Source organism: Ictidomys tridecemlineatus, chromosome 7, assembly GCF_052094955.1.
Source record: "Ictidomys tridecemlineatus isolate mIctTri1 chromosome 7, mIctTri1.hap1, whole genome shotgun sequence".
NCBI classification, from domain to species: Eukaryota; Metazoa; Chordata; class Mammalia; order Rodentia; family Sciuridae; genus Ictidomys; species Ictidomys tridecemlineatus.
Window position 1 is genome coordinate 1440737 of NC_135483.1, and position 66585 is coordinate 1507321.

The 66585-nt window shown below is 54.1% G+C and overlaps 4 protein-coding genes and 2 long non-coding RNA genes across 14 annotated transcripts in view; 2 read left to right on the forward strand and 4 right to left on the reverse strand.

Annotated features, from left to right (window-relative positions):
• The window catches only part of Znf696 (zinc finger protein 696), a 6156-nt gene extending 1036 nt beyond the window's left edge, over positions 1 to 5120 (reverse strand). Inside the window, exons 1-5 of one of the 3 annotated variants that reach the window (XM_078016570.1) lie at positions 4981 to 5115; positions 2989 to 3160; positions 1936 to 2081; positions 993 to 1093; positions 1 to 154 (exon numbers count right to left, since the gene is read on the reverse strand). The exon at positions 1 to 154 is cut by the window's left edge and continues 1036 nt beyond it. In XM_078016570.1, the coding sequence (XP_077872696.1) occupies positions 1 to 154; positions 993 to 1093; positions 1936 to 2081; positions 2989 to 3060 (473 nt within the window). In that variant the 5' untranslated portion in view covers positions 3061 to 3160; positions 4981 to 5115. Of the gene's footprint in view, positions 155 to 992; positions 1094 to 1529; positions 1916 to 1935; positions 2082 to 2988; positions 3161 to 4980 lie in introns of those variants that run through there. The other 2 variants (XM_005316102.5, XM_078016569.1) reach the window with 2 other exon arrangements.
• Positions 5121 to 13593: 8473 nt separating this feature from the next.
• Positions 13594 to 18223, reverse strand: Gli4 (GLI family zinc finger 4). Of its 2 annotated transcripts, XM_078016571.1 has the most exons (5): positions 18057 to 18223; positions 17741 to 17884; positions 17355 to 17515; positions 15197 to 15292; positions 13594 to 14550 (listed from the first exon to the last, which is right to left on the reverse strand). In XM_078016571.1, the coding sequence occupies exons 2-5, from the start codon at positions 17830 to 17832 to the stop codon at positions 13631 to 13633; spliced, it is 1269 nt and encodes a 422-aa protein (XP_077872697.1). In that variant the 5' UTR covers positions 17833 to 17884; positions 18057 to 18223; the 3' UTR covers positions 13594 to 13630. The 2 variants fall into 2 exon arrangements, with proteins under 2 accessions (XP_077872697.1, XP_021579427.1); XM_021723752.3 differs by lacking the exon at positions 17741 to 17884 and having other exon boundaries at positions 18056 to 18216.
• Positions 18224 to 19269: 1046 nt separating this feature from the next.
• Positions 19270 to 20080, forward strand: LOC120892860 (uncharacterized). The gene is made up of 2 exons (XR_013423707.1): positions 19270 to 19409; positions 19523 to 20080. It is a non-coding gene; the product is annotated as an uncharacterized LOC120892860 (long non-coding RNA).
• Positions 20081 to 21184: 1104 nt separating this feature from the next.
• Zfp41 (ZFP41 zinc finger protein) lies at positions 21185 to 30154 on the reverse strand. Of its 4 annotated transcripts, none has more exons than XM_040293543.2 (5): positions 29969 to 30154; positions 28581 to 28657; positions 26513 to 28020; positions 23914 to 24034; positions 21185 to 22688 (listed from the first exon to the last, which is right to left on the reverse strand). In XM_040293543.2, exon 3 carries the CDS (start codon positions 27911 to 27913, stop codon positions 27317 to 27319), a length of 597 nt encoding a protein of 198 aa, XP_040149477.1. In that variant the 5' UTR covers positions 27914 to 28020; positions 28581 to 28657; positions 29969 to 30154; the 3' UTR covers positions 21185 to 22688; positions 23914 to 24034; positions 26513 to 27316. The 4 variants fall into 4 exon arrangements, with proteins under 4 accessions (XP_040149477.1, XP_021579445.1, XP_021579448.1 ...); XM_021723770.3 differs by having other exon boundaries at positions 26513 to 28034; XM_021723773.3 differs by having other exon boundaries at positions 26513 to 28034; positions 29840 to 29980.
• A 6644-nt stretch (positions 30155 to 36798) lies between these two features.
• On the reverse strand, positions 36799 to 40465 carry Gpihbp1 (glycosylphosphatidylinositol anchored high density lipoprotein binding protein 1). Of its 3 annotated transcripts, XM_078016573.1 has the most exons (6): positions 40305 to 40462; positions 38788 to 38840; positions 38606 to 38709; positions 38138 to 38251; positions 37568 to 37966; positions 36799 to 37472 (listed from the first exon to the last, which is right to left on the reverse strand). In XM_078016573.1, the coding sequence occupies exons 3-6, from the start codon at positions 38655 to 38657 to the stop codon at positions 36910 to 36912; spliced, it is 1128 nt and encodes a 375-aa protein (XP_077872699.1). In that variant the 5' UTR covers positions 38658 to 38709; positions 38788 to 38840; positions 40305 to 40462; the 3' UTR covers positions 36799 to 36909. The 3 variants fall into 3 exon arrangements, with proteins under 3 accessions (XP_077872699.1, XP_077872698.1, XP_077872700.1); XM_078016572.1 differs by lacking the exon at positions 38788 to 38840 and having other exon boundaries at positions 40305 to 40465; XM_078016574.1 differs by having other exon boundaries at positions 37568 to 37681; positions 38606 to 38840; positions 40305 to 40440.
• Positions 40466 to 40546: 81 nt separating this feature from the next.
• Positions 40547 to 54385, forward strand: LOC144365370 (uncharacterized). Its single transcript, XR_013423708.1, has 2 exons — positions 40547 to 41487; positions 41530 to 54385. It is a non-coding gene; the product is annotated as an uncharacterized LOC144365370 (long non-coding RNA).
• Positions 54386 to 66585: the final 12200 nt, after the last annotated feature.

Below are 66585 nucleotides of genomic sequence, written 5' to 3' on the forward strand. Positions count from 1 at the left end.
AGGTCCTGAGACCTGGGTGCTCGGGGGGACCCTTGCAGGAGCACAGGCACAGCTTCTTCAAGGCATCCTCCTGCCCCGGAAGCCTCCAGCTGTGCAGTCAGCCCCACAGTCTGCACTGCCTGCCCAGCACACACTGGAAATGCAGTTTTTACAGCTAGAGGAGATCAGACATGCACAAGCTTAGACACAAGACGACCATGATACAGGTGAATGTGAGATGGCACCAGCAAGCCAGGGAAATGACTGAGGAGTAATAAAGTCCTACGTAGTGGATATCTATTATTTTGCCTATCCAGTTCCTATTTTCTAACATTCGTGGTCTGGGCTTAAGGGGTGGGTCTGGAACAGTGCATCTGGTACCCCCTGGAGGGACAGGCATCTGACTGTGGACATAGGGCTGACTCTCAGTTCATGGGAGGTGTGAGTCTGGTGTATGGGGTCTGTGAGTGTTCTGGGTGGCCATGGTTGGTTGACTCAGGCTTCCACTAAGCAAGAATTGGCAAACTGAGCATGCAGAGGCTTTGACGGTGCACACTTCCTTACCAAGGGAAGACGGCATCGTTCTGAGCACTAATAGGAACAACAATAATACATTGAAGTATGAGTCCTCAGCTTTTATGGACTCTGGATGTGGCCTTGCATCTTAGGGACAGAGAGAGCTTAGAACTTAGAGCCTGACAGGGCAGCTGGACAATAAGCAGAAGACTCACCAGCACTTCCATTCTTTCATTCACTCTCCCTGGTCACCTCCTGAACCTAGGCCAACTAGCAGGCAAGGAGCCAGGAAGAAGGAGCATGAGGCATGCTGTGGCCAGGAAAGCACTTGGAGAGGTAGCAGGAAGTGTTGAAGATGAGGGGGCAGGAAGGTGAGCCCTGGCTAAATCTTGAGTAGTTGGGCAGGTGGGTGGGTAGGGGGTGAATTCCTAAGCTGCCCGCCTCTCTCCCCAACTCCTCTGAGCCTCATCGTGGTCTTGTCCCCTCACACCTCTCACCTGTGGGGGCCTCCATCAGGGTTTCCCTCTCCTTGGACAGTCTTTTGGAGATCAGGCTTGGCAGCACCTTGCAGAACAACAGGAAAGGGAACAATTCTTGCCTGGGTAAAAGAAGAAAAGAAACAGAATGATAGGGAGAGCTAGGTGCAGCAGAGGGTAAGCTGAGGTCAGAGAAGAGACTGGGAAGGGGACCTGGGGGTCCCCCAGGGCGGCCCCACTCCCATCACTGGCCCTCCAGAGGGTCAAGACCAAATGGTCACTGCAGCCGGCGGTGCTTCTTGCTGCAGTGAGTGCACCCAGAAGGCTGGTCAGCCCCTGGGAGTCTAGAGAAATTTCCATGGGTCCTAATATTTTCTTAGTAATTATAAAAACTTGAACGTAAAACTTTAAAACAAGAAAAGGTTATGGGATGGTGCAGCTGGGGCTGAGGACTGGCTTCTCCAAGCCCCATGCTGCGGCAAGGCGAGCGGATCCAACTGCGTCCGGAAGCGGGGGCTGCCAGAACAGGGGGACCCTGGCAACTGCCAGGACACGCACCACGGCCCAGCTGCCGGCCCGCCCCTCCCGCAGCCGGAAGTGCCACCCGCTGGCCCCGCCCCCGGGCACTTCTGGGGCGCTCTGGGCGCTGGAGGACTGCTGCTCTGTGCCCAGCCCCGCCCAGCCGCCACCTTCCCGGCCCTCGGCCGGAGCTGGGGCTCTCGGTCGCGCGAGTCCAGTAGGAAGCTCTGGGGCAGCGGCCCGCCGGCGCCCGCCCTGTCGCTCCTGGCTCCCACGCCCCACCGGGCAGCGGGCGCTCTGGCCACGGTCCTGGGCGTCCGGCCCTGCCACCGTGCGGCCATCCCCGGGAGCAGAGGAAGGCGGGGGAGCTGACCCAGTGACCGAAGGCGAGGTCGGACCCCGGCAGGAGGGAACAGTGACACACTGGGCGTGGGCAAAGGCTGACCTGGAGCCGGGCTTCTCCAGGCGCCCGCCACTGCTCCGTAGCCGGACTTGGCAGCCGACTGCCCCGTGGTCCGTGAGAGGCCCTCCGGAAGCACCACGGGGCAGGGGTCGCTGCACGCGCACCGCTGGGGAAGGTGAGGGGGGAATCTGTAAGGAAAGGAAGGTGCATTTTCCACGTGACGCAAGCCGGTGACTTCCTTCTTCTACTCTATAGTTTCCAGTTTCTCTGAAGTACACTCTACTTATTGAATAAGAAAATAAGGTGTTTTATCAAAATTGACATTTTTTAGAGAATTTTAACATTTTTTTTTTTTCCGGTGGACACAACATCTTTGTTGGTATGTGGTGCTGAGGATGGAACCCAGGCCGCACGCATGCCAGGCGAGCGCGCTACTGCTTGAGCCACATCCCCAGCCCCTCAAAAATGACCTCTTGGGGCTGGGAATGTGGCTCAGGCGGTAGCGCGCTCGCCTGGCATGCGTGCGGCCTGGGTTCGATCCTCAGCACCACATACAAAGAAAGATGTTGTGTCCGCCGAGAACTAAAAAATAAATACAAAAAAAATGACCTCTTGATAAACAAGTAAAATATGACATTTATCAGCTTGAAAAAAATGAGGGGATGCAGAGTGTGGTGGTGCACACCTGTGATCCTAGATTTTCAGGGCACAGAGGCAGGAGACTCTCAAAATAAAATAAAAAGGAGCTAGAGGGGATGACAATCCCAGCTACTTGTGTGCCTGTGGCAGGAGGATTACAAGCATAACGTCACTTGGGCGGCTTAGGCAGATCCTGCCTCAAAATAAATTTTAAAAAAGGTCAGGGTGTAGCTCAGAGGTAGAACACTTGCCTCACATATTTGAGGGTTTACTCCTCAGTGCCACATAAAGCAAACGAACAAACAGTGAATTCTTTAAAAGAAAAAATATAGGGAAAAGCTGTTTCATGTCTAAGTCCCAGCAGAGTATGTTCTTGGACCAGTGGACAGTGGACACAATGGCTAGGCCTGCACACCAAGATGCTGAGAGGATTTTCTTCAAATGCGCCTACTTTACCGTCATGCAGATGTGTTGCTGACATTTGTTCCTGAAGATGGCACAAGGCAGATTCAGCCATGGGATCTGCATTGGATTTTCCTTCCCAACAGTTCAGAGATGCATCTGGGGCCCATTACTGGTTCTGCTGAGGCTCCTTCTTCACACCACCTACAGCAGCATTCTCTCCTGTCTGGGATGGAGAGAGCTCCCTTTTCCCACCAGATTTTTCTGGAATTCTGCCCCTGCCTGTTCATCCAAGATGGGCCTTCTGCCAGCTTTCTCCAGAGACTGGGAGAGAGGTCTCCACCCTCTGCAGCCCTGGGCTGAGATGGTGTCAGGCCTGCAGCAGCTGGGGACCAAGGCCAGTCAGTCTTAAGAGATGAGAGACCAGGTGGCGTGAAGGCTCTGGTCCCAACCTGAGCACTCCTCCTCAGATCCCATGTGCTGCCCAGGTCAGAGGAGCACTCTGACACTTGACCTTTGTTTGGTGGGTCCACTTGACTTGACAAGAGTTCAGGCTGAGAACACTCAGAGCTGGCAAGTCCCTGGAGAGGCGGCTGCAGGGGTGCCAGGCAGGACTTGTGGGCTTGCGCACAGGGAGCCATGTTTGCTGATTGGTTTGTCTCCAACACGCCACGTGTGCTCTCTCCCTCCACTAATTTAGACTTCAGGGGACGACACAGACAGGCAGGCCACTCGTGTTGGCTTCCAGTCACCATTTTCTCCCACAGTCCCTAGCCACGACAGTCAGCCTTTAATTCAGTAACCCCGAGAGTCTGTTTTATAGATGAGCATTTTGAGAGGAAGGACTGGCATCTAGGAAATGGGGGACCCCCCTGCTCCGCCAGGCTTTGCTGTGCTAAGAATAGTAGCCAGAAACTACAGAGGCCCACTTCTCATCCCATCACAGCATCAGCCTTTTGGTAAAGGCCAGATAGAAGGCACTGTGTCTTGGATGTCATTCCAGGACCCAGTCTGACAGAATAGTTTAACCCCTTAGGATATCCCTAGTCAATGTGGAGAAGCCACAGGGGCTCTTCCTGTGTCCCCAGCACAATGAGTTCAGCAAAAATCAGACAGTGGGAATCTGCTGCAAGCTGGGAGAGATGGCAGGAAGAATGTGGTGAAGAGGCCTTTGGCTGCCACTTTGCCCATGGTGGTCAAGCAGGCCACTCATTGCCAGGATCCTTTCCTTTTCTGATGCAGTCATAGCTTCTGAATGCGGAGTTGGAGAATGCAGACCACAGGCCTAGGACCACAGAGGGGCAAAGAGCAGCCATGGGTAGGTAGGATACCTGCCCTGCTACAGTGCCCCTGGGCACTTATCCCCAGTGCAGAAGCCTGGGTCAGCCCCAGCAAGCTCCCTTAGGCACCTGCAGCCTGGAACTGGGCTCCTGCACCTGTCTCCTGCCATCCCTCACCATTGTGTGCTTGCGGCTTTCTCATTACTGCATCAATAAAAACATCTGTGATGCATACCCACCATATGCTGCATATTTATTTGAAAAAAAATTATGCAGTGTTGCAAAACACATATAAAACCAAAACAACTAAAGGGGATGACCTATAAAGTATAAAAGCCCTTCCCCCCATCCCCATGGAACATTCTGTATTGGGGAGATGTCCTCCCCCCCAGTTATTGATGTTTCCTGTTTGATCTTGATTTGTGGCTCAGGTGAGCTGCACACCACCACTGGACAGAGTTCAAGCCCTTTTCCCTGGGCAGGAGTCTCCTCTCTTTCCTGCTCATCCCTCTCCTGTCCCTCCCACCATGCCCCGCACCTGGCTCCTTTGCAAATTCCATCTCTCCTTGACCAAGCAGTGTGACTCTGAACCCTGCGGGCCAAGGCCTTTCCTCCCTCCCCATCTGCTGGGAAGGAGCAAGGAACCCCCTGGGCCTGGCTTCGGGCTGGCCCGGTAGGTTCTCGCCATTCTTGTGAAGGGTGGAGTGGGAGGTGAAGGCCTGGACATAAAGCCCAGACAGTTAAATGGTGTAAAAGCATGGTTCACCTGAAGCCGGTCCAAAGTCAGGCCGCGTCGCCTCTGGCCCAGCTCCTGACCTGGTCTCCGGCATTGTCAAAAGCCATCTCAGGAGGGCAATTCCTGCGCAGCTGTCAGGCGCTGTGCGGGTCCCCTGCCACCCCGCGTCCGACCGCCGCTGCCCCGCGCCACCGGCCAGCCTCGGGTTCTCTCCGCGGGCGGCGGGCCGGGCTCACTCCGCGCCGTGCACCCGCCGGTGCTGGATCAGATGGGAGCTGAGGCGGAAGGCGCTGCCCACTCGGAGCAGCGGAACGGCCTCTCGCCCGCGTGCACCCTCTGGTGCCGGAAGAAGCCGACAGCGCCCGGAAGGCGCGGCCGCACTGGCCGCACTCGTGGGGCTTCTCGCCCGCGTGGATGCGGCGGTGCTCGCTGAGGAAGGAGGCGCGGCTGGGGGCGCGGCCGCGGTCGGGGCACGCCTAGGGCCGCTCGCCCGTGGGACCCTGCGGTGCTGGAGCTTGGCTGAAGGCCTGGCCGCGCTCGGGCACGCGAAGGGCTTCCCGCCGGCGTGGAAGCGCAGGTGCCGTGAAGTGCGAGCTGTGCGCGAGGGCGCGGCCGCAGTGGCCGACGCGTTCGGCTTCTCCCCGAGAGACGCGCTGGTGCTGGGCGGCGCCCGACCTCCGGCGGAAGGCCCCCTGCACTCGCCGCACGCGTGCGCCCTGGCCCCAGGCGCGGCGGGGAGGCCTCAGCCGGGCGCGGGCTGGGCTTTCCCCCGCGGGCGCCCCGAGGCGCTGCCCGCTCCAGGCCTCCCTGCTCTGCGCTCCTTGGTCCTCACGGTCTGAAACCAGAAAGGGACAGGGCGGTGTCACCGGTCTCGTGCCCGGGCCATGGGGGGCAAGAGCGTCCGTTTTCGTGAGAGGCAGGGAGAAGGGAAATTAGGAGCTTTGTCCTGGACGCGGCAGAGAACCAACACAGACACAGAGTGAAGGTGCCGAATCCCCATCTCTACTGAAAGACCCTAGCCCAGTTAGCCCAGTTACCTAAGGCCAAGATATGAAATCAAGATACCGGGGCTTGTCATAAACAGGCTCAGGCGACGGATGTGCTTTCCACATAACCGGTAGAGAAAGGACAGAGCACCCCCGCATCCTGAGGCATGAATGAATAAACAGGAACAGATAAGCAGGAACAGAAAGAATAGAATGCAGACCTGTGGTTTTTGGAATGCAGACCTGTACCCCCTAGGTGGACTATATGTTAGATTTAAACAAACCAATAAGAAACCTGTTGCTTCCCGCGGGCGTGAAACCTGTCCCAAACCCTATAAAAATCTCTGTATCCCCAAGCCCGGTGTGCCAGTTCACCAAAGCTCCGGCTGAGGTTCTGCTGGGCACCCGCAGGCGCCTGCGTCCCAATAAAACCTCTTGCTTTTGCAGCCAGTGTTTCGTGTGATTCTCCTTGGACAGGGATACGGGGGTCTTTCACTACTTGTGAAGTTGATCATACATACTTTTCATTTTGGCAGGCTCACAGTACTTTGTGGTTACAAAACAGGAATCATTACTCAAAGAAACAAAATATTACGTAGCTACAATTAGATAAGAATGTATCCTGGCTTATGCATAAGCAAGCATTTTTACTTTCAGTTTGCGTTTTGCTTTAAACTGTTTCTGTTAGTTAGCTTTTAATAATAGTTAGAAATGTCCAGACTACTGGCCTACACCTTGACTATTCTTTCTTGATTTATTGACTAGAACAGCCACGGTTATGGCAGGTGGTTAGCTTGAAAAGAGAGGCTACTGATTTTAATCAAACAAGAGTAAGAGCATCAAACCATTGTGCACAGGAACAAGAACAAGTTGCCCAGTACCAAGCACTAATCTGTCTTCTTAACATGAATTCTTCTTCTCTAGATTTTAATTTAATTTCTCAAAACTTCCTTGACTGTTTTTCCTACAGGGGGTTTCTCATTAAACATTAACAATTTACAGTTCCACAGATGAAATCATTTAGAGCAAACAGATTCATTCTTTAGAAGTAGTTGCATTAATTGGGAAAGTCACGTTTTTTCCTTCATACTTAATGGTCATATGAGAAGTCGCAACTAGACTTATTAAAGGAATACAGAAACAAACCAGCCCATTCCCAGAAACATACTGCACTCCTCCAGAGGATGGACACCTGGCACCATCCACCTCAGTAGGGCCTTGCCACTGCCTGAGTCAGGGGAGGGGTGCAGCAGGGAGCGGTGGCGGGACTTGTGGGTATTGGAAAGGGCCTGAGCCCTGCACCTCCAAATGCAGACCGCAGGCCTAAGTCACCGAAGCTTAGCACTCCTTAAAGGTGCCAGGGCTGAAAAGCTCAGTGGGTTCCTGCTCCCTGGCCTAAAGGCAAGCCATAGGACCAAAGGAGAGGTGACTGCCAGGCGCAGGCGGGGCACAGGACCTCACAGAATCAGCAGGGGACAGGCTGTCTGCTCCCAGGACTGTCCAAGGACCTCTCTGTGGGCCTGTCTGCCCACCACTGTGCTTGTCACCAGCAAGCATTCTGCCCCAGCTCCCTGCGGAGTGGCCTCTGTGTCTCATCTGGGTAGGGAAACCCAGATCCAGGCAGCTGTGCGACCTGCCCCCTGTCCTCACTGAGCTGCTGTGGCACAGTGTGTTCCTAACTATTTCTAGAACCTTCTTGTTTCTTCCTAAAAATAAGTCACAGAAGAGAAAGAGCAGAGGGCATGGTGATGTGGTCCTGCTCTCTACTAAGTCTGGGCTGGAGTTGGCTGGACACAGCGCTGCCTGGCAGCCTCTGAGGAGAAGTGGAGAATGTCCCACAGGCCTAGTGTGACCCAGGAGGGTGGTCTATGGGCTAGAGAGGTGAGGAAAGAGGGACACTGCATTTTAAAGAAGACATGGGTGTCACGACCCCCTTGCCCGCAAGGAAGACGCGACTCAGGAATCTTCTTTCAGCAGTTTATTCGGGCCCTTGATATTCTTCTAATGATTCTTCTACTACCCGGAATAATAATTGGATGCCCCTCCCAGCCTTAATAAAGCACCTCGAACCCCAATGCAAAGCTGCCACGTGTACCCTTCTCACAGGGTGCTAGAAAATGACACGCCAACTTTCTCTGATAAGGAGCTGGGAACACGCCAACTCTCTTTGATATGGAGTTGTCCTTCACAGACCACAACGGAGCCAGCGCCATCATGTAATGGCGACCACAGTCCGCAGGAACGGCTCACCACACATGGGGCCACAGCTTAGGGAAGACCTGGCTCCTGTAAGGGACATGGCAGAACTGGCAAAGGGCAACTGGCTCTCCTGCCAGGACAGGCTGCCTATGAGAACCCAAAGGAAAGCCTGAATCTGCACCAAACCACACTGCCCATCTGCTGGCAGACGACACCCCGCCTAAGGTCCGGGTCGGAGCTGGGAGTTATCAAACGTGAATTACAAGACTGAGTCCCCCTGCCCCCCCCAGCACACAGGTGGACTTCTGTCCCCACCTGCCTCCCCCCAGGCCATGGGGAACTATCTGGCTCTTGGGAGTCAGTGCTTTTCACCTCAGCTGCCTGGGGCCAGCATACTGTACTGAATTAGAGTGGGTAAGGAGGTATGTGACAAAGTCACCAACTGCTGGACACTCTGAAAGTGGCCCACAAGCAGCCAGGCTCTCTGGAGCATCCTCCTGACTTTGAGACCTCGGCTAACACCAGATGCACTGGAATGCATGAAGCACCCCTGGGCAATGCCTGGGCGTAACTGGCCAAACCTGCTTCCCATGCTGGGGACACACTTAGGAACAGCTCTCCCATTTGGGATAAAAGGTCTCTCCCAAGGAGCATGGATGGGCATTCCAGGACCCTGAAGGGGAGCCTGGAGGACCCTGCTCACACCGCTGCCCCTGTGACCCCCATCCAGGCACCCTCCCTGGAAACACGCCATCCACTCCCAGTCACAGCAAACTGAGGGAGGACAGGGCAGCAGTGGAGTGCAGTGTGGGCTCCAGAGTCCAGTCCTGGGCTCAGCACACAGCTGTGTGTAGGGCCTCACTGGGCCTCATCCCCCTGGAGCCCCTCACAAGGGCTCCAGGACAGATCCTGGCAAATCTGAGACCTCAGGTCAGGAAGGTTATTTTAGGGATGAGTTAAGCATTGAGTTCCCTTTAAAACCAAGAACTGATTGAAAATATAGGCAAACACTTCTTCATAATTACTGACAGGAAGGAAAAACGTTTCCTGGCTTCCATTATTCTTTTTCTTTCTTTTCTTTTTACATTTTCTAAAATCTCTTTAAAGACCACAAACAAATGCTTTGGGGAAAAAGAAATTTGTTAAAAACGTGCTTTTTAAGGATGTGACTTCAACTTTCCTCCCTGAGGTCTGCGGTGTGGTGGGGTACCTCCCACCCACCCAGTAGGGCAGCAGGCAAGGGTGGGCTCTTGGCAGAGCCCATGGAGGCTGCTGGCTGAGTGAGGGAAGGCAGCAGGGTTGGCGCTCCAGCCTGAGGGACGAAGAAGGGGGCTGGAGAGGTAAGTACCGTGTTCTGGGATGCTGGCTGCCTGACGGAGTCTGGCCGGTCTCCCTGGGCAGGTGAGGCGGGAGACAAGGTTAGAGCCGGTGCCAGAGCCCATTGGCTGGGATGTACACTTCCCGGTCCTGCGGGACTCAGAAGGCACCCCCCCCCCCCCCCGGCTGTGCTTAGAGCCCAGGTGCGCTCCGAAGGGACACAGGACTGCGCAGGAGGCAGGCAGCGGCTAGGTGCCTGGCCAACAGACTGTGTCCAGGCAAGGTCCAGGAGGGTGGGTCTCTTCCGGCGGCAACAGCAGGAGCATCCCTTTCGCCCCGACTGGTGTGCAGGAGAAGGCGACAGGGGCAGACGCTCGGCGATCCCGGTGGGCTGCACTGAGAAGGCGCTGTCCGGACATTCCAGGACGCGCCTTCGCGGAGAGGAACACGCCGCGCAGCTTTCCCCACGACTCCTCCAGCCTCCCTCCTTTCACGGTGGCCACCAGGTGTCGCTGGCCAAACGGTACCGGCCTCGTTCAAGGCGCGCCTGCGGAACGGGTCCCTGGCTTGATGCAGGGGACACGCCCCACGCTCACAGCTCCAGCTGGCCGCCGCGCGCGGGGCGGACCGGGACCAGAGGGGCCCGGGAGGACGCGCGGCCGGCCGGCTCGGGGGCAGGGGTGGGGGGTGCTCCGTGGCCCTGGAGGCCCAAGTTCCAGCGCGCGGAACGCGCACCGCCGAGACGCAAGCGCGCCCAGCAGGCCCCGCCCCACGCTGCAGGCTCTTCCGAGGGCTGGTTCCTAAGCCCAGCCGGGGACCGCGGCTGCTCGCCCGGCGCTGTCCGAGGTGCTGGGGGATGCGGCGGTGGGGCACAGACCGGGCTAGCAAAGGGACCTAGAGGCCATAAGGGCTTGCGGGAACTGGGGGAAGTAGGTGGGAAGAAAAAGGGAACCCAACTCTGGGTTGAGGCTGTGGTCCAGGAGAGAGGGGGTGCTGGCCGGGACTGGGGTGGGAACGTGAGCGTCCAGCAATGAACCCAGTCTAGCCACAGTCGGACCAGCTGCAGGAGCGGAGTACTTAGAAAGGAACCGCGGGGGCAAAGATGGATTTCCTTCCACAAAATGGGTCAGACAAGAGCCACTCAGGTGTCTGCCAGCATAGACACGCTCCCAAGTGAGGAAACCTTGGTACAGGCCCACAGCTAAACACAAGGCTACCTACCAGATGAAGGAAGTATCCCGTGAGGGGCACCTGGTCAACACCAGGATCTGGCCTCCTCTATCCCCTTGATGGGCAGGGTTGCTAACTGCTTTGCGACTGAAGTCCCAACTTACCCAAGGGCTCTCGAAACACTGAAAACCCGACTTCATCATATTACTAACCAGGAAACAGGTTCAGAGAAATTAATCTCATTTTACACATATAAGAGTAGTGCTGTCCTTTAAGTTCCACAGTTGATTTTCTTATCCATTGCACCATACAGGTATGTTTATGTAAAAATAAAACCCTTGTGTCCAACAGCAGTCTCCAAACCCAGTATTGACCCTTTTTGCCACAGCCACGTGCAGCCTGGGTAGATTCAGCTTGACTACAGCCATCTTGAGTCTACCCCCACAATTGCCCCCGAGTAAGCCTAACTGGTTTTTCCTGCATAGTTCCCCAGCAAACTGTAATAGACAAACCACAGAATCATACTGTTAGCATTGGGCTGGTACAGTTAGGGACAAACACCTAAGAAGCCGCCCTTAAGTGACTTAATGCTCCATCAGAGGTGTTTTGTCTCAGACCAAACTCTCCAGAGCAGCTTACAAGGAACCAGTGCAAGCTGCTGATCACGGAGTCTAGGTGACCTGGAGTGAACTTTGCTCATTGTGATACTGAATTCTCTGCCCAGAGGCATCGCCAGCTGGTTTTTTTTTTTTTTTTTTAGGCTGTGCTGTGACCTCAAACTGAGCATTCCCAGCAGTGTGCCCACCTCTACAAGTGATGAGTCTCCTAGGGAAATATGCTCATTTCCCCAATAAAAGTCCATTGCTTTGTTTTTTTGGGGGACACACTGCTTTAAGAATTATCTCCAGTGTTCTCTTGACTTCAAGTAATATGCCTCTCTTCCTCCTGGTGGTGCTTAGTGGTTTTGCACTCACCAACTAGCAAACAATGCACAAGGTTAGACCCAGACTCCAGGGATGTACCCAACTCTTTCATATTAAGATAAACCAGGTACAATTCAGCCAGGATGAGGTTACTTTGGTCCTGATTCATATATATGCCCCTTTCTGATCCAAATTTTGAGAATGCAATTGATCTTATCACAACTTTGCTTGTCAGTAAGTTCCACAATGAAATGCAGTGTGACCCTGGATATATCTGCCTCTTGTCTCATGGCAACCTGGGGCAGATCCTCATACTCTAAAACCAGGTGGTTCCATCTAGGATTCATCAGCTCACAGCCCTCCCTCCCCTTGCCTGCAATCCCTGGAAACTGCCTCACAAAACCTTTCTGGCAGCTCCAGGACCTGATGGCTCAAGTGTCCCTCTAGGGCCCCTTTCTCTGGGACCAAATGCAGACGCTGTGCTCACAGAAATGGTCACTTCTGCAGTTTGGAAACAGCCACTGCAGGAGCCCTTCACAGATGCCTTCACAGGCTGGCCCAGACAAGATACCTCCTGCAGGGCAGGAATAACTGAGGGGAGACGGTGCCCAGGTTCCTCTGGGGCACAGGAGATAAGAGAAGTGCCCCAATCAAGTGAATGCTGATGGGGATGGGCAAGGGTAAGTAGAACGGTCCTGAGGAGCCATGCCTGACCCCGACCACTCTGAATTTCCTGGAAACATTGGGTGGAGATCAGGTGGAACATCTGGGAATCTGCTGACTGCCAGGGCTTGGAGGAAAAAGGGTACCACGGGAGATGCAAATTCCACTTCAGCTCATCTTGGTGGTCCTGCCCGGCAAGGGACAACGGTGACTTTGCCTCAGCAAGGGTGGACCCAGCACAGAAGAGCTGCCCTGCCAGCCACTAGCACCCACAGCTAGTTCTGGGGCACCTGGCCCTGCCCCACAAGTGCCTGAAGGCCACTTCCAGGAGGCTGGATTCCATTACTGCCAACGGAGCCCGTCCCTGGTGATGAGGCTGCTGTGCTGCCTGCAGAGTCGCGCTGCCCACATATCCCTGAGGGGCGGGGGGGGCAGGCAACAGCCTGACCTCTAGCTCCCACCTCTAGACTGGCTCTCAGTTGGCATGAGGACACAGGGTGGGGGTAAACAGCACTTGGTGGCCACAGGTGCCTTCCTCAAGGGGCTGCAGAGGGCTGTGTGACCATCAGGAGATTGGTCACTGCTTGTGACATGCAGGAAGCCATGCGTCACCTCATAACTTCCGTGTCCCCTGGGAAACAGGCTGGCCAAGGGCTGATGACAGCCACAAAGCACACCACCAGTGCAGCAGGGCAGTGCCTCCCAGCCACCACGGGGACCTGCCACCAGGAACCCTGGGCAAGCCCAGCAGTGGGGAGGGCCAGGGAGGTCACACTTGGGCACTGCCATCTTGGGAGGAGTCTGCTGTCCCTCAGCTGCTCTGGAGGGAACAGCTGGGCAGGAAAGGTGCCCGGAACCCTGGCTGCTTGGAGCCTGCCCTCTCCACCGGGCTCTGCCCTTCCCTCCACAGGACTCTCAGGGAAGATCTTCAGAAGACAAAAGCCTGACCCCTCTGCACACCCGTCCAGCCCCGACGACTCAAGGTCCCCACCTTCTCAGAGCAGGAGCAGCATGGGAGGCCAGGTAGGGAGAACACAGGTCGGGGAGGTCCTCTCATGGAAGCCTGCTGACCTTGCAAGCCCTAAATGGAAGAGCGAGGAGGAGACAACGCACAGGTCTGAGGGCTGTGCAGGGAGAACATGCCAGGAGGAGACCCAGCTGCTGCAGACCTATGCCCAGGGTGGAATGCAGGAGCCTGGAAGGCAGCCCCCTGTCCGCCCGCCTGCTCTAGTGCTCCCACTGGTCCCATCGGGTGCTGGGCAGGTCTGACGGCTCCATGGCAAGGCTCTGGAAGGGCCAGGTCAGCTCCTGGCCTCAGGCCCTCCCCCTGTGGTGGCCCTCAGGTTGGGAAGCAGCCCACCTCGCCCAGCAGAAGCCAGCTCCTGTTTCCACATACAGGATTTATTGCAGGCCAGGCTGTGGCTACTCGCGGTAGTGCACCCTCTGGTGCTGGATGAGCTGGGAGCTCTGGCCGAAGGCCTTGCCACAGGCACCACATGCGAAAGGCTTCTCGCCGGTGTGGGTCCGTAGGTGCCTGAAGAAGTGCGAGCGGCCGCGGAAGGCCTTGCCGCAGTCGGCGCACTCGTAGGGCTTCTCGCCTGTGTGGATGCGCTGGTGCTCAATGAGCACGGAGCTCCAGATGAAGGCCTTGCCACACTGGCTGCAGGCGTAGGGCCTCTCGCCTGTGTGCAGCCGCTGGTGGCGCACCAGGTTGGAGCTCTGGCTGAAGGCCTGGCCACACTCGCGGCACTTGTAGGGCTTCTCGCCGTTGTGGATGCGCAAGTGCTGCGTAAAGTGTGAGCTGTGGCTGAAGGCGCGGCCGCACTGGCCACACTCATAGGGCTTCTCCCCGGTGTGGATGCGATGGTGCTGGATGAAGCCGGACCAGCCACGGAAGCGCTTGCCGCACTCGTGGCAGGCATAGGGCTTCTCACCTGTGTGGATGCGCTGGTGCTTCAGCAGCAGTGAGTTGTACTTGAAGCTCTTGCCACAGGCTTCGCAGCGGTGCGGCTTGGTGCCGCGTGCACTGGCCTGTGGTGGACTGGGACCCAAGCTGCACCCCAGCCCTGGAGCCTGTTCAGGGCTGCCCTCGGTCTCTGAAGCTCCCTGCGGCAGGAGTGCCAGGCACCAGGCACTCCTCCTCAGGGTGCAGGGCATGGGCCCTGGAGGCTGGTCTGCTGGCCGCTCCAGGCTGGACTCCTGCCCAAAGCTGTCCCCACACTTGGGCCTATGGGGAAAGTTCCTCAGGAGGCCCCTCAGTGCCCCTCTCTCTGGGTCCACCCTGTCTTCAGAAACATGCTGGTGGGGAGATGATGGAGCCTGCCCAGGCTCTGCCTCTGAGTCTGAAAGAAGAGACGGCAGACAGATGGTACCCAGCTCCAGCCCCACTGCGGCATTCTAGGGCCTGGGACCAAGTAAGAGCAGAATCTGGCGGGGCAAGCCTGACTTGGGAATGGTGAGGTGGAAGGAGGCCCCGAACAGTGGCCAAGGTGTTCGCCCCAAACAGCTGAGATAAAACAAGGTGGGGGGCAGCTGGGCTCTGTTAGATGGTGACCTGAGCATGTGTACGGGGCCTTGGCTGGCTACGAGGACACAGTGGTTAACAAGACCTGCATGTCTACTCTGAGCTGGGAGGAGGTGGCCCCAGGGTTGACATTAAGGACTGGCAAGGATCTGGAACTTTGAGAACTCTCAAAACTAATCCTTTTGGCTCAAGTACTGAGGGACAAGAACAAGCCTCTCTTGAAGCCTGCCGTGCCAGACGGGTAAGATCCAATGAGCTCATACCTGCTCAGAGAACTCCATGGGTGGCGGTGGCCTCAGTGACAACTGTACTGTAGCCCAACTCCCTGGCAGCAGCCGCCCAACCTCAGACAGCAGCCGTCAGCCACAGCAGTGGGAATACCCAGAGCCTGGTGCTCAGGAGCTCCAGGGCAATGGGAAACGCGCTCAGTTGCCGGGGCAGGGTGGGCAGTGGTCCTCACTCACCAGGCCAGGTGTCTCTGCCGATCTCCACTTCCTCTAGGTCTTGGAGATCCAGTTCTGATGGCTGGGAGAGCACCTCAGGGCTGGAGCTGGGAGAGCCTAGGGGTTGGGGACTATGGCTCAGGCCCCACCCTCCAGAGTGCTGCCTCCCCTGGAATCAGCCCCACTTGCCCAGGCCACCTACAGGATGCCACGTGCTCCTGGGCCAAGCCCTTAACTCACAGCACCACCTCCTCCACTGCCACATATACACCTCCCCAGCATGTCCCCATCACCTCTAGAAGAGCAGGGCAGCTTGACCGTGCCACTGCCAGGAGCCTCCCCAGCCAGGAGTACCCTTTCTCCTCCTCCCCAGCTTGGTCAAGAGCTGCCCTAGGAAGCCCTCCTGAGAACCTGGCTTTGGGACTTACCCTCCCTTGCTCTGTAAGCAGACAAAAGCTGGGCAGTCTCTGGCCTGGCCTCCTTCCCATGCCCCCATCAGAAGGCCCCACTGCCCTCCACTGCCCCTATATTGATACAACACAGACCCTGAGGAGCTGTGTCAGACCCTCAGCACCCCAAAACTGGCCATGGCTCCTGACCTATGTCTATGTAGGAACACAGAGGTCCTGGGAGAAGAACAACTATGTCCTACACCTGCTTCCTAGCCTGCTCTAAGAGGCTGGACTCAGCTTCGGACACAGGATCTCAGCCTGCTGCCCACAGGGACAGCTGAGCACCCTGCTTAACGAGCCCCTGCATCCTTCATTTCCTCTGAGGAGGAAGGAGCCAGCTCCTCCTGCAGGACACCAAGTGCCCAGTATGAGCCCAGCCAGAGAGTCTCCAGGAGTGACTGACTGGGTATGGGGTGGGCTCTGATGATCGCTGGGACTCGGGGCTCCTGGGTGGGCTTCCTCTGGCTCATCTCAGACCTGGAAGCTGGAAGGATGGGCTCTAAGAAGTTCTGGCTCAAATTCTAACTGGCAGGGACCCTGGGCAGGTTCTGGAAACACTGGGGTCTGTCAGGGATCTGTGGGCCTTGGAGCACTCCTGAGAAGCCACATGGCAGAGGGGCTCAGCTCTGGGCTCTGAGAAGCAGGCCCTGGGGCACAGGCCAGGGGCCCTTGAAGGTCCAGAAACCACTGGAGAGGAGAAAGAGATGGTGGTAGGGGTGGCCCCACAAGGCTCGGCACAGAATGAATCTGAGGTCCTTCCAGACATTCCACCTAGTTCACGGGAACCACTGCAAGGTGCTCCAAAGAAGTACTTTCCCAGCAATCTCCTGGGGATGGGCAGGGGCAAAAGGTCCTGCCGACAGGCAGCAGACAGCAGAGCTCACGACTCCCATTTTGGCCTGAGCTGCACCATGTGATTTCCTGGCTATTTGTGTCCTCTCTGTCCTTATCTGTGAGTGTGCATGTGAAAGGCTGTGGCTGGGCTTTGAAAAGCTCATCCTAGACCCGGTACAGCAGTCACGCTCCACAAGCCTCAGCGTCACTATGCCAGTAGACAGACTAACAAGAACAGCCAAGACTGAGAACCCTGGGCACCAGGAAGGCTGTTTTCCTGGACCTTTCACCAGCTCCTAAACATAGGTGCAGGCTGCCAGGACATACCTTACGAGGGACCTTGTCTTTACTGTCAATGGCTCAGGTTCTTAGGAGCACTGAGCCTGGCTATCCAACACAGAGAGGAAGTCTCAGGACACCATGACCCAAGAGCCAGGTGTGCCAGGGGCACAGTGTGCCCTGCCTGCTCCTTACTTGTGACCAGTAAAGACACACACTGTGGGTAAAACCAAGGCCAATGGCTCCATCCCTGCAGGTCCCACAGGTTCCACACCCAAAGCAGCCTAGCAACAACTCTGGGCTCTCTTCTCCTGCTTGGGAACACAACTTCAGACAGGGCTGGGGGTGCTGGCTCACTCCTGCTCACACCAGGACCAGATTCTGAGGCTATTCTTTCTACACCAGGGAAGAAATGGTCCCAGGGGCTTTTTCCTAGGAAGCCAGACATGGGTTTGGTCTCCTCCCACGGCTGAGTCATGACCTAGCGCTGCCCCTCAGGCCCCTGCCTCCCAGAAGCTGCACAACTGTCTGCTGCTGCCTCTCAGCAGCTGGGTTGCTGGGGGCTCCATAGTGTGGAGGTAGGGCAGAGGGAACACAGTGGGCCAGATGAGTACCGTGTGGACGACTGTGGAGGTGAAGCTGTGCTGTGTGGTGCCGGGCTCCAGGTGTCCCTGATGATGACAGACTGATGGGAGATGGGACAGGAAGAACTTCCTCAACAGCTCCTAGAGCTGCCATCTTCCGGAGACTTCCTGAAGGTGTGTGCACCTGGGACCTGAAGAAAATGAAAATCAAGGCAGATGAGGGTGGTGGAGAAGTCTGTGGGGAGAGGGGACATCACACCAGCTCCTAAGCAGCCCCATATGACACAGTGTTCCTCATTCAGGAACACAAGGATGCCAAGAGGTAAGGGCAAGTGGAGAGGTGCCCAGCTTGTGGTAGGAGGTGATTCAAGGACCTGGGATGTTTTGTTCAATGTGAAATCCTATTAGGACGTCACCTGGACAGCACCAGCAGACCTGCAGGGGCTGACCCCAAGTTCTTCAGCAAAGGATCCTGAATGTCCTTCCAACCCGAGGCTTCACCCACCATAAGAGCATGCTGACACTTCCACGGGAACCTCCTGTACCGGGGGCACCTGGCCCTGGGGGAGAGGAAAAGCTGAACATGCCTACTGGGGCACGGAGGTGCTAGATTGGGTCCCAGGAGGCTCTTCCTCCCGCCCTGCAGAGTCGGAGGCCGCAGGGGGTAACCCCCAAGTCCGGCCTGCCCGCCACACCCCGAGACTCATCTGGGGCCAAACACTGTTCCTTAACTTGGTTTGCACGAACAGCTCGCGTCCAGCGTGAGAGCGTGTTTCTTCCACACTGCGGCGCGGGAGGTCTGCAGCAACGCGCCTTCTGCAGGAGCGGGCAGCGGGCGCCGAGGGCAGCGGCCGTGGCCTGCGCCGGCCCCGCCCTCCTCCCGCGCCCGACCCGGGCTGCTCCCCGCGCCGCCTCGGGGCCGCGTGCAGCGATGGCCGCGGTCACCGCGCGGGACGGGCAGGACCGGCTGACCGGCGCCCACTCACCTTCCGAGCGGGAGGGGGCCGCCTGCGCCGACCGGAACTGCCTCGCCGGCCCGTCCGCGCGCTTCCGGGGCGCTCTGGGCGCCGGAGGTCCGCGCCTCGGTGGCCTTCCCACCGCGGCCACTCGACCCCCCCTGGGAGAGCAGGCGCGCACGCGGGGTGCTGGCGGCGGGCGGCGTCGCGGGGACTGCGAGTTGCCCTGACGGCTCGAGAGCAGCGCGGCCGCTCGTGAGGGGGGCTCTTCCGTAGCGCACCGAGCCCAGCACCCAGCCCAGCACCGGCCGACTCTCCGGGAGGCCCCTGAATGCGCTGTGGCCGTGGCAGTTCCGCAAAGGACCAGCTAGGGTCCAAACCTCCCAGCCTGACTCCCGGGAGGAGCTAACCGGCTCCAGGTTAGCTCAGGAGGGCTGCACCGGTGGACCCCAGCTCTCCGGGCAAGCACGGGAAGCCGCAGTGAAGTGTTGACTCGGGCGTTCTCTGCCCTGGGGGTGCTCTCTGCTCGAGCCCTTCTTAGCTTTCACTCGTAATGCATTCCTCTTGCTTGCTTGGCTTTTCGTGTCGGACTTTAGAATTTTCTTCCGACCCCAGAACTAGATTTGGAGTTCAAGCTCGATTGGGACTAGCGCCACCCACCTACAGGACAGGTATTTAAACCGTGTTCATCTTCAGGCTTTGGCTGAGATTATGTCCAATTTAGTCTCTGAAATCTTGCCTTTTGCCTTGGATTTCTCTGCGCACTATTCCTTTGTATGTCACGCCCATGCTCTGTCTGCTTGGGTCATCTTGTTGCATTTGTTCAGCTTTTCATGCAGTTGGCGACTGCAGTGGCACCTTGTTTTCCAGCTGGCACACAAGCTGATACTCTCTTGCCTCTTTTAGCATCCTTTTGAGCAAAGTCGCTGCAGAGGCAGTAAGACCATCTCCACCGTTGCGGCTTTTGTCTTATGGCATACACCTGAGCATTATCACCATCTCCTTCTTTTTTTTTTTTACTTTATTATTAATTAATTATTTGAATGTGGTGCTGAGGATCGAACCCAGGGTGAGGCGAGCGCTCTACTGCTGAGCTACAACCCCAGCCCTCACCATCTCCTTTTAGAAGGTATATCCAGATTCTGGAGGGTCATTTGTTCACCATCTTTATCTACTTATGAATCACTCATAACATTCCTGTGCTTAGCTTTTCATGTCTGACTTTACATTTTCTTTCGCCAGGACCCAGAACTGAGGTTTGGAGCTCCTGCTCCCTACTCTCCTGTGACAAGGTGGTGTCCAGGACAAGAGCTGAGAGACTGACCTGCAGCTGGGGAGGAGTCCTCCTCTAAAGAACAGGACCACCAGGGCCCTGGTGGACAGCAAGCCTGGGACAACTCAAGATCCTCATGTGGGTTCAGTTCCTGAGCATGAGAGTGGGCTGCAGATTGATTATCCCCCTCCTTGGTCCTGCTGAAGTCACACAGACTTCAGGACCCCTTCCTCTGGGGTCCTGACCCCAGTGGTCCTGGGGGCTGCCCATCGTGCCTTATGAGGCCTGTGCTGGCTCCAACTGGACACTGACTTTGGAGGTGGCAAATACTGCTGGTGGGGAGAAGGTGGAGCAGGCAACCAGGCCCCCTGGAGTGCAGTAGTGGTTGGACAGGGCAGCTGTGGTTGGCCCTGCAGGCTGAGTCGGGCTCTGCCCCTGCTGTGCTCTCAGTGGGACACTAAACCTTGGCTGCCTTTCTGGCCAGTTAAATAAACCTGGAACTGGTAAAGTTTCATAATCAATGTAAATATCCAAATTGCATTATTTACTGAATAAAATGCCCTTTACTCAAAAAGAGCAGGAGAGATGGGTGTGGTGGCGCATATTGGCAAATCCCAGGACTTAAAAGGCTGAAGCAGGAGAATCATCAAGTTCAAGGCCAGCCTGGCCAATCTGATAAAAAGTGCTGGGTTTGTAGCTCAGTGACAAAGCATCCTAGGTTCAACTCCCAGAACCCAAACCAAACACACACCTCAGCTGCTCTTGGCTGCTCCGTGGGCTTATGGACCATCCCTCAGACTGCCACAGCTCCTGGGCCTGGGGCCCACTGTCCTTTGGGGTACATGTACCTCTTGTTAGCCATCTTGGGGGCTGGCCTGTATGCTGCAGGACGCTCAGTAGCATCCCTGCCCTTCACCCACCAGGCCCTCCCAGTTAACAAAGTTGTGCCCACATTGCCAAGTGTTCCCTGGTGACAGAATTGCCCCTTACTGAGAATTATAGCCCAAAATGAAGGATGTGTGAGCAAGGGCACGTGGGTCTACATGTTATCTGGAATTCAGGGAGCGGGGCTGGGGATGACAGGGTGCAGGGAGGAGCCCAGAACACCTCCCAGGCCTCCCCGAAGTCCTGACTGCAGGTGATGCACAACTGACCAAACTCCAACACAGCCTCCCTCCCAGCTGCCTGGAGCCAGAAAGGCAGGGTGGTGTTCTGTCTCTGGGAAGGGGCACTCCCATTACAAGGCAGTGATTAGTTTTCTCGTGTGTGTCAGGTTCTCGTGAGTTTGGCTAATGGGAGCATCCTAAAGACTTTCACTGGGGGCAGTGGCCAGCTGGAGTCCCACCCTGTATTGGGGGGACCTGGGAAGGGGCATTCTTACTTTCCCTGGAGAGGAAGCCAGTGGCCTCCTCCTTGAGGGAATCTTGAGCACACCCCAAACTGCAGGAGGCACAATGGAACATAGCATACGGGCTGGAGGCAGACGTCCACTCCAGGAGGACACATGTCCATGAGCAGCAGGGACAGGCAGGCTCCGCGACCAGAGCTGTGGTGGCCCCGCAAGGCAGCCCTCAGGGTGGAGGGAGCCGCAAACAGTTTCACCCCAAGGTTGAAGACACGTGGAGCGACTCTGGCTATCTGGAGAGTTAAATTTTTGGACAATACAAATTATAGTGGGAAAAATTGGACTAGGGAGAGTATCTGCCACAGCACAGGAGGCCAGAACATGACTGTTAACAGCAGTACATGCGTCACTAAGGTGCACAGGGTGCTGCCCCTGACAGAACAGAAGAGTCCTATGATACCTGACTCCAGCTGCACCAGGAGTCCCACATGCAGGAAAACAAAGAGGTGCAAACACTGAGATGAGCCCACAGGTAGCCGAGGTGAGTCTGTACAGGGCCTGGCATGGGTGCTGCTTGCAGAAGCCCAGGGACCCTTGCCGGTCCCAGAGGTTCTCCCCGTGCCACTTTGGCATCAGCTGGAGCTGCACCACAGACAAGCACAAGTCCTGGGGTGCAGTCAAGATGAGGACGGCCTGTCCTCCATGAGCTGAACATGTACCTGGTGTTCAGGAGGAGGAAGGGGCCAAGTTCCAGGTATGAGGCTCTGGAAAACACAGGCCCAGAGCCATCTGCTGTCTGTAGACAGCGGCAGTGTGTGGGCCCAGCTCCTCAGCTGGAGCCTACCCCATGCTCCTGAGCACCTGGCTCTCCCCACACCCGCAGTCCTGCCTTCCTCCACAGTGTCTTGGTGTCTGAGCTCACTGCCACAGGAAGGAAATGAGTTTATCTTGTGCCCAAATTGGGACATATCTGAGATACAGGGAATGGTGCCCAGGTATAACTGGGAGTCAGAAAATGCAGGCAGACAGGCCAAGGCCATGCTGCTAGCCAGCCTGCCCACCTGTGTGCCAGAGAAGGCTTCAGGGAGAGAAAAGCAGCTACCAGAACACCGGGTCTGGATTCGTGATGTCGGGTCCCTGGCAGAGCCTCTCTGTGGGCAAGGCCTAGCTGCAACCTGCAGGCCATGCTTCCCCACAGGGCCTGGCATGGGTGCTGCCTGGGAAACACCAGGTCAAGGACCCAGTGGGCAGTGTCTGCTGGACGTGGCGGTTATAGTGGCACTGCCTAGGTGGGCTCCTCCAGCTCCTGAGAAGCTTCTGGCTTTTGTCGATCATTTTCCTGTGAGGGAGCCCTGTCACATGGCTCAAGGACTGTCCCGTTTCTCCCAGGACTCTTCTCAGGTGTCCAGAGGGTTCTGAGCATGGAGTTGGTATGAAAAGCGCCCCTGCAATGGCTGGCGGCTGACAGTGAGCAAGGACTGTCCCTGGTGGGCAGCTGCCTGATGTGGCTGAGCGGTGTGCAGTATGGGCACTTGCTGCGGAGCAGTTGTGTTGACAGGGCCTCTCTGCTCGTCCCTACCTGCCGCCTGGCTTTCTTCCTACGTGTCCCCAGAGGCCCTCTCTATTGTGCCCTCAGCGGTGTACAAGGCCTCAGCCTGGATGGCCAGAGGAGCTGCATGTGGACACTGGTCTTCTCTACTCCCCTCTGAATGCAGGAACATGGGGTCTTGCCTGTTGGTTCCAGGGTCCTTTCCTCAGGACACCTTGCTGGGACGGTCCTCTCCAGTGGCCTGGAAAGGATGAGAAATAACAGGAGTGAAAGGAAGAGGTGGAGTTCCTGCCTTGTCCCTTGGCTGGGAGAAAGCCGACTGAGCGAGCAGTGGCTCTCAGGGGCACTGAGCTCCAGGAGCTCTGCCACTTCCACTGTTTTGGCTTTGACCTGGGCGATTAGGGATTTCTTTTCCTGGACCGAGTCAACCTGCATCATCTGGTCTTGGTGCTTGGTGTTGTCCTGGTTGCCTCAGAAAAAAGGAAATGAGCTCACTGTCTGTCTGTGCCAGAAAGATGGCAAGAGAGAACGCTGACTGATTTGGGGTTGGGTGGGTGATTTTTCTCATAACCATGAACCATAATTAAAAAAAAAAAAAAAAAAATCTGCTGGGCGAGTTGGTGCAGTGCCTGTAATCCCAGAGGCTCGGGAGGCTGAGGCAGGAGGATCACGAGTTCTAAGCCAGCCTCAGCAAAAGTGAAACACTAAGGCACTCGGTGAGACCCTGCCTCAAAAAATAGGGCTGGGGATGTGGCTCAGTGGCCGATTGCCCCCAAGTTCAATCCCTGGCACCACCCCCCCAATAAATAAATAAAAATCCAACTGTATTAAAAAACAAAAACAAAAAAACACCTTGTCATGTGCTCTTCTCCATGGTGATTTTTAAAAATTCTGCTCTCATCTTTTCTTGGGAGAAACATCCAGGGCACCCCTCCACATATGTGATTGAGCATTTAAGAACACAAACATGTGAGAAGACTAGTCTTTTTTTCTTTCTTTGGTGGTACCAGGGATTGAACCTAGGGGTGCTCTACCACTGAACTACATCCCAAACACTATTTAAATTTTTGAATAGGGTCTCATAAGTTGCTGAGGCTAGCCTTAATCTTGTGGTCCTCCTGCCTCAACCTCCTGAGTAGCTGGTCTCACAGATGTGTGCCACTGCGCCTTGCTGAGAGTTAGCATTTGTTAACCTTCAGTATGAACGAGCCCTGTACTTAGACCTTCATGCATCAAATCACTGATTTCTGGAGACCCTCTGGGGTTGAGCACCATCAGCACCCCATTTCACACTGGAGAATGAGGCGCAAGGTGCTTGAGCGACACACTCCAGGTCCCACACTGTAGCCTAGGGCCAAACCAGTGCCTATATGCTCTCTAGCACCTCCTTCTTTAACAGAGATCACGGACACTAGGTTACAATACACCTCTTCTCTCTCAGTGAGCCGGCAAGAGTAAGAACCTACCTGTCAGCTGCTGGTGGCCAGGGCAGCCCTCTGTCCACACTGCTGCAGTGTCTTCAAGGCCCGGACCAGGGGCAGGTGCTCAGCAACATGGAACTCAGCATCTGGACACAACCTACAGGTGCTAAGTGGAAAAAAGCACTTACTATGCCATCATTGTTCTTTTGTTAGTTTTTTTTTTTTCTCATGGCATTATTTATAACAATTTAAGCCCAAATCTGTGTGACCAGGCTAGGAGATGATTAAATCAGCTTTGATTTTCTTAGTCAACAGATCATTAGGCACTCATTAAAAGTGATGTTTCCCAATAACAGCAGGAAGAAATTATTGCAAACAAAACACAAAGCAGCTGGGCATGGTGGCTATTACTTGGGAGGCGGAGGCAGGAGGATCACAAGTTCAAGTCCAGCCTGGGCAACTTAGCGAGATCCTACCTCAAAATAAAATAAAAAGGGCTAGGGATGTAGCTCAGTGGTAGAGCAGCCCAGGGTTCAATCCCCAGTACCAAAAGGAGGAAAAAATAAATAAACAAACCAAATGCAGACACCAATGGGGGCACGTGAATACCCAGACTGCTGTGATGTCTAGGTCACCCTCCTCCTGGCACACCAAGCATCAGAGGACACAGACTGAGCCGTTCTTGGCCGCTCTCTGGCTCCCATGCATGTCCTCTACCCAAGTCTCCCAACTTCCTGGCCAACATCTAGTTCTGAAGGACTTTAAGACCTATGGAAAGTTTGCAAAGAAAAAGTCTGCCAGCTCCGAGGGTTCAGTGCCCTAACCCTGTCCCACAGCGGGAAAGTGACAGCTGCTGCCTGGTCCACGGGCTCTGGCCCGCACCCAGCCTGGCTCGTTCGCTCCTCACCGTCTCTGACTGGGCTGCACCACGTGATAACTGTGTGCTACAGAGCCAGGAACGGTTGCTCTCTGGCCTTTCACAGAAGACATGTGCCAGCCTCCGACCTCGTCACTCAGAACCAACACTGGCCAATCTGCTCTGCAGCTCAATGTGAACACACATGTTGTTGGCACTGGATATAAGCTGCAGACATCATGCATGACACCGAACCCTGAAAACCTCTCACCTTTAGGAACTGAGACGTGGGCTAGGAGGCAAACACTGCTCGACAACCTAGTGCCTTCAGACACCCCAGCAACGTGGGCAACTCTTCCAACTGAGGACCACATGCTACAGAAGGGTGAGCACACAAGTGTCCTACACCAACTCCGACACCTGCTTTTGTATACTTCCACTTCATCAGATCTGCACTTCTGAGACTATGGGCTTCCTCCTGGGACTGAGGTGATCCAGCCTGGGCAGGACAGCCCCTGGGAACAACTCAGAAGGAGGTCCCAGCACGGGAGGCTCTTCACCTGAAATCCTCTGTCCCGTGGGGGTAGTGCCAGCCAATGTCCCCTGTATCACTAGGAGCTAGCTGTCCAGGTGGACCATGGCTGCCCTGCACTCCAGGCCAAGAGCAGTGAATTGGGTGAAGCCCCAGAGAGCCTGGCCTCAGAATATTCCAGGAGTCTGTGAGGTGCTGTCTTGTGGACCAAAAAATGGCCATGGGAAAATGACAGGCTGGGCTCCAGGACCTGCCAATATAGATTAACTGGGCCATAAGCTAAACTCCCATGTCAGGCCTTCACTTGTTTTTGGAATTTAGGTGAATTATTGTTCTTTGGTGGTACTAGGGATTGAACACAGGGTGCTCCACAACTGAGCTGCGTTCCAGCCCTTTCACTAGGTTGCCCAGGCTGGCCTCAGCTTGTGATCTTCCCTCTTCGGGCTCCTGAGTAGCTGGGACCCTAGGCACATGCCCCTGTGCCCCGCCGATTGAGGTAATTTTTTTCCCTAATGTCCAGGCTAGTGTGTGTGTAAAGCAGAGGGAGTCTGGTGCTAGGAACTCAGTGTGAACCTTCAGAAAACTGGCTCTGCAAGGGGCAGCTGCTGGCCATACTGCAGCCCCCAGCATCAATGACAGTGGGCTCCTTGGCTGGGCAGCCAGCATGCACTGCCGGGAAGCAGCAGGCTTTGTGTACACTGTGCAGTGTTCTCAAGTAGAACCGAGCACAGGGACTGGAAGTGTGTTCAGAGTGGCAGGCCACTCTGCAAGGGTGGCGATGCCTGTGACACTAATGTGGCCAATCTGGCGGGGAGGCTGCCTCAGGGGACACCTGGTCATGCAGTGGCACTGAGCGTCACAGCTCCTAGGGGATTCAGAGTAAAAGCTGTTCACCTGGCAAAATATTTGCACTGGGAATAGGACCACTCTCAATCATCTGGGGTGGTGTCCCTTGCTTTCTGTGACTGCTTGAATGACACACGGTCTTCAGCTCTGGCTGGGAAGCTTTTTTTCAGGGTCGAGTCTCCACAACACTCTATTGGGCCATTATCAGTCTTTACTCCCAGTTGAAAAGAGGGGTGCCAGCATTCTCCCAGTAAAAAGCTGTCCTGCTTCCTGGTTGGCTCTGCTCTGCTGCCCTCCTACAAGCCAGGCCCCAAGAGCACAGAGACCCATCCAAATCACTCTTGGGATACGAAGGGCCAGCACAGCCACGCGGACTGAGACTTGGGGAGAGGCAGGGAACTGGAACTAACCTGTGTGGAGGCCACCAAGGGGGCAGGGCCACCACCATGTCTGAAGGTCAAGTGGATGGAAGCTGCAGGTAGCACCCTGGGGGCCCAGCACAGGGCCAGGGCAGGAATCTCCCCAGGCGGCAGCACTCAGGAGCCGAGGAGCCCATGTCTGACAGGTCGGTCTGGGTAAGTCAGGTTGTCCATCTGGGGTGGCGGCCAGGTGGGAGAGCACAGGTGCAGCTCAGTTCCAGGGACAGGGGCTGAACTTGGGGCCTGGTACCCTAGTAGAGAAGCCAGAGCTGGTCACAGACCACTGCTATCCAGCTCGGGGTCCCAGGTGCCTGCTCAGTTCCTGGGACTAAACTCAGGGATCCAAGGGACTGAGCATCCACAGATGGAGTCTTCAAGGTGTTAGAAACAGGACCAGAGTGGAGTGGACACTATAGGCAGGGCCACTCAGGAGCCATCAGCCTTCACCAACTACGAATGCCACTCCTGCTGGGGACGGAACCCAGGGGTGTCCTCAGGTGCCCCATGGATGGCAGGTGACAGGCTGGTCTGTCCTGTGTCGAGCACTGAGCAGCACAGAGCAGCATGGAAAATGGCTGTGGCTGCAAGGGGCCTCGAGCGGCTCCCGTGCCACCACTGTAGCTTGACGCAGAAAGGCCTCTTGCCAATCACACTGGTGGGTGGGTTCTCCTGGTGACCACAGGGATGGTAGCCAGGCTCGCGCAGCACACAGCACAGGGCCAGGCCTCACCGGATGCTGCGTGAGGGAGCCCTGGTGCCCCAGTGGGAACTCTGTGACCTGAGGGCCACCCCCACTCAATGCTTCTTCCGTGGGTGGCGTTTCCGGTGCCGGATAAGACAGGAGCTGTAGGCAAAGGCTTTCCCACACTCCTGGCATTCATAGGGCTTCTCTCCGGTGTGGGTCTTCTGGTGTTTCAGGAGGTTGGAGCCACAGTTGAAGGCTTTCCCACACTCCCCACACTTAAAGGGCTTCTCCCCCGTGTGGACCCTCTGATGTTTGGTGACGTCAGAGCTGTGCCGGAACGTCTTCCCACACTGACCACACTTAAAGGGCTTCTCCCCCGTGTGGACTCTCTGATGGCGAATGTGGTCCGTCTTGTGCTTAAAGATCCGCCCGCACTCACTGCATTCATAGGGTTTCTTTCTCTGAAAAGGAATGAACACAGGGACACCCTCAAAGTCATCTTTAAACGAGGCGTCGAAGGCATCAAAGAGCTGTGCCTCGTCTTCAGGGCTCAGACTGGGCTCCTTGTGGTGCTCTCTGGGTGCCGCGGGTCTCTTGCTGGGTCTCTTGCCACCAGATGCTTTCTCTCCTTTCAGAGTGGCCTTCTGCACATCTGCCTCTGCCTCTGGGGCCTGGGTTCTCCTTCTCCTGCCTGCAGGCTTCTCCATGCTGATCCTGGGGGAAGGCACCCTGGAAGCTGAGGGCTCCCAGCTCCTCCTCCTGACACCACGCCCCTCGAGGCAGCTTCCCGCGGCGTGTGGCTGAGGCTCTGTGGCTGAAAGGGCAAGACTGAATACCAGATCAAGGTGCTTTTGGTGCTACGAGCTCCCACCTCATCTCACCCGTCCCTGGCTTCCTCCTCTTGCTGGGGCAGGGATTTCAAGTGTCCAGCAGGGTTCTGTGTGCACTAGGAATGAATGGCCACTACGTGGCTTTCTTTTCTCCACTTCCCTAACTGTCCCTTTCACACTGGGATCAGTGGGCATGCTCTGGAATAGGGGCTTCTGAGGGGTGCCTCCATCACCCACATCTTAGTGCTGAGCCGGGTGAAACGTGGGTTACCCCCTTGGCCCACAGCAGCCAGCAAATCCCACACCTATCCCCGCTCAAATCCCCAAAGGCTTCCGCACGCCGGCCCTCACATCTCCCTCCTCTCATCAGGCCCGTTGAGATGCTGGTAAAGATAGCCCCATAAGATACGGGGAGCACTCTTCTGCTTGCGGCTCCAAGGAGGGTGGACTACCTGGCTCCTGGAACCACGCTGGCAGACAGTGTCCTTGGCAAAGTGTCAGAGTCCCAGGATGGTCACTCTCGCCCACTAGGACATTCTCTTACCTCAGAATGTGGTGCTCCATGTAACAATACTCCACCTATTTGTACTGGTCAACCAGGCTGGAGTCTGAAGCTGGGGTCTAGTGTGAATAGGAAACGGAAGTGAAACACACACCTAAGTGAAATATTTTAATATAAATCCTTTGAATTCTCTTTGCTCAGTTGGGAGGGGATGTTTGGCTGTCCCTCCACGAGGGGAAGTGGCCCCAAGTGACCAGAGTTCTACCTCACAAGGAGTTGGAGAGGGCAGTTTCCCAATGAAACGTTCAGATGACTCAGCTACAGGCCAACACCCCTTCCTGTGGGCTCTGCCTGGAGACGGCTTCTGGGAGAGGACGTTCAGGTCTGGTGGGAGTGGAGCTGCAGGTGAAGCAGTCCTCTGTGCTGCCGGGGGCTTTGGGAACGCGGCACCACTCTTCCAGGAAGAGCAGGGGTGCTCTCGGAGGCTCCGAGCCCCAGGGCACTTTGAGGCCAGGTACTAGTAGGACGCAGGTGACCCAGGGACTGTTAGAACACACCGTGTGCCCCAAAGGACAAGGTGGGAAGTCCTGCCTGAGCTCCACAGCAGTGTTCCCTTCTCAGGTGGCTCACCATGGTGTGCCAGCCTCCTTAGGAGGCAGGGGTTTTGAGGGTAGGGCTGTGTCTTTGTCCCCAGCCCCTGTCACTGACATGCTCAGAATACTTTTTATGATGGTGCCCTTGGCCCTCCAAGGGCAGGCATGAAGGCAGGGACTAGGTTTGCTCACTTCTCTACCTGTGTCCACACTGACTAGTGTGAACTGATAAATACAATCAATAAAAGTGTAAGTTATAGGTTATAGATTAAAAATATAGAAGGTGGATACAAGATTTTTAGAATTGAGAAAAGACCTTTATAAAGCAAGAACTGTCATAGGCCTAGGCCTCCATTTTACTACCTTCTATTAAAAAACTGTTACCAGAGCCGTTTCTGAAAAACTGCAATGAAAGCTGTTTTCTCATAATATACTTTTTTTTCTGTATTTTATACCCCACAAAATGTACTCAACCCAGGACACAGTTATCCACTCAGTCCACATCAGCCTTGATGCTGCTCCCTGGCCTGCTGTGCAACTTCGGGGTGGCTCCTTTACCTCTCTGATGAGGCTTCTCAAAGCTCTGTGCACCCAGCAGCAGGAGGGCTTCCCTGGAAGTCTGTCCCCCCGGCCCTGCCTTGGGGAACCTGGAACCACGGAGACTGGCCCCTTCGCGGGCTGGAGAGCCCTGGATGGACGGGCTCCCACCTGGCCAGTCGGACCCGCTCAAGCCTGCCGCAGGCCTCCGCAGCGGGCCCTGCGACGCCAGCGCCCGAGCGCGAGCCCGAGCCCGGCCCTCCTGCTGCCCATTCCGCCGCGCGCGAATGCAGGAGATACCTGGTGGAGCCCAAGGGTGGCGAGCGCCTCCGCCCAGAGGAGCAGACGCCCCGCCGAGCCCGGCTGGGGGCGGGCGGCCAGAGAGCACCGCCGCCCGGGCCCGGCCCGCCTCTCCCACCGCACTAGCGTGAGGAGCCCGCAGGAAGACGCGCCCTCGGCTCTCCCGCCGACACGCCCCTTCCGGTGCTGCTCTAGGCCGTCGCACGGCCTCTCGGTGGTGCTACGCCGTGTTCCGCCCCACCGGGTCCCGCTTCTTCCGGCGCCGCTCTAGGACGTCACGCGGCTTCTCGGTGCTGACGCGCGGCCGGGTGAGGGCGGTGGCGTTTCCTCCGCACAGAGCCTGGAAGGCTGCCGGGAAGTCGGTGGGCGGCGCCCCTCCTCTGCGGGCCCGCCTGCCCTGGGCCTCTCGCCCGGCCCGCCCGCCCGCGTCGCTGCCCCCGCCCCTTCCCGGCTTTCCCCTCGCCGTGCTCGGAGTCTGAGCTGTAGGGACTTCGCGCCTCCACCCTGGGAGGTCAGGAGCCTCTTCCCTAGGGGGCCCAGCTGCAGGCGTTCCCCATGTGGCCACGGGAAAGGTACAGAGCTCAAACGCGGGACTCCTCGGGGCCCGCTCAGCCTGCAGCCCATCTCCTGCGCCTGCCAAGCCTGGGTCTCCTGGCCGCCTTGGCCGCCCTGGCCTCCCCCGGCCGCGGAGGCAGGAGGGCCGCTGGGGCCCGGTCCGCGGTCCCCCGAGCTCAGGGGTAGGCAGCCCGGAAAGCGCTCCGCCAAAGGCTTCTCCGCCTAGTCCAGTCCAGCGAGGTCCATACCTGCAATATTCTCCCCTGCAGGACTTTCCGAGGCTGCTTTCTTTGCTTTTTAATTAAAACTTTTAAGTAAAAGGTCAATGTATATTCGCGCCCGGTTTTAAGAAACAACAGAGAGCCGGGCACCGTGCGCAAGCCTGTGGTCCCAGCTACCGGGAGGCTGCAGTAGGAGGGTCCCGAGTGGGAGGCGAGTCTAGACAATTTAGTGAGAGGTCTCCATGAATTTGGGGCGTGGCTCCGAGGTGGAGCCCTTGCCTAGCAAGCAGAGGCCCTGAGTTCCGTCCCCAGTAACTCAGATGACCAGGATGATGATATGCTGAGAAATCAGTTGTACACTTTGCTGAGTTTCCTCCAAGAATGTCACTTTGCCTGACTAGTTCGATATCACATTCAGATCCCTAGCAGCGCTGATCTGTTCTTTCATTTTTTTAAAAGATATTTATTTCTTTTTAGTTCTCGGCAGAACTAAAACAACATCTTTGTTTGTACGTGGTGCTGGAGGATCGAACCCGGGCCGCACGCATGCCAGGCGAGCGCACTACCGCTTGAGCCACATCCCCAGCCCTCTCTTCATTTTTTAAACTAACGCTTAAATGAAGTCGGGGACCCTCACCCCACCCCGGAACTTTTTTTTTCTCCTTGGGTGTCCCTCTGTAGATGTTCCCTCCTATTTATTGCTGAAGTGCCCTCTGGTGTGTGCATCACAGTTTGACCATTCACCCGAGGAGTGACTGGGATTGGCACTGTTTCCAGTTTGGGATTGTAACAAAGTTGCTATAAACACTCCTGTGCAGGCTTTTGTTTAAAGGTAACCTTCATATCACTGGGATCAGTGCCCAGGAGTGCAATGAGTAGGTCATATGGTAATTGCACATTTAGGGTTTTTTTTTTTGTATTTATTTTTTAGTTGTACACAATACCTTTATTTTGTTTATTTATTTTTATGTGGTGTTGAGGATCGGACTCAGGGCCTCACACATGCTAGGCGAGCACTCTATTGCTGAGCCCCAGCCCCAGCCCTGCACATTTAGTTTTGTAAGAATCAGCCACACTCTTTTCTAGAGTGGCCATACAACTTCCCCTTGCCACCAGTAGTATGTGTGTATGGCCTCATTTCCCTGCACCCACCCCAGTTTTGTGGTTCTACTATTATTTTGACCATTCTGTGTGATGTGTGGGGACACCTCCCTGTGGTTTTAATTTGTGTCTTCAGGGCTAGTGGTGATGGGTTTCTCCACATGCCTGTTGTGGTCTGCTTGTCCTCAGCGAGGGCCTCTTGCCCCTCTTAGTTGGGTAGTTGTTCCCTCATGAGGTGGTAGGTAGATGCACTGTAGATATGATCTTGTCCCATGTGTGGATTGCAGAGATGCTCCCACTCCCGTTTGTTCCTATGTCCCCTCCCTGGGTCTTTTGCTGAGTGGTTTCTATTTTGGTATGGCTGCCCACCATGGGCAGCCATGTTCATGGGATAATTGGGCTGGAGTGCGATGGACTGTGTGGTCCTAGCTTCTCTTTGCTGAACACCTGAGACACTAAAGCACCTTTTCCTTAGGGAGCCTCTGCAGCCAAGCTGGAGGGTCAAGCCTACCTCCCACATCCCTGACTTCCGGGAGCTCTCTCTGGACCAGCAGCACCCTGCCCCACCCTACAGTCTGGTGGGCAGGAGCTGTTTTTGTGCACAGCATGAGGAGATACTGTCTCCCATGGCACCAAGCAGGTGATGTCTCTTCTGGAAAGTTCCTGAGAGTTGTCTGTGTTGGGACCTGGGTGCAGAGGAGAGGGAAGCCTAGCTCTGCCTCTGGTGGTGCCCCCTGTTCCCGTGTTCAGCAGCTTCTGCAAGCCCTTGTGGTCTCTGAGGGCACTGATAACGAGTCTCCTTCCTCAGGAATTTCCTGCTCTGGGGACAGTGCCTGCCTCAGCAAGTTCTCATAGTCCAGGGCCAGGAGCAGGAGGTGCCTGTGGACTGCGGCTTCCTGTCCGGGGAGGCAGGAAATCCCCAAGGAACTTTAGAGGAGTCAAGTTCCTGGCCTGTGTCTCCCTTCAGTAGAGCAGGGGTGGGTAGTATTCTGGAGTAGGAATGAACACTCAAGACACACTTGATCTGAGGACCTCTTGGGTACTTATTTTCCTGTCCATTGGGCCCCAGGAAGAGTCTGCATACCCCACAGAGCCCCCTCTCGACTCCCTGGAGCCAGACACGGGCACCCTGCACTCTTGAGCCAGCCGATCATGGTGGGCCCTGAGCAAGGAGGGAACACCGTGTGGTGCTGGGCCTGCTCCCAGGAGCTGGTCTGAAGCCTGTGCCCCCTCCCTTCCCAGGTACCATTGGCCCCTGGGGCAGACGGGTCACTCCTTATCGTAGTATCCCTGCAGATGCCTCTGCCAGAGCCAAGCCACATGTCTCCAGCTTGTGTCCCCATGCTTCCTGATCCCAGGTGAGGGTGAGGGTCAGCTAAATGACCGTGTGAGGACAACTGGCACAGGGCAGCTTACAGTAGCCTGCTCAGCCCCTCAGGCCTTAGGCAGAAGTCCACTTTTCCTAGACTTCCAGATAGACATGTCCTGACTGGCCACTCCAGGCACCGTGCTCCCAGACATCTGCCATCCTTGTGGTTAGCCAGAGGCCAGCAGGACATGTATGTACCTGTACACTGGGTGTGAGTGACAAATGTGTGTGGGTAGCTGCTGAGTGTGGTGGTCAGTGCTGAGGGCTCCCTGGAAGCACTGGACCCCCTGCCTTCCCAGTCTCAAGTGCCACAAGCTCTGTCACGGTGCCCGGGTTCCTAGGAGTCGTGTGCTGCCCTGCTCCTCTTCCTGCCTCACGGTGTGGCTGTATTTGGAGAGGCGAGTTTTCATAGAGGTGTCGGAGGTAAAACGAGGTCATCAGAGTGAGCCATAGGAGGACACCCAGAGAGGACGGAGTGCACATGTGTCCAGGAGAAACCAGCCCCACCCACTTCTTGACCTTAGACTCCAGCCCCAGAGCCGTGAGGAGGGACTTTTCTGTCACTTTACCCCTGCCCTTGGCATTCACTGAGCAGCTGGAGGCCCTCCCAGTGTGGCTGCTGTTCTCTCTGGGAGCCCACCCTGTTCACAGGCCCCCACCCCCACATGGAATGAGGCTGGCAGTCTCCTCCCTGAAGAGCTCCGTTCGGCTCTGGCCGTGTCACTGCTTCCTGGTCACAGCAGAGGTGGACCCGAGGCTCTCTGCACCAGGGTCTGAGGTGGAAGGCTGCATTCTCTGACTGAAGGGGGATGAGGAGGGATGGACAGGGAGGCACCGAGCTGCCCTCAGAGCACCCCTGCGGTTAGCACGAGCCCCACCCTAAGCCTGCCCTAAAGTGCCCACACAAGAGCCCCCCCATGCTGCCAGAACTTGAGGGCAACCACAAGAGGCCTCTCTGGGCCGAACTTCCTCAGGAGCCCACAGCAGTTCCCTGTCCAAGCTTGGGGTCTGGAAATAGGAGTGGAAATGTCCCCAGTGCTCTGCCAGACAATAGGAGGCCCTCTCCCAGGATTCTGTGCATGGACCATGCTCAGGCTGGTGGCTCCAGGAGGAAAATGAAGGAGACTGGCACTGACACCCACCAGGCATGGCCTGGACTCCTGCCAGGTGGGAGGTAAGTGCCTTCTCGATATGTGCACAGGTGGCTGTGGTCACCTTGACTAGAAGAGGGGACCAGGGCTTCCTGCATCACCGTGTGGGGTACACCCGTCTTTCTCCAACAGGCCAAGCTGCACACCCCTCCTGGGTGTCCTTGGGCTGGCTGGGCTGGCTTCTGTGAGCTCAGGTCAGGGATAATCTCTGCTGACCACACTTGTGCCCGAGGAGTTCGTCCAGCCCTGCCAGGCCCTTCTGGCTCCAGGCCTCTGCTCTGGGCAGGGATCTTAGCCCGTGCTCATGCCCCCTGCCTGGCAGACAGAGCACTGGGGCCCAGGGCAGGGAGAGGGGTGGTCTGTTTCCTAACAGCTTGCCATGGTGGCAGCTGAGCCAGGTGTTCAGGACAGCGACAGCTCAAGGCAGAGAATCTCTGCCACCACCCAGCTGCTGTCACGCATGTGGGGATGTGCCAGGTTAGGTCTGCGGTTACCTTCACCCCAGCCAGGAGACCCCGGAGTTTGCTGAGTTGATGCTGTGAGCACAAGCAGCAAGAGCTGCTCTCTGCATGTCAGGTCCCTTCATATGGAGGTGGAGTTGTGCTTCCCTGGAGCCATGGCGTGCACCAAGGCCTGGACACCAGAGGCTGCGGAGAAGCAAGGCTTGAGGGAAGAGTGCAAGAGGTTGCTGCTAACAGGCTCCCTAGCCCCTCAGGAGGCTAGAGCCAGAGGATAGCAAGTTCAAGACCAGCCTCGGCAATGTAGCAATATCGTGCCTCAAAAAATAAGAAGGGCTGGAGGTGTACCTCGGTGGTAGAGTGCTTGCCTGGCATGCACAAGGTGCTGGATTCAGCTCTCTCACACACACACATGCGTACACAAATGCACACGAGGCTCTGGGGCTTCATGTGGGTAGAAGGCCTTTGTGTGCATAGCCAGGCCCCTCTGAGGGGTGAAGGGCCAGGCTTTTGCCTGGGGAGCTGTGTGACACAATTCAGAGCCTTCAGGGACCCAGTTCTGCAGCCAGATCCTAGGCTGGGGGCACACAGGTGTCCAGGCAGAGATGGAGCTCAGAGCTCAGAGCTTCTCCAGCCATCTGCTAAGCAGCAGTGTGAAGTCAGAATCGTGAGACTGAAAGTGGGGCCTGCTGGGAGGCACCTAATCACTCCCTGATGCCTGCGTCTGTGCCAAGAGCAGGTCTGCTCCCTACTCAGTCCCCGAGAGCCGGAGTCTTAGGCCTGGTGGGTGCTGGGCAGGTCCTGCTCTGTCTCTCCTGCCTACCCTCCGATCTGTGCACCTCGGACCTTCAGTCTCAGGGTCCTTCCTTTTACCTTCTGTTCCCCCCATGGTGGTGAGCACAGGCTGCGGCTGCGTGTGGGGGTTGGACACCTGTGGCCCCTGGGAGGGTCCTGTGTATGGATGTCAAGGCTCCTGGGCAGGAGAGCTGTGTTTAGACATTGTCCTGGAGTCCAGCAATGCCCCTGCTCTTCCACAGCCAGGTGTGGTCCCAGCCACATGTGGGAGTCCTGAGGAGCATAGGCCTGTGTGAAATGGCAAGGGGCCAGACCGGTCTGGACACAGGCTGGCCGTGCCTCTTCAAGGGGGGGCCTCTTCATTCTCAATACTTTCCCTAATGTGGCTTTAAAACAGACTCAACTTTAAACCCTAGTCTTTAGGATCCTGAATCTACACTGCAGGGCCAGGAGTTGGCCGGGAGTCCAGCCCAGGCTGCAGCGTTCCAGTCTGGCTTCTGCAGTCTGGACAAGGTCCCAACAAGTGCCCCTCCTGGTGGACCATGCCTCCTTGAATCCTGTAGTCAGGCTTTATCCATGGCTCCTAGACACAGCCAGACACAGGGTTGGTATCCAGAGAGGGTAACAATCCGCAGGCCCTAATCCTTAGGACCCACAGATGCTGCCTCAAGTGGCACGTGGCACTCGGCAGGCACAATGGAGAGGAGGGGGGCTGGGGATGTGGCTCAAGCGGTAGCGCGCTCGTCTGGCATGCGTGCGGCCCGGGTTCAATCCTCAGCACCACATACAAACAATGGAGAGGAGGATCTGAGAGGAGGTTGCTCTGGGTGATACAGGTGGACCCTGAACATGTCACGGGGGCTCTGGAGGGAGTCAGAGGGGTCTGCTGCAGAGGATATGGAGCCCCGGAGCCAGCACCTTGATTTCACGTGTCTGGCCTTCAGTGTGGAGCGTGGACTTGTGTTGTTTTCAGTCTGTGATAATTTGCTACAGTGGCCATGGCCCTGATGGTGGTATGGGGTCCAGCCCCACCTTGCCACTCTAGATGGCTGGATGAGAGAGGGTAGCCCCTCCCAGAGCCTCTGGTGTCCTGCTCTCTGTCCTCAGGACTGATGTCCTGTGTTGGCTACAACAGGACCTTGGGAGGGATTGCAGACACACTGGCCAAGAGAGCCCGAGCTGGCTGAGTCATGAAGGACATTCCAGGTTTATTCTCAGGCTGGAGATGGGGTAGGGGAGGCACTGGACAGAGCGCCAGGCCAGGGCCTAAGTGGTGGGAGAGGGCGAGTCTTCAGGCCCCCGTTGCCCAAAGGTTGGTGAGGAGGCTGAGCAGGAGGGCTGTACCCACATTTTGGGGACATCCTAGGGGGCCACCTGCCCTGCCACCCTGGGGACGGCCAGCTCCACCACTCTGGGGATGTCCAGGCCTGCTGCCCTGGGGATGGCCAGTTCCACTATCTTGGGGGCTGCCTATCTTGCCTCCCTGGGAATGGCCAGCCCCACCACTCCGGGGATGTCCAGGCCTGCTGCCCTGGGGATGGCCAGCCCCACTGCCCTGGGGATGGCCAGTTCCACTGTCTTGGGGGCTGTCTGCCTCCCCTTCCTGGGGATGGCCAGCTCCGCCATCTTGGGAGCTGCCTGCCCTGCCTCCCTTGGGATGGCCAGCTCCACCGTCCTGTGGGCTGCCTGCCCTGCCACCCAGAGGATCCCGCATTTGGGGCCTCTGCCAGGGTGGGACATTGCACAGGGTGGACTGGCAGCAGGTCTTGGTCATCTGGGTTCCATCTACTGTCTTGATAATAGGCTGGCACGTGTCCACACACCACATGGAGTAGGTGGTCAGGAAACCTGAGTCTGGGGGAAGGTGGAAAACAGGTGCTGAAGCAGGGGCACAGAGGTGGGCTCCTGCCCTGGGGGCCACCAAGTGTGTGCCAGCTGCACCCACTCACCTGTGTTTCCGTGGGAGATCAGTGTGATGCAGGAGGCGTGGCTAGGGCAGCTCTGCATGTGGGTGCAGTTCTCGCCCCTGTGCAGGGACTGGCAGAAGTAGCACTGCAGGCGCTCTGTGGGCGTGGCCTGCTCAGCTGGGCAGGGTCTGCAGGGCCTTCTCAAGCAAGCCCCATCCACCCTTCCCATGAGCCGCTCCCAGAGCCTACCCTGGGGGCCCCTTGCTGGGGGTTCTTGAAGGATGAGCCAGGATGAGGCATGGGGACAGCAGGGTGAACTTTCTGTGCCTCCATTGGTTACCTGCTCAGTGGCAGTGCCCCAGGCCCCAGGCCCCTGCCATTGGCCTTGAGGGCTTGGAGGTGCGTCTGAGAACTCTGGGCAGGCAGCCTGGCACTTGAAGGCTATGGGACAGAGAGCACCCTGGGGCAGGCAAGGGCTTCTGGTGTGGGGCAAGCCCTGGCAGTGTGCTGCGCCTGCGTTCTCTCTGCTCCACCCTCAGGGCGGAGGTGAGGACAGAGGCTCCCTCCAGCCAGGCAGGGGGACAAGGCCCTGGGCCGGGTGGTGAAGGGTACCTGTGCCAGGGGCCACGTTGGTCTCCTCGTCGTCCTCGTCCTCATCATCATAACCGTAGCTCTCCGGCCCCAAGTCCATGTCATCAGCATCTTCCTCCTGTGCCTGTTCACACCCTGGCCGTGCAGGGACGCCTGTAAACCTCAGCTACCCAGGTACAGAGGACATACACTCGAGTGGAGTGCCCCCCATCCCCGTCCACCCTTCTCTCCATGGCTTGTGTGGTTCACAGAAGAGGAAACAGACCAGAAGTGAGCAGGTCCCCAAAGCCCTGTAGTGCTGGGGAAGAGGGGAACCTGGTCCCAGCTGGGGCCATGATTCTGGGGGCCCAAGACAGCCTTACCCACCTCCTTCTAGCCTGGGGACACCAGCCTCATCCCTCCTTCTCCCCAAACCCATGCCTTGTCCCCAGACTGGGGGCCCATGGGGGTCCCAGGGCCAGGACTACACCACCCCCCTCATGCCCGCACCTGATTGCCCGCACAGCAGCAGGGCCAGGAGGACAGCCCTGAGCACCTCCATCCTGCTGGGCGCTGCTGGATGCACTCTGCTGGTCCTCACTCAGGGCTCGGATCTGCAGTAAGTGGGACGAAGGGCATTGCCGGGGCTTCCGTGGCCCCCACCAGCTCCAGCTTCAAACAATGGGCCTTACGCTGTTTGAAGGCACCATGCCAGGGACATTGCTTTCCTCCAGGACCTCTGGGGCTGGAGGGGAAGGGGAAGTCACTGTATCAGTCTTGGGGCATCCTGTCCACCTGTGCTGCACCTGTGGCCTGGGGGGCTGCAGAAGGTGAGTGCAGCCTCAGGGGCCTCCTGGCCCCGCCATGGCTCCTGGGCCCTGGAGCCTCAGCTTTGCCATGCAGCCTGGGGCAGTGTCTGTCTGTCCCTTCCTCCTAGGGACCCTGGCCACACAGCCACAGGGGCTTGGGTGTCAGGCACCTCCACCCTAGTGGGCATCCCGCTTGGGGTGTCAGAGTGCTCAGGTGGCCCCCTTCCCACCTCCTTGCCTGTGCGCAGGCTAGGACCAGGGCCTCCGCTGTCCCTGTCCTCAGGCCTTTGCTCTCACTGTTCCTCTGCGTGGAATGCTGTTCCTGCTGTGCCCACGTGGCTGTGCCTGCCTCATTGTCCCTGCTCACGTGTCCCCTCCCTAGATAGCCTTTGCCAGCCACCCCATCTCAGCCCCATTCTTTCTGGGTGTCCTGCCATGGTGAGGCTGTTCAAGGCAGGTCCCCTGGTCTCCTTGCACCTGAGCTACAGCTGGCTGGGGAGGACAAGGGGTCTCTTTGGGATTGCTGGGACACACCTTCCTTGGCCTTCTGCTGGGGCAGCCACCAGCCCCAGCCTCCCTGTGGGTGTCCCCACACCTCTGGGGAGGTGCAGACTGCAACATTGGGGCTTCCCCTTTTCTGAGGGGGCAGAGGCAGGTGCTGGACAGGAGCCCAGTAGGGGTCTAGCCCCCCACCTCCAGCAGCTTCCCATAGGCACTGTGGTCTGGGCAGGCAGGATTGGATTTCAGGGAGGCCCTGTTAGGGAGCCAGGGCCCCCCACCTGCCACCCTCCATGGGCCCAGGCCAGCTGAGCAGCCTCCTCCTGAGCCCAGCTCCTCCTTGGCCATCCCAGGCCTAGGCCAGAGCTCTTGAGTATTGTGGAGGGAAGACAGAAACATTGGACTCGCTAAAATTAGCCTTGGTTGTTTGATCCTCCACAACTCTAGGGGGCAGTGGTGTGGCCAGCTTTCTTTCCCATAAGGACCTAGGCTGCAAGGACACACCCTCCTGGTTCTGGAATGCATACCCCTGTGTGCCCAGCACACACTGTTCCCCCTGCCCGGACCAGGAGAGGCTGTGGATCTGGCTCAGCACTCATGGGAGCTGACACCTGGCCAGGCCAGGGCCTATGACCAATGATGGTGACACGGCCCCCTCCACAGCAGACTCCTGGCGCCCCCAGCACTGCCCCCCAGTCTGAAGGTGGAAATGGCCAGTTCAGTGCGGAGCCCAGCTCACCTCCACCCAGGCTTCCCTCAAGCTCCCCAGGGCAGGGCCCCTGAGGCTTGTGGCCCTGAGGATGGTTCCTGCAGGACCTCTGACCCCTCCCAGCCCAAATTTACCCCTTGGCCATACCCACCCCAAAGTGCCCCCAGGAACAGCCGGTCACCCAGCCCCCTACCTGCAGACTCCTGTGCCTCTGGGCCCTGACCTTGCATCTGCTCCCTGGCTTGGTGGGGCTTGTTGAGAGCCACAGCAGAAGGGGCCCCAGCAAACTTCCAGCTGCCAGCAAACTTCCAGCTTCCAGCTGATGATTGGCTCACAGGAGCCCCAGCAAACTTCTAGCTGCCAACTGATTGGCTCCTCTGCGGTGATGCTCATTGGGCTGCTTCCCCACCCTTTCAGGCCATGGAGCTGCTCACTGGGGGACTTTTTTTGGCTCCGCCCATGAAACCCAGCCAATCGGCCTCAAGAGCAGGAGGAATGGGGGAGGTGGAGAGGCTTGGGGGAAGCCGGTGGTGGCAGTTGGGCTCTGAAGGTTTTCCTGAGGAGCTGTGTGGTGCCATTTGTGTGTGTTCTAAAAATAAAGTTTGTTTCTTTTGACAAGTGGCTCTTGAATTGTGCCCAGCCAGACTGTGGCATTTGGTGGGCCGCATGGGAATGACTGAGGGTAAGTGATAAGGTAAACTGTTCGCCCCTGAGGGCAGGGCTAGAGGAAGGGTAGCCATTTTAAGATTCTTCTTTCTTTTTGTTTTGCTTTTGTTTTAAGTTGCCTGTTCCTGGAGATGAGTGAGACAGAAGAAAAACCGCTCACATCTGAGGAAAAACTATTTGTGTCTGACGAACAGATAGGGAGAAAGGACGGATGGACATTTCAGGAGGATAGAAAGGCTGATATAATAACTTTGTGTGGTTCCATTTTTGTTTCACTCTGTTTCAGTTTTGTTTGGCGTCATCTTGTTGGGTTGTATTATAGTAGAAACATGGGATCAGAAATTAATAAAAAACAAACTGAAAGAGTGTTAAGTAAATTGTTAGAGGAAGGAGGCATCTCAGTAAAATCAAGAGCCGTCAGGGCATACGTTGATACAATACAAAAATGTAGCCCATGGCTTTTTAAGGAGGAGTTGTTAGATATGTCACAGTGAGACCATCATGGTGAAGATTTGAAAAGAATAGAAAAGAAAAGGCCAGGGACTCTGCCAGTTGGCACATTGCCATTGTGGACGTTGGTATCTTGTTTGCTTAGTCCAAAGCCTTCAGTTCAGACAATGGTAGAGGAAGGAGAAGACACATTGATTCACGTAAAAGAGAAGGTCTCTCGAGTTAGTCAGACAGAGGAAAAGATTCACGTGAAAGAGAAGGTCTCTGAGTTAGACAGAGGAAAATATTCATGTAAAGAGAAGGTCTCTCGAGTTAGTCAGACAGAGGAAAAGATTCACGTGAAAGAGAAGGTCTCTCAAGTTAGTCAGAGGAAAAGATTCACGTAAAAGAGAAGGTCTCTCGAGTTAGTCAGACAGAGGAAAAGATTCACGTGAAAGAGAAGGTCTCTCGAGTTAGTCAGACAGAGGAAAAGATTCACGTGAAAGAGAAGGTCTCTCAAGTTAGTCAGAGGAAAAGATTCAAGTGAAAGAGAAGGTCTCTCAAGTTAGTCAGAGGAAAAGATTCACGTAAAGAGAAGGTCTCTCAAGTTAGTCAGACAGAGGAAAAGATTCACGTGAAAGAGAAGGTCTCTCGAGTTAGTCAGACAGAGGAAAAGATTCAAGTAAAGGAGAAGGTCTCTCAAGTTAGTCAGAAAGAGGAAAAGATTCACGTGAAAGAGAAGGTCTCTCAAGTTAGTCAGAGGAAAAGATTCACGTAAAGAGAAGGTCTCTCAAGTTAGTCAGAAAGAGGAAAAGATTCACGTGAAAGAGAAGGTCTCTCGAGTTAGACAGACAGAGGAAAAGATTCACGTAAAGAGAAGGTCTCTCAAGTTAGTCAGAAAGAGGAAAAGATTCAAGTAAAAGGGAAGGTCTCTCGAGTTAGTCAGAAAGAGGAAAAGATTCAAGTAAAAGAGAAGATCTCTCAAGTTAGTCAGACAGAGGGAAAGATTCACGTGAAAGAGAAGGTCTCTCGAGTTAGACAGACAGAGGAAAAGATTCAAGTAAAGAGAAGGTCTCTCGAGTTAGACAGAGAAAAAGATTCACGTGAAAGAGAAGGTCTCTCAAGTTAGAGGAAAAGATTCAAGTAAAAGAGAAGGTCTCTCGAGTTAGAGGAAAAGATTCACGTAAAAGAGAAGGTCTCTCAAGTTAGTCAGACAGAGGAAAAGATTCAAGTAAGGAGAAGGTCTCTCAAGTTAGTCAGACAGAGGAAAAGATTCACGTGAAAGAGAAGGTCTCTCAAGTAAGAGGAAAAGATTCACGTAAAAGAGAAGGTCTCTCGAGTTAGAGGAAAAGATTCACGTAAAAGAGAAGGTCTCTCAAGTTAGTCAGACAGAGGAAAAGATTCAAGTAAGGAGAAGGTCTCTCAAGTTAGTCAGACAGAGGAAAAGATTCAAGTAAGGAGAAGGTCTCTCGAGTTAGACAGAGGAAAAGATTCACGTAAAGAGAAGGTCTCTCAAGTTAGTCAGACAGAGGAAAAGATTCAAGTAAAGGAGAAGGTCTCTCGAGTTAGACAGAGGAAAAGATTCATGTAAAAGAGAAGGTCTCTCAAGTTAGTCAGACAGAGGAAAAGATTCACGTAAAAGAGAAGTTCTCTCAAGTTAGTCAGAAAGAGGAAAAGATTCAAGTAAAAGGGAAGGTCTCTCGAGTTAGTCAGAAAGAGGAAAAGATTCATGTAAAAGAGAAGGTCTCTCAAGTTAGTCAGACAGAGGAAAAGATTCACGTAAAAGAGAAGTTCTCTCAAGTTAGTCAGACAGAGGAAAAGATTCAAGTAAAGGAGAAGGTCTCTCGAGTTAGACAGAGGAAAAGATTCACGTAAAAGAGAAGGTCTCTCAAGTTAGTCAGACAGAGGAAAAGATTCACGTAAAAGAGAAGTTCTCTCAAGTTAGTCAGACAGAGGAAAAGATTCAAGTAAAGGAGAAGGTCTCTCAAGTTAGAGGAAAAGATTCACATAAAGAGAAGGTCTCTCGAGTTAGTCAGACAGAGGAAAAGATTCAAGTAAGGAGAAGGTCTCTCAAGTTAGTCAGACAGAGGAAAAGATTCACGTGAAAGAGAAGGTCTCTCAAGTTAGTCAGAGGAAAAGATTCACGTAAAAGAGAAGGTCTCTCAAGTTAGTCAGACAGAGGAAAAGATTCAAGTAAAGGAGAAGGTCTCTCGAGTTAGACAGAGGAAAAGATTCATGTAAAAGAGAAGGTCTCTCAAGTTAGTCAGACAGAGGAAAAGATTCACGTAAAAGAGAAGTTCTCTCAAGTTAGTCAGACAGAGGAAAAGATTCAAGTAAAGGAGAAGGTCTCTCGAGTTAGACAGAGGAAAAGATTCACGTGAAAGAGAAGGTCTCTCAAGTTAGTCAGACAGAGGAAAAGATTCACGTGAAAGAGAAGGTCTCTCAAGTTAGAGGAAAAGATTCACATAAAGAGAAGGTCTCTCGAGTTAGTCAGACAGAGGAAAAGATTCAAGTAAGGAGAAGGTCTCTCAAGTTAGTCAGACAGAGGAAAAGATTCACGTGAAAGAGAAGGTCTCTCAAGTTAGTCAGAGGAAAAGATTCATGTAAAAGAGAAGGTCTCTCAAGTTAGTCAGAAAGAGGAAAAGATTCAAGTAAGGAGAAGGTCTCTCGAGTTAGACAGACAGAGGGAAAGATTCAAGTAAAAGAGAAGGTCTCTCGAGTTAGACAGAGGAAAAGATTCACGTAAAAGAGAAGGTCTCTCAAGTTAGTCAGAGGAAAAGATTCACGTAAAAGAGAAGGTCTCTCGAGTTAGAAAGAGGAAAAGATTCACGTAAAAGAGAAGTTCTCTCAAGTTAGTCAGAGGAAAAGATTCAAGTAAAGGAGAAGGTCTCTCAAGTTAGACAGAGGGAAAGATTCATGAAAAGAGAAGGTCTCTCGATTTAGACAGACAGAGGGAAAGATTCACGTAAAAGAGAAGGTCTCTCAAGTTAGTCAGAAAGAGGAAAAGATTCAAGTAAAAGAGAAGGTCTCTCGAGTTAGTCAGAAAGAGGAAAAGATTCACGTAAAAGAGAAGGTCTCTCAAGTTAGTCAGAAAGAGGAAAAGATTCACGTAAAAGAGAAGGTCTCTCAAGTTAGTCAGAAAGAGGAAAAGATTCAAGTAAAGGAGAAGGTCTCTCGAGTTAGTCAGACAGAGGGAAAGATTCATGAAAAGAGAAGGTCTCTCAAGTTAGTCAGAAAGAGGAAAAGATTCAAGTAAAGGAGAAGGTCTCTCGAGTTAGTCAGACAGAGGGAAAGATTCATGTAAAGAGAAGGTCTCTCGAGCTAGTCAGACAGAGAAAGAAAGTTTAGAGCAGAAAAAGCCATCGGGGGAAAGTTACAACAGGAGACTGCTACTAACACCTTTCTATCACCAGAGGGTGTAAGTGTCCAACCAACAGCGCCACCTCTACAGGAGACTGCTACTAACACCTTTCTATCACCAGAGGGCGTAAGTGTCCAACCAACAGCGCCACCTCCATATGCTGGGAGGCCTCCCACCCCCGCAGTTGATAGTTGGGATCCTGAGACAGGACCTCAAATATTAGCATGCCCTGTATTTGAGCACACAGGAGGGCAGCGAATTCACCAAGCTTCAAATTTCAAAAAAGTGAAGCAGCTAAAAGAGGCTGTAACAACCTATGGTCCTCAAGCACCCTTCACTGTAAGCTTGGTCGAATCCATTAACAACTTGAACATGATGCCAGCAGATTGGGCTAATATGTGTAAAGCTGTGCTAAATGGAGGACAATATCTGTTATGGAAGGTTGCCAATGAGGAATTTTGCAAGGAGTCGGCTAGGCGAAATGCAGCAGCTGGTTATCCTCAGAGAAATCTAGATATGTTGTTAGGAAAGGGACCTTATGAGGATCAGCAGCAACAAATTGCATATGATCCTGGTGTATATTCACAAATTGCTGTAGATGCAGTTAGGGCATGGAAGACTTTACAAGGACATGGAGGTTTACAAGGTCAATTATCTAAGATAATACAAGGAGCTAATGAACCTTACACTGAATTTGTAGATAGGCTTATTCAAACAGCTACCAGAGTTTTTAGGAATATAGAACAAGCAATGCCATTAATAAAACAATTGGCTTATGAGCAAGCAAATTGTTGGTGCAGATAAGTCATTAGACCATGGAAACATGAAGATTTAAACACATATATTAAATTATGTAGAGACATTAATGAACAAGGGCAAGTCGTGGCAGCTGCAGTACAACAGGTTTTAGATGCCAGAGACATTAATGAACAAGGGCAAATCGTGGCAGCTGCAGTAAAACAGGCTTTAGATTCCAGGCCAAGAACATGCTACAATTGTGAACAAACAGGACATTTTAAAAGGAATTGCCCCATAGGAGGAGGGTTTAACAAAACTAGGTATCAAAGGAATAGAATACCGGGTATTTGCCCACGATGCCATAGAGGGAGACATTGGGCTAATTAATGCCATTCTCAAACCACCATAGAGGGTACTCCATTATCAAAAAACGGACAAGGACCAGGTGTCTATCCACGATATTGTGGAGAAAGGCTTCAGGCTCCATTGCCAAAAAATGGACAGGGGGGCCCAATGCTCTGGGGCCCAAGACCACAAATATACGGGGCACTGGAGAAACCCAGCAAACCCATCAGGGTAGTGCCCAGGACACATTGTCCATTAGATCCCTCACTAGACAAGCCAGAGGGAGCACAGGGTTGGACATCTGCGCCTCCAACAGAACAGTACTAACTCCAGAGATGGGAGTTCAAATCATTCCCACAGGGGTGAAAGGACCTCTTCCCCAAGGAACAGTAGGTTTATTATTGGGATGCAGTTCTTCTACTCTAAAAGGACTTATGATAAGTCCTGGGGTAATTGATCCCGATTATGAAGGTGAAATAAAAATTATAGCCAGTTCTCCAAAGGGTATATCAGTAATTTCACCAGGAGATAGAATAGCACAGTTACTAATAATACCAAGCCTACATGATAAATTTTCCAGTCGTACTGTAGAAAGAGGTTCCAAGGGATTAGGCTCCACAGGTGTAAATTGGGCTATGCTTTCTTTAAATTTAGACTTTCGCCCCATGCTAAAACTAAATATTCAAGGATATGAATTTAATGGGCTAATGGATACAGGTACAGACCTTAGCATCATCTCTCGTCAAGAATGGCCAAAACATTGGCCATTACAACAAGCTACTCAAATGCTTCGAGGCCTAGGAGTGGCGACTAATCCCCATAGAAGTGCAATGGTATTAGATTGGAAGGATCCTGAAGGATGTGAAGGAACTATACAGCCATATGTATTGGATCATCTTCCCATAAATTTATGGGGACGAGATGTCTGAGATCAATTAGGTTTGACATTAACAAATAACATCAATCCAAATGCGCCCACTATTATGGCTAGACAAGGTTTTAGGAAAGGAAAAAGATTAGAAAACAAGAACAAGGTATAGCAGCACCATACAAATAGATCAAGGAACGGACAGACATGGGTTGGATTTTCAGAAAGGGCCACTGAGACAATAAAAATTACTTGGAAATCAGAAAGATCAGTATGGGTTCCTCAGTGGCCCCTGACTAAAGAAAAGATACAAGCAGCCCATGACCTGGTCAAACAACAATTAGCAGAAGGACATATACAACCTTCAGTATCTCCCCATAATACTCTCATTTTTGTCATTAAAAAGAAATCTGGTAAATGGAGATTATTGCAAGATTTAAGGGCCATTAATAATGAGATGGTTATTATGGGACCTGCTCAATCGGGGATTCCTCAATTGTCTGCTTTGCCAAAAACCTGGTATGTTTTAATTATAGATATTAAAGGTTTTTTTTTCAATTCCAATTCATCCTGAGGATAGTCCATGTTTTGCATTTACTATCCCTGCACTGAATCATGAAGGTCCTGATCAGAGATATGAATGGAAAGTACTCCCTCAAGGGATGGCAAATAGTCCTACTATGTATCAAATATATGTTAACAAAGCAATCCAGCCACTTAGAAATCAAAATCCTGAACTACAAATATTTCACTATATAGATGATGTATTATTAGCACACAAAGATAAAAACACATTGCTGGAGTGTTATGCCACACAAACTTATTAAAAAATTATAATCTAGAGATAGCAATAGATAAAGTACAATTAAATTTTCCAATTAATTATTTAGGAGTTCTATTATCCTCAACCATGGTCCATCCACCAAAAATTCAAATACGAGTAGATCAACTCAAATCACTTAACGACTTTCAAAAGTTATTAGGAGACATAAATTGGATAAGACCTTATCTAGGCATACCAACAGGAGAGTTGGGACCTTTATTTGATATCCTAAAAGGTCCATCAGATCCAAATTCACCCCGCATGTTAATGCCTGAAGCAAGAAAGGCATTAAAAATCATTGAAACACATATGGAAAATATGCATTTGGATAGAATTGATATAAGTTTGCCTTTATTATTTATTGTACTACCAACAAAAAATATTCCTACAGGAGTATTTTGGCAAGAAGGTCCATTATTGTGGTTACATTTACCTTATTCTCCTAACACTATTCTTACTAGGTATCCTGAGGCTGTAGGACAATTAATACTCAAAGTAATAAAAGCAGCAAAGGGAGTGTTTGGAATTTCTCCCAATAAAATTATTATTCCATATACTATGAATCAAATTGATGAGTTAGCTAATGAGTTAAATACTTGGGCAATAATCATGTGCAAATCTAATGTTTCATTTGATAACCACTTACCATCTAATCCTTTGTTGTCTTTTTGGTCATTGCATCCTGTAATTTTTCCATAAATGACAAGAAAAACACCTATCATGAATGCTCCAAATATATTCACTGATGGGTCAAATAATGGTACAACAGCAATAGTTACACCTGATCAAACTTTTACATTTTTAGTACCCAAACAATCAGCTCAAAAGGTAGAGCTTAATGCAGTATTACAAGCTTTTGTGTTGTTTAAAGATTTTGTATTTAATTTATTTTCCGATAGTCAGTATATAGTTAATGCTATAGTATCCCTTGAAGATGCTGGTAGGATTTCCCCTTCCTCTACTGTTTTCTCTTTGCTTTCCATTATACAAAGTCTAATCTGGGACAGAAAAGATCCATTCTTTATAGGACATATCAGGGCACATACAGGATTGCCTGGATCCCTTAGTTTGGGCAATGATTTAGCAGATAAAACTACACATGACATACATATTTTCTCTACACTAGAAGAAGCTACTAATTTTCCTAAAAGGTTCCATGTCAATGCTAATACTTTACAAAAGCGTTTTAAAATAACTAAGGAACAAGCTAGACAAATAATAAAACAATGTCAAAATTGTGTGACCTTTTTACCACAAGTTAATCTTGGAGTCAATCCTAGAGGACTGATACCAAACCATATTTGGCAGATGGACGTCACACACTTGCCAGAATTTGGAAAATTAAAATATTTGCATGTTACAGTTGATACTTCTTCTGGATTTTTGATGGGCTCCCTTCATGCCGGAGAAAAAACGAAAGATGTTATAGCTCATTGCTTACAAAAAATTTTGCCACTGTGGGCGTTCCAAAACAGTTAAAAACAGATAATGCCCCCGGTTATACTTCTACCTCTTTTAAACAATTTTGCTCATCATTTGGCATTACTCATATAACAGGAATCCCATACAATCCACTGGGACAAGGCATAGTTGAAAGAGCTCATCAAACTATTAAAATGTACTTATTAAAGCAAAAAGAGGGAATTGGGAAGGGGTATATATTCCCCAAAGATAAACTTAAAATAACCCTTTTTACTCTAAACTTTTAAAATTTGGATTCATCAGGGCTTATTGCTGCGGAAAGGCATATGTGTCCAAAAAATGTACATAAGCCCAAGGTACTTTGGAAGGATATTCTAACAGGACAATGGAAAGGTCCTGACCCAGTAATTGTCTGGAGTCAGGGGTCTGTTTGTGTGTTTCCACAGGGAGAACAGCAGCCGATTTGGATTCTGGAGAGATTAACTAAAGTCCTGACCCAGTGATTGTCTGGAGTTGGGGGCCTGTTTGTGTGTTTCCACAGGGAGAACAGCAGTGGATTCGGATTCCAGGGAGACTAACTAAAGCGATTTCTACAGACCAAAAAGATGATGATTTGGCTCAAATCCATAACAGCTGATATCCAAAACTCCAGTTTGGCTATCCTTACATCTGTGACAGAACCAGGATGCTTTTTTCAATATCTATTTTATTTTTATTTTTTATTTTTTTAAATATTTATTTACTTGTTTATTTTTTAGTTTCAGCGGACACAACATCTTTGTTTGTATGTGGTGCTGAGGATCGAACCCAGGCCGCACGCATGCCAGGCGAGTGCCCTACCGCTTGAGCCACATCCCCAGCCCTCAATATCTATTTTATTATTGCCCTTTTCCACATCATGAAGTTCTATTTTGTTTTTTGAGCTCATACAGACCTAGGTTAATGTTTTGCTGATCAGTTCTATTTTTTGACTATAGAGTTTTTAAACATTGCAATGGAGATTTCACCTATAAAAAGTTATAAGGCCTTTACTATTATGTTATGTGTTGTACATATTATATTATGTGTGCACACTTGTGCTTTATGTTGTATGTTTGTATGTACATATGTCCATATATCATATATGATGAGCGCTCATGAAAAAATGGATCCAAATATTTTTTTTATTCACGTGATTTAAATGGTTTAATTTGGGTAAACAGCTGTTGAGGATTGTTTTAATATGTGAACAAAAAAGGAGGTTAACAGATATGTTTGTTTACTTTCACCTTTCCTTTTCATTATATTTAATAATTCTCTTCAAGATAATGTAAATTGTTAAGAAAATTGTTTTCTTTTAGTGCCTTCTGGAATGTTACACAATTTTTTCTTTAGCCATTATTGCCAGAATTCCTATCTTCATCCCAGTGCCGGTGAAGACAAAGATAAAACCAATCTACAGCTTCTGCAATAGCCATCACTGAACTACTTGCAGAACTTGCCTGGACTATGTGTCACTTGTATGCATTGTGAACTCACTTGTATGCATTGTGAACTATCTGTTGGTGCAGCGACTTTTGGTAGTGTTGGGGTATTTTTGCTGATGGTGTCATCCAATTACAATGGTACCAACCTAACACAGGAGGCTGACACCTTGAGGTCAACTCATTTGATGAATGGTAAGGACCATATGTACTATTGGACACCCTAAGGCAGGCATGGTCCCTAAGCCACACGCTTGTTGTTTAAACAGAGAGGGGGAGATGTTGAGAGCCACAGCCAAAGGCGCCCCAGCAAACTTCCAGCTGCTAGCAAACTTCCAGCTGCCAGCAAACTTCCAGCTGCCAGCAAACTTCCAGCTTCCAGCTGATGATTGGCTCACAGCAGCCCCAGCAACTTCTAGCTGCCAACTGATTGGCTCCTCTGCGGTGATGCTCATTGGGCTGTTTCCCCGCCCTTTCAGACCACGGAGCTGCTCATTGAGGGACTTTTTTTGGCTCCGCCCACGCGACCCAGCCAATTGGCCTCAAGAGCAGGAGGAGTGGGGGATAAGTCGATTGGCTTATGGATGCTATTTTACAACTGGGCTCTTGTTCGCAGACCGTGGTTGTCACCAACCAGCTTCCTCACCAGCTCCCGGTGTCTGTGTGTTGACTCCGCGTCTCTGCCCTCCACGGCTGAGGTAGCTGAGTGACCAATTGACCACACCAGTGACCAGAACAACCACATGTCCTCAGTGTGAGGAGAGTGAACTGACCACAGGGGACGAGATCTGCGGAAGTGTTCAGGGTCGGGGCCTGGGTGAGTGGGAGGGTGGGAAGGGACTATCCGGAAGGGGTGTCAAGACAGGCAGGCCAGGCCAAGGGCAGGGGACCCCAGCTGCACTCCATCAGACTCGGCACCTGGGAAGGAGGGAAAGAGGGTGCCCAGAAAGACGGTTTCCACCTGGAGAGACAGCCCAGTGGGTCCTCTACAGACATCCACAGGTCCCGGAGAGCAGAGAGGCACCCAGTGCCACCCCAAGAGCAGGGGTAGCTGTGTCCCCAGAAGACACAGAGCCTGGGAGGCAGACATAAACACCAGAGATAAAGAAGGCCACTTCACAATGGCCGGTTCCACCCAGCGGAATGTTGGCCTTAAATGTCAGCCACATCTGTCTCAGGAAGTCAGAGAAAGCAACGCCAATACAAAGAAAGGGCAAATGAGGATAACTGCAGAGGTGGCCGGCGGGGAGGCAGGAGCCCTTCCCTGGGGTTCCCGAAGGCCCGTTCAAGGGGTCCTCGCCTCTCAGTGAGCTGGACCCTCCCTGAGGACAGAGAGGTGATGAGGACAGTCTCAGAGCCAAAGTTAGGTCCCTCAGAGCCAGGCTCTGCAGGGGAGGGTCACCGCGAGGAGGTGCCTGGGTTTGAGGGAGGAAGCTGTGTTCATCAGATCTATCTGCTTCTCAATAACTCAGCCTCGTTCCTTTGTTTCTTTTTCTTTTTTTTCTTTTTTGGTACTGGGGATTGAACCCAAGCATGCTTAAGTACTAAGTTTCCCAAGCCTTTTTACATTTTCTATCTGACATAGGATCTCTCGAAGTTGCTGAGGCTGGCTTTGAACTGGCCTCCGACTCCACAGCTGCTGGGATTACAGGTGGGCCACCACACGGGGCTAATTCGGCCTCATTTCCAACGGCTCCTCTGCCAAGGACAGACTTAACCTGGCTCATGTACCTGAACTTCCTGTCCCTGGGAAGGTCCTCCAGGCTCTGGGGAGGTGCTGGCTCTGCTCAGGCCTGCTGCAGCTCCAGCTGGCAGGACGTTGCCCTTGGCCTCCGAGAATGCCTGGAGTCCAGGGTCATGAGCGCCAGCCGCCGGGTGGGAGAAAGCCTGGGCACAGCCAGGGAATAGGCATATCTAGTTCCTTCAAGCACAACTCCTCCACCGCGCGCTCCCAGGAAACCTCTACCTGCCCTCATCCAGTCTCCATCCCTGCCCAGAGCGTGGGGCCTGGGTCCCTGCCCAGAATCTCTGGCTCCAGGATAGGGACAGCCACTGAAAAGCCCTTTGGCCTTGGGGTGTAGGTACCCCAGTGCCACCACCGCCGCCAGCAGGTGCTTGGGGTGCGCGGGACCTGCCTTGCCAGCCAAGTGAACAGCCCTAGCGCAGGCACACCATGTGGGCGTGGCGAAGGCGGCCCTCAGGTGCACCGGAGCCCCGCCACCTCGAGACCTGCGGGTGGCCCCGGTTCTGCTCTCTGGGACTGGCGCCCCCTGGAGCGCATGGTGCCCCAAGTTCATCAGGCTGGGGTTCTGCTTGCCTGTGGGCGCCAGCTCAGCGATGTTGCCTCCCGCTCCCAGGGAGCTCCCAGGTGCCTTCCCACAGGGATGCGGGCAGAAAGGTGGCCTTCTATAGTCCTTGGCGTGGGTGGTGGGGCAGGAGCTGCCAGGCCCTCCAGGAAGCCTGGCCACCCTCCTACATATGCACCCTGACCTCCTGGAGGACTCCCCTTTGCCCCTTCACAAGCTGGCCTTCGCCTCTCTGCGCCTCTTGTGGGAGGGGTCCTGCGTCCAGTCCTTCCCTCCTGGTCATTGACTGAACCCAGCTGTTCACAGGCAGGTACTGAACCCTCGCACATGTGGAATCAGGGTTGGTGGGGGCAGCTGAATGGCATAACAGGGATACCATCAGAGTGCTACGGTGACAGGAGGAGAGGTGGACAGGGGCATATGTAACTGGGGAAGCCAGACGCAGGCCTCCTGAGGCAGGGCAGAGTTGAAAAAAGGACGGAGTGAATTTGGGGGTTCCCCACAGCTCAACACTGAGCAGGTACCCTCCCTTGCAGCCCCCTGCACCAGGCAGTCCCCCTTTGCCAAGCAGAGGAGCAAACCACGCAGACATGCAGGTCCTAACATGTCAGCCAAGGGCATGGAGGAGGCCCAGCACACCTCAAGGAGGTGCCTCGTTCCACAGTACCTGCCACCATCATACAGCCGGGGGGAGCCTTGCCACTGGGAAAGAGGGGCACGACAGTGGCCACGACCCAGGAAGGACAGCAGAGAGGAAGGGGGAGAAGGGAAGGAAGGTGTGGAGGTCGGCACTTAGAGGCAAAGGGCTGGTTTCCTTGAATACATAAAGAGCTCCTAAAACTCAGGGGGAAGAAAACAGAAAAACTGGAAAACATGCGAATAGAGACTTTCCAGAAAAATCCATACAAATATCTCTTAGCTCTGTGAGAAGCGACTCAAACATCTTCATATTCAGAAAAATGCCAGTTAAACTTGCACTGAGATACTACTTCTCACCCACTGGATAGTCCTGGGTGGCATATCAGCCATCAACAGGTGCCCAAGGCAGGGGGCTGTGGGGATGCAGGACTCCACTTGTCAGTACCTTGCCAAGCTGCCTATGGGTCACCTTGGGCCCACTGCCAGGAGGCTGTTCCAGAGGTACGCCAGCCACACCAAGGGACAGAGTCCTCACTGTGGCATTATTCAGAACAGAAAGGGTCAGAAGCCTCCCAGGGCTACTGCGGCATGACTTCATGGACCCAAGGTACATCCTGTGTAATATACACCAGGAACAAGATGACCACAAAGAAACCCTGAACTCTTAGTCTTATTTGTAATAATGTTAGTGCCATCATTTTAAAACTACTACATGTGCATCACAGAATAAAGCAAATAAATGTTATTGTTATTAGGGATGAACTTCTCAGCATAAGAGGAAAGAGATGGAGTGCTGAGGGCCATTGCCAAGTAGGAATGACGCATCGAGATTTCCTTGCCAGCGTACCCCATGCTGCTTAGAGGACATTTGATGGGACATTGCATGTGTGCTTTAGTAAGGTGACCTTGCTCAAAGACCAGGGCGGATCCGGGTTTAGAGCTGATCAGGTTTGAGGAAGTTTCCCCGTTCCTTGAGTTTAGGGCGTTCCGGTTTAAGACAATAGGGGTTTTAGGGAAGTTGGAGGTTGAAGATTATTGCTGCTGGGATTAGGGTGTTCCTGCTGCTTGTTCCCGTTGAGTTCTCGTGACATTAATGGGATTTGAAAAAAGCCTCGTGGAGTAGGTTTTGGGGCGGCAGAACGGATTTCCCCCAGAACGTGTTTGTAGAGGCCGGTGTGAGTTCGGGAATAAAAGATTGCTGTTTGAATCTACAAGGTGTGTGGTGGCTCGTGATTCTGTGCCAAGCCGAGACTTTGGCAATGGAGGATTTTAAAAATCAAAGAAGTTAGGGCTGGGGATGTGGCTCAAGTGGTAGCGTGCTCGCCTGGCATGCGTGCGGCCTGGGTTTGATCCTCAGCACCACATACAGACAAAGATGCTGTGTCCACCAAATACTGAAAAATAAATATTAAAGTTCTCTCTCTCTCTCTCCCTCTTTTTTAAAAAAAGAAGTAAAAACAAGAAATCCTAAATCTGAGGGCTGGAGATATAGCTCAGCTCAGTTGGTAGAGTGCTTGCCTTGCATGCACAAGGCCCTGGGTTCAATCCCCAGCATCACACACACACACACACACACAAAATCCTAAATGTGAAATGAAAAGATTACAGGCTGGGCATAGTGGCGCACGCCTGTAATCCCAGTGGCGCTGGAGGCTGAGGCAGGAAAATCGTGAGTTCAAAGCCAGCCTCAGCAAAAGCAAGGTGCTAAGCAACTCAGTGAGACCCTGTCTCTAAATAAAATACAAAATAGGGCTGGGGATGGGGCTCAGTGGTCAAGTGCCCCTGAGCTCAATTTCCAGTATCAAAGGGAGGGAGAGAGAGAGAGAGAGAGAGAGAGAGAGAGAGAGAGAGGGAATATGAGTATGTGACTTATTCCTTTTGAAATAGAATACTTATTTTCTAATTTGTCAAGTGCGGAGACCTGGAGGCAAGGACAACTCTGTGCTATGGTTGGATTTGTGTGGTTTGTCTTCCAAAGGTCCCTAGGGTGGTGTTGGGACCGTGGGGCCTTTAGGAGGCAGGGCTGCCGAAATCTGGTAGGTTCCAGGGCTGTCTCTGGGAGGGTCAGGTCTGCTGGGTTGGTGAGAGGGGCGGTGACAAAGCCTGACCAGCCTCCTGCTTGGCTGCCTGCTTCCTCTCTGGCCCCGTGACCTCTGCACAGGATCCTCTTCTGCTCCTCTCCGTGTTCTGAGGGCTGGAGGGCCCTTGCCAGAGGCAGGTTTGGAATTGAGAGCCAGATCCACCTCTTTTCTCCTTAGGTCACCCAGCGTCAGGGCATTCCAACACAAAACGGACCAAGGCGCCCCCAGTGAGCAGTGTCTAGACTACTGCTTCAAGTACTGTCACCACCAAAAGAGAAAGGCTACCGAGTAATGTGGGGTGCCAGGTGGGGAGGTGGCCGAATGGTCTGGGACACGCTGCAGCATGTCTCTGCATGCCACGAAGCAATCGTGACCACCACACTTGGCTGGGGGAGCACAGAATGGCCCAGATGCTCTGGGTTACCATTTACCTGGCCATTGTGCCTGGCTATCCACACCCAGCGATCGACCTAAGAGATTAGAAAGCTCATGTCGGCACAAAGGCCTGGTTCCTAGGAACCAAGGCTAGTCCAGCAACAGAGATGGTCAGCAATGTCTGGGAGTTCACCCCGCTGAGTCCCACCTGGCAAAGCAAAGGAGTCCATCCCGCAGGAAGCTAGCCAGGAAGCCAAGGTGCGGAACAGCACCCAGTGTGCACGCTTCAGAACGGGGGCTGCCTTTGGTGAGGGGAGAGGGTGGGGGTTGGGGGGATGGTAATGTCGGCATTTGGGTGGGGGTTTGAGCTGTGTGCTGACACGCATTTGTCAGACTTTGGAAGGGCACACTCAGGATTCACAGACTTCACTGAATGGAATCTTGCCTCAAATGTCATCGAGCCCTATGGTGAGTGCCCCATGATGTGCATGGGAGGTCTTTAGGGGCGGTGCACAGGTGTCTCCTGCTGACCTCAAGATCCATCAGGCATGTAGGATGGGTTGAGCAAAGGGCTAAGGAATGGCGGATATCTAACACAGCAAACAGAGCCTGGTCAGTGGTGCCCTCTAGGCCCTGGGCATCGGGGTGTTCATTGTACAATTCTTCCAACTATTTCTGTGTGCTCAAAGTTTTTCATAACAAAATACTGGGTAGAAGCCTTGTCAGAGGACGCACGGGTCAACTGGAAGAGGCTCCCATTGGCTGGACAGCATGTTGACTTCCTGTGGCTGCCATGACAAATCAGAAACTTAAGGGACATCAGACACGTGTGCTCTGGTGACCTCAGAGCAGAAGTCCTGCATGTCTTGTGTATGTCTGTGCGTCTGGGGACCTGCATGCCAGGCAAGTGCTCTACCACCAAGCTGCACTCCCCGCACCTGGCATATCCAGATGAGACGTGCCCGTGTCGTGGGGCCATTCTGCTGAGGGTCCGGGGAGACCTCCTCCCTACCCTCCCGGCACCTGCAGGCTCCAGGTGCTCCTTGGCTGTGGCCACACGGCCTTCTCCTCTGTGTGTCACTCCTGTTCTGGATTATGTGCAGGCACTTGTCCTTGGGCCAGCCTTGGCAAACAACCCCTTCTCTGCAACCTGGCATGAGCTGCTGGGGTGGCTGTGTCTCTCCTGTGACTTACCCATGTCCAGTCTTGGCTGAGTCGGAGGGATTCCGACTATGTTGGCCCCAAATGCAGGGCAGGGAGCTCAGGAGCCCACACAGCTGAGTCCCCCACCCCTGCCTCGCTGTCCTTATGCTTCTGTCCCCTTTTGTAGCTCCCACAGGCCCAGCAGCCAATGGCCCCAAAGCTTTGCCTCTGACGCTGCCCCCGGATGTGACGTGGGCCATCGCCAGAGGTGGCCTTGGTGCAGACAGTAGGCTCTCCAATCACCTGCAGGACCCTGAGCACAAAGAGGAGACTCAGGCTGTGGCCTAGAGTCTTCCTGGACTTCAGGGTACTTGTCAGAGAGTCCTGTCCCTGGTCGCCCTGCGTTCCAGGAAATAGGCAGCGTGGGACAGGTCAGGCTGGGAGAGGGAAGTCAAGGCCCTGTGCCCAGCCCTCTCTGGGCTCTTGGCCACATCTTGACGTCCTTTCACTCTGTTTATTAAAGGAAGCCCTTCCTTCTGCTGATCACCGCCACCATACTTAAGCTTGTTTGCAAAAATCCTGATACGCTGAACTGCGCCCACGGGCACTGCAGGAAGGCAGTAGCCTGGAAACCAGGTTAAGGATCTCCGTCTCCCTGGCAACCCAGCCCCGCCTGGGAGAGCGGGTCTCAGCCTCTTGGTTCCCGAGAGGCCGCCCTCCCCTCCTCACCTATTATTCTTTGACACCCCGGCTCCTTCCCATATCCTCACCTCCCTCGGGTCATGCACAGGCCAGGACTGCCCACCTGTATTATCTTTTGTGTGGTAAATCGCCCCCAAATTTGGGAGCTTAAAACATTCTTTTTTCTCAGCATGAGTGAGCAGGAATGCAGATGCCCTGCGGGATTGGCTCCTGTTCTCAGGTGGGGCTGGGCTGCGCTCCATCTGAACTTACCTGGTCTGGCTCATGGCTTCCCCCAGGATTGGGACGAGGGGTAGGGAGAACAGGGTGTCCAGCCTGAGCAGCCTCTGCCCGCTCCCCATCTCGGGGGCCCTACCCTGCCCCTCCTTCGGCTGCAGGACAGGATGCAGAGTCTGCAGAGCCTCACCCTCAGAGCCAGCCCCCCACCCCCACACTGGTGTCTTCTCTCCTCACTTGACACAGTGCACCCTGTAGCCACCTTCCTGTTCGCCTCCCTGCTCTCCCTTCCTCGCTGGCATGAGCTCCACGCAGTGGGGTGCCAACCCTCCACTGCTGTGGCTCTGTCAGCAGTGGGCCAGGCACGGGGAGGTCCGAGGTCAGGACCAGCTGATGGGTGAGGGAGAGGGTGGTGCCATCTCTTCCCCAGATGCCCTGCTGAGCAGGTGACTGTGGCCTCCGTGTTGCCCCCGTGCCATGCTTGTTTGTGCCTAGTAGCAGTGCCTCGTTCACAGACAGGGACGGGCAGGGGCCACACACCTGCCAAGTGGCAGCTCAGCATTGTGTCTTTCTCCCTGTGCCTCACAGGAAAGCAGCCCCAGGCAGGGCCAGCCAGGGGGACAGGTGAGATACCAGGAGAACATGGGGACAGCAAGTGTGTGGCATTGGAGAACACTGGAATTGAGCCACCAGGGGGACTTGGAGTTCTCAGTATGACCATGAGGAACGGTGTGTGTAAATGCATGGAAGCAGTGGAGAGTGTGTGCGGGCACAGGGGGAGGAGGAGGAGGCTTCGCTGCCCACCTTCCCTGGCACAGGATCTGGTTCTCTTTTTCCCAGCTACGTGCAGGGCTGGGCAGGTGCAGGTTCGTCCCTGGTGGCGGGACTGGCGGTGGGCTCGGGCTGTGGTGCTCCCTGTAGTGCTGTGGGCTCAGCTGCTCCAGGGTCTGTCTCTCAGGTATCTCTAAGAAGCCTGCACCCTGAGATCTTGGTCCTGCATAGCGCTGCAGACAGCCACTGGCGAGCTGGCGTGGTGAGCCCAGGCCCACGCACCCGCAGGCTCAGGCAGCTGCCTGTCCAGGTGCTGCACTGCTGGCCTGCAGTCCAGGCAGGGTGAGGTCCTGGAGCAGCCCTGAGAACTGACCTCCACTACATGTGCAGGGCCCCAGCAGCCAGCTCAGAGGAAGCCCAGCTTTCATACTGCAAAGAGGTGGGCAGAGGAGGGGAGTTCGGCCCCTAGAGCTGGACATGGTGGTGTGGAGGGGAGGAACTGGGAGCAGAAGCTGCAGGAAGGCAGCACGAGGGACAGGGGCTGTCTGAGCCTGGGGCTTGACGGTGCCACCTCCTCCAGGAACACTCCTCTGACTGTGGGACCCCCAGGGCAGTGTGCTGGGCTGTTGATCTGTGCTGGGGTGGGGGACGCCCACACATGCCTGCCCGTAGGGAGCCCTGGTGACGCAGCCCAGCAGGGTGAGGTGGGAGAGTCTCAGGCTGGTGAGAGGGGATGAGCAGGGACTCGAGGCAGAGGGGTGGGGGTGAGGAGGGGGTTCTTGGAAGCGGAAGGACGTGGGGGCTGTAGTGCAGGCCTCAGGCCTGGCCAGGGACCTGGAGGGGTGGCTTGGCAGGAATGATGGAAGCTGAGGGGGAAGAGGCCCCTCGTGTGAGCCCTGCTGGGACACCATCAGCCTATGTGGGGACAGAGAGCACCCAGACTTGGCTGCCGGGACCCGGGAGCACCGGCCGGGTGTTGTGCCGTGGTATTCACCAGGAGCCTGCAGAGCTTGGGCCTCCGAGCAGTGCTCTACCCCTGGCAAGAGGAGCGAGTCCTCTGCTGCTCAGGCAGGGACCCTGCTGCCAGCCCCTCATGGGACCCCTTCCCGTGGCTCCTTGCCCTCCCTCCTCAGGCAGGGGGATCCACCTGTGCTTTGTCATGGCACATCTTGGCCTCCAGGGCAGGCTTTTGGAGCTCCGGGTGCTCCCAGGCCCTCTGGCTGGACGCCTCCCAGGCCTCCCAGACTCCCAGGTGCTGCCGGAGCCTCGAGCCTCGGGTGGGAGGGCCTGCCCCTCCTCCTGCACACAGGCCCGGGCAGGTGTCCTGAACAGAGACTTACCGTTCCAAGCTGTACCCTGCTGAGCCACTGTTGCCCACTGGTTCCCTGTCCTGTCGGAGCTGCCCTGGAAGCAGACGCCTGTAAGTCCTGACGCTCGGGGTTCTGAACAGTCACTGCCTTCCTCTGGCACAGCCGGGCCGGGTCACAGTAGCTTGGGCGTTACCCCAGCTCGGATAACACAGTGTGGCTCCAGGAGTAGATGACACCTGCTGGGTTGAGTCCACTCACCTGTTCCTTTGTAGTCCTAGCCCTTTGCCCTTTGGGGGTAGAACATTCCATGGAACAGCCTCCCCCAATAACACCCGGGTTCGAGGAGCACGCTCTCTCTTGCCTGCCTTGCCTCGTGTGGGAGCTGGTTGCAGGAGCCGTCACAGAACCAGAGAAAACGGTATTTCTGTCTCTGTGTGTTTACTTGGTGCAGCCCAGTTCACCTGGGGTGACCCTGACTGGGTTAGTCCCATGTCATGACAAATGGAGGCCTGAACTGGGACTCCAGGGTGAATTTTAGAAATATAGTGGGTTTGGAATGTCTCTCCAGAAGTTAAGCGTGTTTAGGATTGCAGAGTATTGTGGGCTGAATTGTAGAAAGTAAGTGAATTAGACAGAAGTGTAATCTGTGACTTAGATAAAAATTTTAATTTTGCAATTCTAGAGACCATAAGTTAATGTAAAGAATTATTAAGGTGGTTAATAGGATACACTGATACCTCTGGTCCTCTCCCATGGGAAAAGCTTGGGACTGGGAAGTCTTTGGACTTCCCAGAAGTTTTTTTTTTTCTGATTTTTTGTAAATTTTTATATTTTGAAATATTAGGTAAAGATTTTTTGGAATTTATACGTCAGGAATCAATGTTAGGAGAGTGAGAGGCAAAAGGAAAAATCTTTCATGGTGAGACTTGATATGGGGGATTTTCTACATCTAGGGGGGCAAATTTTGTTTTTCTACCGTTTCTTAAAGGCGTCTGCATCCAGGGCAGCTCGCGACACTGTCCTCTTCTAGAATCTTCCGGCCCACTCTGCCCTTAGCAGCAGTCAGAGGGTCTCGTGGATCTGGGGCGCCAGCTGTGTGCTTCCCGCTTCCGCGAATCTCTCCACTGCCCTCGCTGAGCTCTGCCCATGCCAACTGTGCCCTGGCGGTGGGAGGCCACCAGAATGGTCTTCCCTGGTGAGTGCCGCTCCCCTGGGTCAGGCTCTCCGGAGAGAGGGACCCAGCGGCTGAGCTAATGTGTGGACATGGGCTCCGAGGAGCTGGTCCTCCCGGTGACAGCGGCTGGCAAACCTAGAGCCTGCGGGGCCGGCTGCAGGCGGGAGACCAGGGAGGCCAGAAGCTGCCCCCTGGCAGGATTCCCTCCTGCTCGGGGTCCCCAGGCTACTCTTGGGTTCTTCTCAGGCCTTCGACTGATTGGGTGAAGCCCACCCATACCGTGGAGGACAAGAGGCACCAATTTAAATGCTAATCTCATCCAAAATCACCCTCACAGAAAAGTCCAGAATATTGTCTGATTGACTTATTACCTCAGCACCATGGCTCAGCCAAGTTGTCACAAAAAATTAGCAGCACGCTCCTCAACAGGCATCTTTTACTTACAGTCCAAGGACTTCCGGCCGCGCTGCAGTTCTTCCCACGGCCTGCAGTGTGATGTCGAAGCCCTGGGGTCGTGGGCTCTGGTGACCGCCCGCATTCCCACCTGGCTCCACAGTCTCCCCTGCTCACGTCCTTGACTCCTGGACACGGGCGGTGTCTGCGCACCTGCCACAGCCGAGCAGCTCCCTTCCCCGAGTGCTGCTGCAGGCCGCTCTGGAAGCCCCACGGCACCTGAAGGACCTAGAGCACGCGCTCCGACCGACACCTCCTGCACTCCCAGCCTCTCCCAGCGGCATCCACCCGTCCTGCAGGCTGCTGCGGTCCAGGGCTCCTTGTTGCCGCAGGACGTGGCTGGTCTGGATTTCCTGGGTCACTGCCTTCCTTCCGATGTTCTGCACCTGTTACGTCCGCCTCTGGACGTCCCGGGCCCAGGCAGGGAAGGCCTGGCCCCTCTGCGGGTGCTCAGAGATGGGGCTCTGGGGGTGCTGGATACTGAGGCTCAGGCTCACAGAGGTGGGTGTTGGAGGTGGTGGGCCCTGGAGGAGGTGGCCCTGCTTGAAGGAGGGTCCCTGGGGGAGTGTCCTGGGGCCTGCATCCCCCGCCCCGCCCTCTCGGCTTCCTGGCCGCCGTGAGCTGACCACACCCTGCTGCCTTGACCTCTGGGCCACTGGCCATGGACTGAAGCCCAGGGCCCTTTCCAGCTCAGGTCCAGCAGCGGGGAGCCAGCCACACACCTCCTCGGTCACAGTCCCCCTCAGCCACACACCTTCTCCTCGGTCACAGTCCCCCTCAGCCACACACCTCCACGGTCACAGTCCCCCTCAGCCACGCACCTTGTCCTCGGTCACAGTCCCCCTCAGCCACACACCTCCTCCACGGTCACAGTCCCCCTCAGCCACACACCTTGTCCTCGGTCACAGTCCCCCTCAGCCACACACCTTGTCCTCGGTCACAGTCCCCCTCAGCCACACACCTCCTCCACGGTCACAGTCCCCCTCAGCCACACACCTCCACGGTCACAGTCCCCCTCAGCCACATACCTCCTCGGTCACAGTCCCCCTCAGCCACACACCTTGTCCTCGGTCACAGTCCCCCTCAGCCACACACCTCCTCGGTCACAGTCCCCCTCAGCCACACACCTCCTCGGTCACAGTCCCCCTCAGCCACACACCTTGTCCTCGGTCACAGTCCCCCTCAGCCACACACCTTGTCCTCGGTCACAGTCCCCCTCAGCCACACACCTTCTCCTCGGTCACAGTCCCCCTCAGCCACACACCTCCACGGTCACAGTCCCCCTCAGCCACGCACCTTGTCCTCGGTCACAGTCCCCCTCAGCCACACACCTCCTCCACGGTCACAGTCCCCCTCAGCCACACACCTTGTCCTCGGTCACAGTCCCCCTCAGCCACACACCTTCTCCACGGTCACAGTCCCCCTCAGCCACACACCTCCTCGGTCACAGTCCCCCTCAGCCACACACCTTGTCCTTGGTCACAGTCCCCCTCAGCCACACACCTCCTCGGTCACAGTCCCCCTCAGCCACACACCTCCTCGGTCACAGTCCCCCTCAGCCACACACCTTGTCCTTGGTCACAGTCCCCCTCAGCCACACACCTCCTCGGTCACAGTCCCCCTCAGCCACACACCTCCTCGGTCACAGTCCCCCTCAGCCACACACCTTGTCCTCGGTCACAGTCCCCCTCAGCCACACACCTCCTCGGTCACAGTCCCCCTCGGCCACACACCTCCTCAGTCACAGTCCCCCTCAGCCACACGCCTTCTCCTCGGTCACAGTCCCCCTCAGCCACACACCTTGTCCTCGGTCACAGTCCCCCTCAGCCACACACCTCCTCGGTCACAGTCCCCCTCAGCCACACACCTTGTCCTCGGTCACAGTCCCCCTCAGCCACACACCTTCTCCACGGTCACAGTCCCCCTCAGCCACATACCTCCTCGGTCACAGTCCCCCTCAGCCACACACCTCCTCAGTCACAGTCCCCCTCAGCCACACACCTTGTCCTCGGTCACAGTCCCCCTCAGCCACACACCTTCTCCTCGGTCACAGTCCCCCTCAGCCACACACCTCCACGGTCACAGTCCCCCTCAGCCACGCACCTTGTCCTCGGTCACAGTCCCCCTCAGCCACACACCTCCTCCACGGTCACAGTCCCCCTCAGCCACGCACCTTGTCCTCGGTCACAGTCCCCCTCAGCCACGCACCTTGTCCTCGGTCACAGTCCCCCTCAGGCCACCTTGGGCAGCTCCAGGAAGGGACTGTTGGTGGAAAACTTGTCAGCATCTCTAGGTTTTGTTTGTCTGATTCTGTTGGCATGGGGCCGAGGTGGCTCAGTGGTGGGTGCCTGCCTCGCGTGCTCAAGGTCCTGGGCTCAGCCGCAGCACGAGGAAAAACAAGTTTTAATTGACGATCAAGCCAAGCTGGTTCACATGTCGCCTCACACGCCGGTGTGTGTGCTGTGGACATTCAAAACCTTCTCTCCGGGTGACTCTGAACCCCGTTATATTAACTCCAGTTGCCAATCCTGCAGTAGTTCTCAGGGGCTCATCCTTCCTGCCTCATGAAACTGCTCCCCACTGATCAACACCCAGCTCCCTGGAATCAGGAGTCCACTCTGCTTCTGAGCTCAGTGTTTCCAGACCCGCGGACGCGGCTCGGCTCACTTCACCTGGCTCCCTGTCCTCCAGGTGCGTCCACATTGTCACAAAGGACAGGATTTCCTTCCTATTTTTTTTTTTTTTGTACTGGGGACTGAACTCAGGGGCAGTCCATCACTGAGCCACATCCCCAGCCCTGTTTTGTATTTTATTTAGAGCACCTCGCCATTACTGGGACTGGCTTTGAACTCGCCATCCTCCTGCCTCGGCCTCCCCAGCGGCTGGGATTACAGGTGTGCACCACACGCCTGTCAGTGTTCTTCCTCTTTAAAGGAAGTTCTGAAATACTCATGGTGTGGTGTTCCACGTTTTCTTCACCCACCCATTCACTGGTGGATGCCTGGCCTGATCTGGGAACAGTGCTGTGGTGACTGGGGAGTGCGGAGCCGGAGCCGGCTGTCTCTGCCACCTGCTGCCTGCCTGCCTTTCCTTTGGGTTTACGCTCCACAGGGGGGCGGCTGCACTGCACAGCACAGCACAGCGGCTCTTCTTTAGGTCTCTGCAGGGGCCTGCAGCTGTTTTCTACCCAGCTGTGCTAGCGCACATTCCAACAACCACGCGGAGGCGCCCTTCCTCCACACTGGCCAGGCCTGTGGTCCTCTGGCCTTTCAGCAATCACCATCCTGACAGGCTGACAGGTGTGTGTGTGTGTGTGTGTGTGTGTGAGAGAGAGAGAGGGGGGGGGGAGAGAGAGGGAGGGAGGGAGGGAGGGACACATCATGGTTTCATTTTGCCTGATGGTTAGTGACACTGAGGATTCCCCCCGCCCAATCCTATGGACCATTTGTATGTCTTCTTTTGATCCATTTTGATCTATTCAGAGCCATGGCTCAATTTTAAATTAGGCTATTTGTTTTCTTGCTATTGAGTTGTTTTCTAAACTTCAATTACCTGAAAATATTATTTTGCACTCACTTTTGGAAAGACTGTACAATTCTTAGTTGGCAGTTATCCTCTGAGCACTTACTTTAAAGACACCATTTTTTAAAAATAAATTTTTTTAGTTGAGGTTGACACAATGCCCTTATTTTATTTATTTATATACATGTGGTGCTGAGGATCGGACCCAGGGCCTCATCTGTGCTCAGCCAGCGCTCTACCGCTGAGCCCCAGCCCCAGCCCTAAGGACACTATTTCATTCTCTTCTGGTTTTCATTGTTGCCCTTGAAATTCTGCTGTCAGTCTAACTGCTGTCTCCTTGGGACTTATTTTCCTTGGGGGAAGGTCCCAAAGGTTCCGTTGGCCTGCAGTTTCACTCTTTTGTGCCTGGGGCAAACTTTCTTTTCATTGTTCTAGTTAGTATACCTTATGTTCCCTGTGGAATCCTGCCTTTCACCAGTTCTGAAATATTTTTTAATAAGTGTCTACCCACACAGCTCTTTCCTTGGGGTTTCAGCTGGGTTTCCCTTGGCTCTCTGCATGCTATCTTTTATGTTTCTTTTACACTTTTAACTTTGCCTTATTCCTTGTGCCACATTCTTCATAATTTCTTTAAATTTATCTTCCAGGTCACAAATTTCCCTTTCAACCGTGTCTAACTGACTGCCTAACTCATCTACAGGCTTTTTTTTCTAAAACAACAGCTGTACTGAGATACAATTCACATCTATTTTTAGAACATCTTCATCACTCCAAAATTCGAGATTTTTATCATTTTCATTTATTACAGCCCCTCTCCTTCCTCCCTCCCTCCCCCAGTACCAGGCTCCACTATTCTATTTTCTGCTTCTGTTGGATTCTCCAATTCTGGAGATTTCATATAAATGTAAAGATACAATATATAGTGGGGTGTGTGTGAGAGACACATACACTGGCTTCTTTCATTTAGTGTGATTCTTTCAATGTTTCTCTGACTTTTCCATCTCATTTCTAAAGATTTTATTTTTTCCAGATGGACACTGGTCAGCTGGACAGTGCCTTGTTCCATTCTTTAATATATCTTAAGAATGCTGAGAAGATTGACTCTATCTTTCGTACTTCCAGTGTAGTGAGTATTTGGGGATTTGAACCTACTGCGACCTTGTTTCTGTTGAGTGTTACTTTGTTTTCTTTGGATGCAGCTGATTTTATTATTCTGAGTTCATGGTTGGTCAGGTGAGTCCTGTGAACCAGTCTCTACACTGGAGGTTGCTGACCTGCAGAGATGTCACACTTCTGTTTTTGGCCGCTGCTGTGGGCCACTCTGGTGCCCTTGGCGGCTCAGCTTTCTACAGAGTCTCAGGCCCAGCCCCCTTCCTACCCCATTGCCCATACACTTTGGGGGTTTGTTGCAAATGCTCCCCCAAATCTGCAACCGTGTGGGTATGCTTGGCTATAGCTTCCTACAGATGGAGCTGCATCTCTGGGCTGAAAAGAGGTACTTTGCCCACCTTATGTGGGTACTAGAGAATGAACCCCTGAGAGCAGCCCTTGATGACTCCTTGGATTGCTTAAAAAATACTGCAGCTCCTCACCTGTGGGGCGAGAGCACTCAGGTTCGTTTGATGTCATTTTTCGGTACTTCTCCCTGTGACAAGGCTCCAGGCCCA

Coding starts and splice junctions, on each gene's coding strand:
- Gli4 (XM_078016571.1), bottom strand. CDS start 17,832: ATGGTGGGTGAAGCCTCGGGTTGGAAGGACATTCAGGATCCTTTGCTG. Junction 17,516..17,740: donor GGTCTGCTGGTGCTGTCCAG/GTGACGTCCTAA, acceptor CATTTTCTTCAG/GTCCCAGGTGCACACACCTT. Junction 14,551..15,196: donor CGGCAGAGACACCTGGCCTG/GTGAGTGAGGAC, acceptor CTCTTCTTTCAG/ACTCAGAGGCAGAGCCTGGG.
- Zfp41 (XM_021723770.3), bottom strand. CDS start 28,600: ATGGAGCACCACATTCTGAG. Junction 28,035..28,580: donor ATGGAGCACCACATTCTGAG/GTAAGAGAATGT, acceptor TCTGGTATTCAG/TCTTGCCCTTTCAGCCACAG.
- Gpihbp1 (XM_078016572.1), bottom strand. CDS start 38,657: ATGGAGGTGCTCAGGGCTGTCCTCCTGGCCCTGCTGCTGTGCGGGCAA. Junction 37,967..38,137: donor CAACGTGGCCCCTGGCACAG/GTACCCTTCACC, acceptor TCTGTCCCATAG/CCTTCAAGTGCCAGGCTGCC. Junction 37,473..37,567: donor GATCTCCCACGGAAACACAG/GTGAGTGGGTGC, acceptor ACCTTCCCCCAG/ACTCAGGTTTCCTGACCACC.